Below are 72,089 nucleotides of genomic sequence, written 5' to 3'. Positions count from 1 at the left end.
TTACTAAAACTAATAATAATAATTCTAATAAAAATTACAATAATAATAATAATACATTTAATTTCTAACACACTTTACATCAAATAAATGATTTCAAAGTGCACATATAGCAGATTGCATGACACTTTTACATGTAAAATATGTGTAAAAATATAGGTGTAAAAATGGACTGTTATGTGTAAAATACTATATAATCCGCCCCGTCAATTTTGTTAAATCAATGCGGCCCGCGAGTCAAAAAGTTTGCCCACCCCTGGTATAGACAGTAGTACACTTACAACCAAAAATATTTGCTCACATGTCGTGACTCAAATAGGGCGTGCCATCCCATTCGGAACCCATAGGGTTCAAGATGGTGTCGGTCCACCTTTAGCAGCTATTACGGCTTCAACTATTCTGCCTTTGATTCTATTATAGATGCTAGAAACCGTGTGGGAATCTATGGTACTGCTCCAAACTGGTTCAAGTCCTATCTGGAGGACAGGAAGTACTTTGTTATTATTGGTCAGAACAAATGGCTATGACTTGTGGGTGTCCCCAGGGATCAATCTCGGGTCCCTTGTTGTTTACACCCATTTTTGGCTAGATAGATTTTTTTTCTTGCAAAAAGGATAAGTTCATTCATGAAAAATTCTTCGACGACAGAATTCACACCCGGCTTAGTAAATTTTAGGTTTCTTCTAGTCACATACAGTCCTGATTAGCATAGGTAAGTATCCCCAGGTATCTACAGGTAGACTCCCTGGGGGCTGTTTTACATCCTCTCCGAAACATCTCGTTTCTGTCGGTGACGGTAACACCACCGCCTTCTGTATCCCGTCTTTTTTGGAATGTTACATAATAATACATTTACAAAAAATACTGGAGTTCCAGGACCCCCTCCACACACGCGTAGTGTCAAAAAAAACAGATGGCATGTTTGTAAATTGTTATTCTGGATTTTTCGTTTTTTTTTTGACATGCATAACATTTGTGTGCAGGATCCTCCTGTGGTCAAAGGCGATGAGAATCCAGAACGTGGGAACTGGACCAACAAGACAGAATACATGCTGTCCATGATGGGTTATGCTGTTGGTTTGGGAAATATTTGGAGATTTCCGTATTTAACCTACAAAAACGGAGGGGGTAAACTTCTCACATTGCAATATTTTCAATGTGATCATTTGGTTTGTCAGGCTTCCAAACATAAAGATGATTTTTGTTTATTTTGGAGCAGGAGCCTTTGTCATCGCCTATTTGATCATGCTGATTTTGTGCGGGATTCCTTTGTTCTTCCTGGAAAGTGCCATCGGTCAGTTCTCCAGTCAAGGTCCAGCCAACGTATGGAGAGCGGTGCCGCTACTTCAGGGTGAGCTCAGAAGGTTGAAATTTCACGGTATCTCTCTATTATGTTGTTTTTTATTTATTATATATCACTATATTGACACTTACTATGGTACCCATTGTGTCAGTGGATGCTCATATCACCTCGTACCTTGTACGACAAAAATTAAATTAAATTAAATTAAATTAAAAATAAATTAAATTTAAAAAATAATAAATGATATTTTTTTTATTAAATTATTTTTTTTAATTTAGTTACAATTAAAAAAAATTAATTATATTAGGAAAGCAGGAAGTGAACAAATATAATGCCTGTAAATTTAAATATAAAAAATATGAAAATTATTAATAAATAATAATAATAATGATGATTAATAAATAATAATTAATACAATTATTATTAATTAAATTAACGTAAAAATTTAATAAAATAAATAAAAAACAAAAAAAAAATAATTATATAAGGAAAGCAGGAAGTGAACAAATGCAACAGTTACTGATGTAGGTAGGATTTAATAAGCTTTGCTTCTTCCTACTCCTTTTGGACATGTGGAACTGTGAACTGATTATGGGATGCACTCAATTGTAATCTGATGCATGTTCAAATGAAATAAAACTCCATCATCTCAGGAGGAACTCATATGGTCACTTCTGAAGTCGTGGATTTCATGGATAGGCTTCACTACACGACTTCACGACTGTTGTGGACAAAACTAGCTTATTAAACCTGTACATTTTTGGGAAATTGTAGAAAAATACTATTATATGACAAAACTGATTGTTGTGGTTTATTTACCAGTCGGATGAGGTGAAGGTTTATTTGTGTATTCTGTGTATTATCTCCAGGTGTCGGCATCGGCATGGTGTTTTGCTGCTTCCTGCTGTCCATATACTACAACGTCATCATCGCCTACGGGTTCTTCTACTTGTGTGCTTCCTTCCAGTCTCCCCTGCCGTGGTCGACGTGCCTCAGCTGGGTCAACAAAAACTGCAGCGACAAGTCTTTAGGTGCGTTGACACGGTTACATTTTTACTTGTGCTGATCAGTTGTGGTTAATAATAATAATAAGAAGAAGAAGAAGAAGAAGAAGAATTACTCATCTGGAATCAGGGTTTGTTTATTCTTTGAAAAGAACATAATGGAATCATTTGGATGTTTGTTTCAATGCTATACTTTCAGGGTTTGTTGGTATCGGTTTGTCAGAACTCACTGAATCATCTTTTTAGTTTTCAGCTAAAAATGTTAGGAATTCAAATTAAAAGAACAGATTGAGCAAATATGGTGAACTCATTCAATTCCAGTCATTTTTGATGATTTTGACAGATTTTTTAAGGCACAGAGAATATTGTGTTCTCGGGCTATATAGACATGGTATGTACCAAAAGACAGATTAGACTCGGAAAAAAAGTTTGTTTTGTCCGTTTTCCATTCTTTGGTAATCGGCAGTTGAACATCTGTAAATTTCAGCAAAATAACAGTTCTCAACAACAAAAAAAAAAAAAACAGGGAAAAAAAGCTTTTTGTGAAAAGATACATTTCAAGCATAACTTTCACTATGACACAAATTTAACCTTCCTCTTGTGTTAGATTTCTGGTATCATCTCTTATGTTAACGGGTCGGTTTTGACCCATGTATTAAATCAGCTATAAAATACACTAACCATCAAATTTGCTTCTCATGTCTTGGTTATCTTCTAAGGCTTCATCATACATGAAAATGTTGGTTTTAATACTTTTGGTGTGGGCATGGAGGCATTTTTTTGTCACTATACCCCTCCATTTCTATTTCCAAAAATGGTAAAATGAGCCTCAAAAGATTCATAATAATAAATTGAATTATTTTGTTACCTGGCTATTACTGAGGGCTATAGAACATATCTCTTAAATCAATTAGTTTCATTTATTTTCTCATTTTAGTATTAATCACTAAAGAAACATCTATGGTGTTGGGGTGAATTTTGACCCATGTATATTAATATGAAGAAAAAGTAGAAAAAGTGATTGTTTTCAGCAACAGAACTTTAGTATAAAGTGAAATCAAAAAGCAGAAGAGGTCCAGATCTTGGTTCACTGTACTTTAACTGCCATTCTTTCCTTGATCCAAATTGTAAATGTGAAATCAGCCAATCAAATGAGTGAATTCACCTCACATGTCTGGACCTTGTTTTTATGCTGGTATACTGGAAAAGCGGTCAAAATGAGAATCCCCTGAAGCTTCCATGATGAGAAGAGGAGCTGGTTGTCATTGTGTTGGCTAATTGTACTCTTATGATTTCAGTTTTGGCTCAAAATATTGCTTTATAGTCATATTATTATAAGCGGGTCGAAACCGACCCTAAAAATACAGTGGTCATAATTTCAACCAGACAATTTTAAAATGTAGTAAAAATAATTTTTTTGGTTTTATTTTGTTGAAATAGAGTTTATTGACAAAGTCAAAAAGCCTTGATGCAATAAACAAATGTTATGATTCTTTTTATGCATTGAAATGTAAAACGGGTCGGTGCCGACCCTAACACAAGAGGAGGGTTAATGTCAAAACAACGCTGCCCAAGATAGACAACAACAAAATTGTTGTTTTACATGAAAATTATTTTTTTTTTAACAAATATAACACCATAGACTATTTATAATTTTCTGAAATATGTGTGTACACATGTAAAAAAATTCCCTTCAGTGCGAAACCTTCATGCAACACGGCTTTTCACTTCCTTTAACAAGGCAAAGATGCATGCCGAGGTCTTATAAAATGCACTTCTGCCACCTTGTGGCCGTGTTTTCGTCTTAAAACTGCACCAAATATGCTGTCTTTTACTGTGGAGTTGCATCATTACCTCTTTGGGCACAAAAAAAGTAAAAGACATAGAAATACATCTTTGGGAGTGAGCAATCGGGCTGAAAAAAAAGTTAATGTGCGTGCATGGCTTGCAGCATCAAAGCAGGAAGTGGGCGGAAAATATAGTTTTGGAGTGTTAGCTCCCTCATGCAGAAAATAACAAAGGCACCTTTAAGTCTGCAACGCTAGGCAACCAGATAAAAACCTGGTCTGTCAACTCATTCTGGAAATGAAAACCAATAAAATAATCAACGTCATCTCGTCTTCTCTTTCTAGTAAATTGCAACCTAAGTGGTGTCGTAAGGACCAACTGGACCCAGGAAAACATCACCGGTTCTTCATCCAACAAGATGAGCGTTCCAGTGCAGAGCCTCAGTGAGCAGTACTGGGAGTAAGGATGCCCCCCTTTCAGGTTTACACACATTAGTGGATTTGTTTGTGACGGGTGGTTTCTCCTCCTTAGTCACGTGGCCCTACAGAGATCCAGGAGCATCGAGGAGACTGGTCCAGTCATTTGGTACTTGGCTCTCTGCTTGCTGCTCAGCTCCATGGTTGTTGGTGCAGCGCTTGTCAAAGGCATCAAGTCGTCAGGAAAAGTAATTCAAGTCACGTATTTATGTCGTGTGTACTTTTCTTGACTGGAGTGTACCTCGTGTGTCCATTCAGGTTGTGTATTTCACGGCTACGTTCCCGTACGTGGTGCTGATGATCCTGCTGATCAGAGGGTTGACACTGGAGGGAGCCAGAGATGGGATCGCCTTCTACTTTGGGTCGCAGTCCAATCTCACTAAATTGAAAGAAGCGGAGGTGAGATGTGTATAAGAATTATTGCAAGGTATTATTTTAGGCTCGGTTATTGTAGTGGGTATCAAAAATGACGCAATGCGACAAACAAAATGGAAACATTTGACAGAAAGTAGGTTCTAACGCGCCATAGCTAGCTGCCTCAACGCTATTGCCAAGGGGTGACAAAACTGAATTAACTATTTGACCTTTGACCTCACCCATCCAAATGGAGAACATGTAAACTCCACACAGACGCCTAATATTTATTAACTGTACAGTGTTTTAATCATTTTAAAAAGGATAACTCTTATACATATACATAACTAAATAAAACTAAACTAAATCAAAACTTCACATCTTGTGGTGTCCATAGTACCCGGAGAAAACCCACGCTTGCACGGGGAGAACATGCAAACTCCACACAGACGCCTAATATTTATTAACTGTACAGTGTTTTAATCATTTTTAAAAAGGATAACTCTTATACATATACATAACTAAATAAAACTAAACTAAATCAAAACTTCACATTTTGTTGTGTCCATAGTACCCGGAAAAAACCAATGCATGCACGGGGAGAACATGCAAACTCCACACAGACGCCTAATATTTATTAACTGTACAGTGTTTTAATCATTTTAAAAAGGATAACTCTTATACATATACATAACTAAATAAAACTAAACTAAATCAAAACTTCACATTTTGTTGTGTCCATAGTACCCGGAAAAAACCAATGCATGCACGGGGAGAACATGCAAACTCCACACAGACGCCTAATATTTATTAACTGTAAAGTGTTTTAATCATTTTAAAAACTCTTATACATATACATAACTAAATAAAACTAAACTAAATCAAAACTTCACATCTTGTGGTGTCCATAGTACCCGGAAAAAAACAATGCATGCACGGGGAGAACATGCAAATTTGACACAGAGATGGCCGAGGGTGGAATTGAACTCGGGTCTCCTAGCTGTGAGGCTTGCACGCTAACCACTCAACCACCATGCAGCCTAAAAAAAAAAAATCAGACTTGGCGTTCCCACCTGTCCATTGTTACACATTATTTACTGCTTATGGGGGTGTCATACAACCTATAAGTCGGGTTGACTTGAAATTTCTCATACATCCACTGTAACTTTTGAGTGTTTACTGAATGAATCACTGCAATCAAATCAGCAAAATCAATATGTTAAGTGATTGTTTGGTGCGATTTTATGACTCGGCAACTTCTGCCATCTTGGTAGTCATTATGCAATTATTAAATACATAAAATTATTTTTAGGTATGGAAAGATGCAGCCGCCCAGACTGCGTTTTCACTCTCCATTGCCAACGGAGGATTGGTGACTCTGACTTCCTACGGCAAATTCCACAATAACGTGGTCACTGACTCCATCGCCATGACCTCGGTTAACCACGGTAAGAAAGTATATGTATCGGAAGGAAATTCATTTTTATTTTTTATATCTCATTGCCTTTCCAGCGACGAGTATTTTAGCAGGTTTCGCCATCTTTTCCATTTTGGGTCACATGTCTTACATGTACAGAGTTCCCATCGGTGATGTGGTGAAAGACGGTGAGATACTTGGAAAGAGCAAACACCAACTCATAAAATGTTGCTATATTTTATGTAATAAAAAAATATATTATTTGCAGGATTTGGCCTGGCATTCATTGTGTACCCGGAAGCCCTCACCAACCTTCCCGTTTCCTCATTTTGGTCAATTCTTTTCTTTTTTATGATTTTCATTATTGGCCTCGACACTCAGTTCACACAATTAGGTACGTTCATAATGATGACCGATGATGAAAAATCAATATGCTGCCAATAATCTGTGTTTTCATCATCAGAGGTGATCTGCACAAGCTTGATTGATGCCTTCCCTAAAGTCCTCCAACCTAAGCGAGCCTATGTAAGTATAGGATTAGCCTTTGTCGGTTTCCTCCTGGGCTTGCCATTAGTCACAAAGGTGAGTCTGCAGATGAGAGACATTACTGCTGTTTGTGTAATTATTGTGTTAATGTGCTATATTTGTGTGTGTGTGTGTGTGTGTTTGTAATAGGCTGGAATATACTGGGTGACACTAATGGATTCATTCACTACAACCTGGGTGACGCTCATTTTGGCTCTCATGGAGACGGTCGGCTTTTGCTTTATATACGGTAAAACTTACTTTTATAAATTATTTATGTATTTTTACATTTAAATTTAAATTGCTTCCAATTTCTTGACAGCAAAACATAAGTCCTTTTACACCCGAAACGGGTCATGACGAAGCAATACTGACACAAGAAGTGAAAATAGAGTGGCATGCTTTGTTAGAGATATTATTCATTCATTTTTTAGTTATAAGTATATATAAGTATATATGTAACTTATAAGGCTTGAGTAGCATTGATCACACTGAACTGGTCTGCAAACAAATTGGAACCCTCCATCTCCTTAATAACCACTAATCCACCGTACATACAATGTTAGAAATACCAATAAAATATTGTTTTTATTGTTTTTTTTATTGTTTTTTTTTTTTGCACAATAAAAATCTTGGTAATCCTGGTCATCTCTAGGATTCTAATCAATATATAGTACTTTTCGTGAAGTAGGGTTCCTTATTTATAAATGAAATATTATAGAATTATATTAGTTTTTAATTCTATTAGCATTATATTATTTTTATTTTTTTATTTTTTATTTTTATTATGATAATTTTTATTATAATTTTTATTTTTATTTTTTTATTTATTTTTATTTTTTTTTGTATTATATTATTGTCAAATTATAATAGTATAGAAAACCTGTTTACAACCTTCTAAATGCATGTTTTAGGATATTATTAGAGCCCTCCGAACAAGAGATAACACCCCTATAGTCACCATTACATTAATATTACCAAACAGTAAACATAATAAAGGTTTTAAAAAATACATTTAAGACATAAAAAGACTTATTAGACCACTTGTTTCTTCAGTTTTTTGTTTAGTTGTTTGACAAATAACAATGACCCAAAAAATAGCTCATAAAAGTAAATATATTTGGAAATACAATTTTATACCTAGTTATTCATGTAAAAATATATATATTATATATTGAAAAAAAAAACCTCATATAAGTTATTTATATTATCATCATTATGTCTGTACAAACAAATGTACTACAAATGTATTTGTGTCCGGCATTAAAGTGAAGAAACTATTTTATTAGTGATTATTGTGGCTGTTTGGATTCAAACCTGCAATAAAAGCCTAGTGTTTGTGTATCAATAACATTACTGATACCTAGTGACCAATGTACTACGTACTACTACAGTATCATTTACAGCATTTTTGAATGTGTCTTCCGAATGCCTTATATATGTATGTATTTTAGTTAGTTCAGCCATTTTTCATGCTTGAAAATACTTAACGTAAGCAGAATATATATAACATTTGTTTCAATATGCATATTTTGTATTACTAATTCAATCACAAATATGCATTATTGATGAATTTATATGTGTCCGTTGCAGGGGGAAATCGATTAATTGCGGACATTGAGATGATGATCGGGAAAAGGAGCTTCTGGTTCTGGCTATGGTGGAAAGCATGCTGGTTCTTTATTAGCCCGTGTATCCTGTTGGTGAATATACCTCAATATTTTTACTTCATATTGTTACAGAAATGTTGCAGAAAAATCCTGCACTTTACTGAAAACTATTTGTCGATAGTAAAAAAATTTATGAAGTTGGCCGCCAATGTTTAACAGCTTCAACTGCATTGACTGGATGATGTAAATAGTCAATAAAGGTGGACCTAAACCGGAACCCTGGTGAACTCCTATGCGAACTTTGAAGTATTTAAACATTCAAACTACTGTATTTTCCAGACTTTAAGTCACACTTGACTTATGTATGTTTTTTCGACCTAATTATGCATTTTTGGCCTTGTGCGACTTATACTCCAGTGAGACTTATGTATGTTTTTTCTACCTAATTATAAATTTTTGTGTGACTTATACTCCAGTGCAACTTATGTACGTATGTTTTTTTACCTAATTATACATTTTTGGCCTTGTGCAACTTATACTCCAGTGCGACTTATGTATGTTTTTTTCTACCTAATTGTGCATTTTTGGCCTTGCGCAATTTATACTCCAGTGTGACTTATGTATGTTTTTTTCTACCTAATTATGCATTTTTGGCCTTGCGCAATTTATACTCCAGTGCGACTTATGTATGTTTTTTCTACCTAATTATACATTTTTGGCCTTGTGTAACTTATACTCCAGTGTGACTTATGTATGTTTTGTTTTTTTTTACCTAATTATGCATTTTTGGCCTTGCGCAATTTATACTCCAGTGCGACTTATGTATGTTTTTTTCTACCCAATTATGCATTTTTGGCCTTGTGCGACTTATACTCCAGCGAGACTTATGTATGTTTTTTCTACCTAATTATACATGTTTGGCCTTTTGTGACTTATGTATGTTTTTTCAACCTAATTATGCATTTTTGGCCTTGCGCAATTTATACTCCAGTGCGACTTATGTATGTTTTTTTCTACCTAATCATGCATTTTTGGCCTTGCGCGATTTATACTCCAGTGAGACTTATGTATGTTTTTTCTACCTAATTATACATTTTTGGCCTTGTGTGACTTATAATCCAGTGAGACTTATGTATGTTTTTTCTACCTAATTATACATGTTTGGCCTTTTGTGACTTATGTATGTTTTTTCAACCTAATTATGCATTTTTGGCCTTGCGCAATTTATACTCCAGTGCGACTTATGTATGTTTTTTTCTACCTAATCATGCATTTTTGGCCTTGCGCGATTTATACTCCAGTGAGACTTATGTATGTTTTTTCTACCTAATTATACATGTTTGGCCTTTTGTGACTTATGTATGTTTTTTCAACCTAATTATGCATTTTTGGCCTTGCGCAATTTATACTCCAGTGCGACTTATGTATGTTTTTTTTCTACCTAATCATGCATTTTTGGCCTTGCGCGATTTATACTCCAGTGAGACTTATGTATGTTTTTTCTACCTAATTATACATTTTTGGCCTTGTGTGACTTATAATCCAGTGAGACTTATGTATGTTTTTTTCTACCTAATTATGCATTTTTGGCCTTGTGCGACTTATACTCCAGTGCGACTTATGTAAGTGTAAAATATTCAACTGTGGTGTAGGCCATCCTGGTGTGGTCTCTGAAGACGTTTACGCCCCCAAGCTACGGAGGGGTGCAGCTTCCATCCTGGGCAGTGGCTCTTGGCTCCTGCATGGCAGCGTTGCCGCTGGTATGGACGCCCATCATTGCTGTTGAAAAGCTGAGCAGAGCAGAAGGAAACCTCTGGGAGGTATTTCAGTCTTTTGATGCCACGTGGATTTATTTGGAATTCAAATGCAGACTTAAAAGTTTTCAACGTACATTGATCATGCAACCTGTTTTTCCCGCAGCGTCTGAAATCAACGTGTTCTCCCTCGGAGGAGTGGCATCCTTTTCTGGACGTCCATCGAGGAGAGCGTTACTCGGAAGAACGTTGCAGAAAAAAAGGACAAAACAGCAAAATATGATCCTCAAATATAGCTGCAGTCCCATGGAAGGTTGAGATGATGTGGGTACATTCATGGTGCAACTAGTCTAAGGGGCGTTTATGCTAAAGTACATGGAGTACACTTTGTACTGTTCTACTGCAGGACGGTGCCATAGTGGGTTGCACTTCATGAGATTGTGGATGTTTGTTTGCATAATGTACACTGTGATTGACTGGCAACCAGTCCAGGGTGTACCCCGCCTCTCACCTGATGCTGGGATAAGCTTCAGCTCATCTTGGACTCAAATGAGGACTGAGAAAATGGATGGATGGGTATTATTGTCCTGAACTAACATACATTTTCAAGGTTATTTCTACTCCACATGTAACATACATGATATACCTCAATACTGTTCACACTTCTCGATGTTATTAACTATAAAAAAGTTACAACACTGTGCAGTTCATGCTTCTTGTTGTGTCTAAAACTATTTATTTGGGCGTGCTGGAGCCTATCCCAGCTGTCTTCAAGCTTCCAGCCAATCACCGGGCACATATAGACAAACAACCAGCGGTGTACGCGGTGTACCCCGCTTCTCGCCCGAAGACAGCTGGGATAGGCTCCAGCACCCCCTGCAACCCTTGTGAGGATAAGTGGTCGAAAATGAATGAAGGAATGAGTTATCCTCCTATTTTTTGTGGAAGTGGTAACTTTTTGGCTTCTTATTTTGTCTTTCCCCACCCTCGGCCATCTCTGTGTGGAGTTTGCATGTTCTCCCCGTGCATGCGTGGGTTCCTCCCACATTCCAAAAACATGCTAGGTTAATTAGCGACTCCAAATTGTCCATAGGTATGAATGTGAGTGTGAATGGTTGTTTGTCTATATGTGCCCTGTGATTGGCTGGCCACCAGTCCAGGGTGTACCCCGCTTCTCGCCCGAAGACAGCTGGGATAGGCTCCAGCACCCCCTGCAACCCTTGTGAGGATAAGTGGTCGAAAATGAATGAAGGAATGAGTTATCCTCCTATTTTTTGTGGAAGTGGTAACTTTTTGGCTTCTTATTTTGTCTTTCCCCACCCTCGGCCATCTCTGTGTGGAGTTTGCATGTTCTCCCCGTGCATGCGTGGGTTCCTCCCACATTCCAAAAACATGCTAGGTTAATTAGCGACTCCAAATTGTCCATAGGTATGAATGTGAGTGTGAATGGTTGTTTGTCTATATGTGCCCTGTGATTGGCTGGCCACCAGTCCAGGGTGTACCCCCGCGACCCTCGTGAGGAAAAAGCGGTAGAAAATGAATGAATGAATTATATTATTAATTAGCCTATTATTATTATTATCATCATTATTCTTCTTCTGATTATTACTACTCTGCTCTTTTATATGAAATTTGTCTGAAATTTGTGAAATTAGTTTTTTGTCAAAAAATTACAATAAAATCAATAAAAAAATATTAAAAAATCAATAAATTAAATTTATTAATAATAAAATTATTTAGGGGGGGCTTAAGAACATTTTAGAACGCCACTGGTTTTGAGTTTTTTAAATTTCAGCTCTTTCAGCTCAGCTTTTTTGCTTCCCTCACAGCATTTGAATCCCCTTAAACTAAAAGCCTTTTCATCCAGGGCCTAAATAAATGCTCTCGAGACCCACGGTCTATTATTTGGATACATTAGAACCATTTTTAAAAACAGCATATGAGCAACACACATCAGTAAGTTCATCAAGAGTCGACACTTTCACTTTCATAGATTTCATCTTTCCTCCTCCAAGCTTTAGGGATTCATACGCATCTTGTACTATCAATCCAAATACCAAGCAAGACTCAAAGAAATATGCACAGACTTTCCTTTTTCCTGCGGTAATTACACAAAAACTCCCTCTGTCGCCTTCACCATGGCAACCATGCACGGAGAACCTGTAGACCTGTTGTTGCCATCTCCCACGCAACAGACACGCTCACGACGTGCCATGAAAGAATTCTTACACATAATGAAAAGAATGAATGCCGTGTGGATTGTTTTAATGGCGGGATGACAACGGGTCGCTGACCCACGGTCATTTCTTGGAGGGAAATGAAACATCACTGAGAGAAAAGAGAGAAATATAACAACTGGAGGATGATGAGGAGATGACTCAGAGAAGCTACTGTATTATTTTTCATAAAGATGACATAATTACAACCAAGTATGTGCTCGCAGGCAAACAGGTGTCAGTATTTTCTACTTACAGTATCTTTACTGACTCTGCTGCAAACTGGGTTTCTCAGCATCCCCTCGTTATTAGATACTGCCAGCCTCGTCGCCATGGCAGCAAATTCCCAATCATTTTGCACACACACACACATATACACATACACATACACACATGCATGCACATACACGTGCAGTACAACACGTGTATGGTGCTTGGGTGGGTGGATGATCCTTGAGTCCATATACATGAAGTCCAGCTAGGCAACAAGCCAGCTAAGCCCTGATAGAGAAGAAGAAGAAATAACATGCAGACAATATTATTCATATTTAGCTCCTCCACACTGGGGGTGCATTTCTGGACCCAGCAGACAGACTATATATATATATATATATATATATATATATATATATATATATATATATATATATATATATATATATATATATATATATATATATATATATATATATATATATATATATATATATATATATATATATATATATGTGTGTGTGTGTGTGTGTGTGTGTGTGTGTGTGTGTGTGTGTGTGTGTGTGTGTGTGTGTGTGTGTGTATCTATATATATGTATATGTGTGTGTGTATAAATGTGTATCTATATACGTATATGTATGTGTGTGTGTATAAATGTGTATCTATATATATGTATATGTGTGTGTACATATGTGTATATATATATGTATATGTGTGTGTATATATGTGTATATATATGTATGTGTGTGTGTATATATGTGTATCTATATATATTTATGTGTGTGTGTATATGTATATATATATTTATATGTGTGTGTATATATGTATATGTATGTGTGTGTATATATAGATATATATATGAGTGTATATATGTATATGTATATATGTGTATATATGTATATATATATGTGTGTGTGTGTGTATATGTATGTATATATGTATGTATGTATGTTTGTAGGTATATGTATACATATGCATACTATATATGTATATATGTGTATGTATATATGTGTATATAAGTATATATGTGTGTATATATGTATGTACATATATATGTACATATATATGTGTATGTATATATGTGTATATATATGTATATGTGTGTGTATATAGTATGTATGTATATATGTATGTATGTAGGTATATGTATACATATGTATACTATATATGTATACTATATATGTATATATGTGTATGTATATATGTATGTATGTAGGTATATGTATACATACATATGTATACTATATATGTATATATGTGTATGTATATATGTATGTATGTGTATATATGTATATATATGTGTATATATGTATGTATATATGTGTATGTATATATGTATATATCTGTGTATATATGTATGTATGTAGGTATATGTATACATATGCATACTATATATGTATATATGTGTATATAAGTATATATGTGTATATATGTATGTATATATGTAGGTATATATATACTTATGCATACTATATATATGTATATATGTATATATAAGCAATGAGGATTGGCTAAGGTTTAGTAAAATTGCGTCTTCAGCCAATCAGAGAACTTGAGTGGGCGGGTGTTTAGAGCACATAAGCAATGAGGATTGGCTTAGTAAGGTTTAGAAAGATTGCGTTTTCAGCCAAATAGTTACTTTTACTAGTAACTAGTTACTTTTGTAGTGGAGTAACTCATTTAGTAACTCAGTTATTTTTTGGAGAAGTAACTAGTAACTAAAACTAACTACTAGCATACCCAACACTGCTAAGAACGAGGTGTTCATGATTAGGCCAAATATCGTCAACAGAGCAGCGGCAACAGTAAACGTTGAAAAACAAACTTTCAAATGAATTCTTACTAGATCTTAACGGAGTATAGAAATACAACTATTAGAGTGAAGCGGCATCGATGATGTCATCTCTTTGCAAGTCAACGCCCTGAGACTTAAAAACAAAGGCGAGGCAGAGAATGAAGCATAAGAGATACAAAAAGGTAAAGGTATCAGCACTTGGGGGGGGTGGGGGGGGGGCACAACGAGCACAGTTTCTTTCTCTCCAATAAAAAGCACAACAACCTCTCGGTGTTGCTATGGCGACCTCCTCTTTTTTTTGCCTTCTTTTCAGTCGAGCTACCACTTATCCTTGCTGCCTTTCAGTCAGCAGGACATGTGGGTGTGTGTGTGTGTTCTTGTGTGTGTGTGTGTGTGTGTGTGTGTGTGTGTGTGTGTTCTTGTGTGTTGGCTTCAGCAAATGAAGGGGGAAGCCATTAGAGAGCCAAGTTGGACTTTTGCACACACACACACACACATATACACACACACACATATACACAAAAAAGATTAGCCCTAAAGCATGAAAAAAAAATGCTTTGTACTTTTTACCTTACTTGACTCACTTGTTGGGCCTTTTGAATTTGTATTTTCTGCTCCTCCTACTCCTTTTTTCTTTTCAGTGCTACACATATTCATTTCTAAAAAAAAAAAAAAAACAAAAAACGGCAGGTTGCGATGGGAAATGCAGCATACGAGCGTGTTTCATTTCAGGCTTTCAGGCTAATTCTCCACTCACTTGTTGGGCCTTTTGAATTTGTATTTTCTACTCCTCCTACTCCTTTTTTATTTTCAGTGCTACACATATTCATTTCTCAAAAAAAAAAAAAAACAAAAAAAAACGTCAGGTTGCAATGGGAAATGCAGCATACGAGCGTGTTTCATTTCAGGCTTTCAGGCTAATTCTCCACTCACTTGTTGGGCCTTTTGAATTTGTATTTTCTGCTCCTCCTACTCCTTTTTTCTTTTCAGTGCTACACATATTCATTTCTAAAAAAAAAACAAAAAAACAAAAAAAAAACAGCAGGTTGCGATGGGAAATGCAGCATACGAGCGTGTTTCATTTCAGGCTTTCAGGCTAATTCTCCACTCACTTGTTGGGCCTTTTGAATTTGTATTTTCTGCTCCTCCTACTCCTTTTAACTTTTCAGTGCTACACATATTCATTTCTCAAAAAAAAAAAAAAAAAAAAAAAAACGTCAGGTTGCAATGGGAAATGCAGCATACGAGCGTGTTTCATTTCAGGCTTTCAGGCTAATTCTCCACTCACTTGTTGGGCCTTTTGAATTTGTATTTTCTGCTCCTCCTACTCCTTTTTTCTTTTCAGTGTATTCAGTTCTCAAAAAAAAAAAAAAAACGGCAGGTTGCGATGGGAAATGCAGCATATGAGCGTGTTTCATTTCAGGCAATCAGGCTAATTCTCCACTCACTTGTTGGGCCTTTTGAATTTGTATTTTCTGCTCTTCCTACTCCTTTTTTCTTTTCAGTGCTACACATATTCCTTTCTAAAAAAAAAAACAACAAAAAAAATAAACGGCAGGTTGCAATGGGAAATGCAGCATATGAGCATGTTTCATTTCAGGCTTTCAGGCTAATTCTCCACTCACTTGTTGGGCCTTTTGAATTTGTATTTTCTGCTCCTCCTACTCCTTTTTTCTTTTCAGTGCTACACATATTCATTTCTAAAAAAAAAAAAAAAAATGGCAGTTTGCGATGGGAAATGCAGCATATGAGCGTGTTTCATTTCAGGCTTTCAGGCTAATTCTCCACTCACTTGTTGGGCCTTTTGAATTTGTATTTTCTGCTCCTCCTACTCCTTTTTTCTTTTCAGTGTATTCAGTTCTCAAAAAAAAAAAAAAAACGGCAGGTTGCGATGGGAAATGCAGCATATGAGCGTGTTTCATTTCAGGCAATCAGGCTAATTCTCCACTCACTTGTTGGGCCTTTTGAATTTGTATTTTCTGCTCTTCCTACTCCTTTTTTCTTTTCAGTGCTACACATATTCCTTTCTAAAAAAAAAAAACAACAAAAAAAATAAACGGCAGGTTGCGATGGGAAATGCAGCATATGAGCATGTTTCATTTCAGGCTTTCAGGCTAATTCTCCCAGGAAAAAAAACAACAACCCAATCTCATTCTATGAAACACAATCACGTGTACCAGCCACGCAGTACTCTGTTAGTAATTACCACCCGAATGGAAGTATCATCCGACCAGAACACGTACAATACCTGCAATGGATCACACCACAAAAAAAAAAAAAAAATGCTTTCATCCTCCGGAGTTCTTCCAAACAATACACAAACTGCATTTTCATACTTCATCATTTAATTAGCGCTCAAAGTGTTGAATAAAAAATTCATGCCCGCTAGCGGCTTTTCTCGGCTGCCTGCATCATTTGAAGCCGACGAAGACTCTGCTTGGTTGCCATCCAAATGGCTTCAAACCGTCTGAACACGTTTGATAATGTTTATTACATGCATCAAATGAAACATTCATTTCATTTGGCTTTTTCGCTTTATTTGCAACAATGAAATAAAAAAAAAAAGGGAAATTGCCTTTTTTACTGCTCGTGCGAGTTTTATTGTATCTTTTACTGTAGCGCTCGTTTTCTATTAAATGCTTTAAAGGCGTCTGAGTGGCTCGCAGTTATCCACATTGAAGGATGTTTATGGTAACTTTGCAGTTTCACATCTTTGGAAACAGGAAAATGTGATCATGTACATGCATGGACTTCCTGTTATGTTATACGTATAGAACAGGGGTGGGCTCGCGGGCCGCATTGATTTAACAAAATTGATGAGGGGGGGGTGCATACTATATATTTTACACGTAACAGTCCACCTGGAATTATTGTATCTGTAAAAAATGTAGTGCAATCAGCTATATGTACTTGTACCATGGTGTTCCAAGGTTGTACCATGATGCCAGGTTGTATGTTAAGTTTCAATTAAATACTTTGGGCCGTATTCAAACACTTGGCGGGCCGCATGTGGCCCCCGGGCCGTAGTTTGCCCACCTCTGGTATAGAAGCAAGACAGGAAGTAAGTTTTTCCAACTCTTGCAAAACATTTGAATTTTGGTCATTAGGGGCGGTACGGTGGTCGAGTGGTTAGCGCACAGACCTCACAGCTAGGAGACCAGGGTTCAATTCCACCCTCGGCCATCTCTGTGTGGAGTTTGCATGTTCTCCCCGTGCATGCGTGGGTTTTCTCCGGGTACTCCGGTTTCCTCCCACATTCCAAAAACATGCTAGGTTAATTAGCGACTCCAAATTGTCCATAGGTATGAATGTGAGTGTGAATGGTTGTTTGTCTATATGTGCTCTGTGATTGGCTGGCCACCAGTCCAGGGTGTACCCCGCCTCTCGCCCGAAGACAGCTGGGATAGGCTCCAGCACCCCCGCAACCCTAGCAAGGAAAAAGTGGTAGAAAATTAATGAATGAATGAAAAGGTGTCCAGTGTTTATGTAACATAAACACTTTTTTTCATTTATAAGTCGCTCTGGAGTATAAGTTGCAGGAACAGCCAACCTATGAACAAAAGTGCGACTTATAGTCCGGAAATTACGGTATACATTTTGTAAAAACAACAACTCTATAGTATTATTTATGGTAACAGTCTGTTCTGTTGATACCGTATGACCATCAACTGCTTGTATTGTTTCTTGAATTCTATAAGGTTATGCATGAATTCTATAAAAATATATCTCCTATATATCTACCACACTACACAATAGCATAACTCATTACTAGAACCCCAACCTAAGCCAACACACTGTACCACCGTGCAAGTATTTTTCCATCAGTGTGTCACACAGGGAAAGAGAAGAAGGGAGTGAGTGAGGCAAGCGAGATGAGAAGGACAGAAGCTCTGCTGCAGAGCCCAGCACCTCTCTCTCTCACATAGCAGGCGAGAAAGAGCGAGATAGAGCGATAGAAAGAGCGAAAGACGGAGAGAGAGAGAGAGGGAGAGGAATCCTGTGCCAATGGTGTCTCCATCTCCAGTGCAGCAGGGATGTGATATTTCAAGAATCTTAATTGTGTGGCTGAGAGACAAGAAGAACAGCCTCAGCACAGGAAGCGTTTGACGAAGAAAAGGGTGGGGGGGGGAGAAACAACAAGACCGAAGACTGAAGAGAGTGATTCCTCTTGCTGGGGGTAAGGAAATGTGTTGATGGGATTATTTGCAGCACTCACTCACGGGGTACAAACGTCGCCGCGGATGCATGTATGCTCACACATTGAGTCAATGGCTTAAAGATGGAGGCTCGTTGGTGGCCGTGGAGAAATAAATGCTAAGTTTGTGCATACATGTGTCTGCAGCAACAGCCTGCATCATCATGCGTCTCTCTCTCTCTCTCTCTCTTTCGCTTGCTCTTTTTTTTTTTTTTTTTTTTTTTTGCACAATCTGCATCCAGCTCCTCCATCTCTGTCAAAGCATCCCACACTCCTGCATGGGAATATCTCCATATTCGGATGTTTAGCTTTCTGGAGTTGAAGGAAGCAGATGGCACTGAGAGTAATATGATTTTATTTAATGATTAGCAATTTGCTCATTAAAAAAAAGCATGATTTTCTATCACTTTTTTTTTTTTCCTTACCGGAGTAGTCAAAACAGCGATGCACTTTCAGTCGAAAACAGCACAGAGATGAGATATAAGGTTAAAAAGTGAAAACAGATCACTTTTACTGTAGATGTGCGTTTAGAGGTATAAGGGATGGTCAGAGTATCCTGCATTAATGATTTTATACTTTACTAATCAGCTGTGTATTGAGTCTGCAAAATGTATAACGTTATGCATGGTCATACGGTATCAACAGAACAGACTGTTACCATAAATAATACTATAGAGTTGTTGTTTTTACAAAATGTATACCGTAATTTCTGGACTATGAGTCGCACTTTTGTTCATAGGTTGGCTGTGTCCTGCGACTTATACTCCAGAGCGACTTATAAATGAAAAAAAGTGTTTATGTTACATAAACACTGGACATCTTTTCTGTCCATGTTTATTTTTTTGTGTAGCTGAATAAGCATTGTGTTAGCATATCTTACACCTATTCAGCCTGTTCGCTATTATTTTATTGTTAGAACTTGCCTTCCAAGAGGACGTAATGTCTGTTTTGGTTAAGTAGTTTGGAAAATAAATTACCTGCAAAAAATGCGAAATACTCCAGTGTGACTTATGTATGTTTTTTTTACCTAGTTATGCATTTTTGGCCTTGCGCAATTTATACTCCAGTGCGACTTATGTATGTTTTTTCTACCTAATTATACATTATTGGCCTTGTGCGACTTATAGCGACTTATAGTCCAGAAAATACGGTACTTTTACGAGTATTGTATGGACACAGAATTTACCATCATCATGTTGTCGATTGACGTAACTTTAATGCACATGTGTGAAACTCGCCCACCTCACAAACCTTATCAAACAAAGCGACTCCTCCGGTATAAACGACTTCATTTTGAACGTGGAAACAATATTGTGTATAGCAAGAAATTCACAATCATTCTCAATAAAGATGCCAGATTTGGATCAAAAGTCAAAATAATTGAACTGTACACGACCAAAACATACAAAACAACACCTTAAAAATGTATAAGACAGTCAAAAGCAAAAGCACAATCTTGCCACAGCAAGATATTAACGTAACGATCTATTTATTTTTGCAGACTGCTTTTTATACTTTTAAGTACCTTTATGCTAATCAATACCAACTTAATCAGTACCAATACCAACAGGAGAAAAAGTGCCCTGAAACAAAACAAGGTATGGTTTAGTTTTGATGAATCCATTCATCCTCTACTCTTATACAAGAGTAGAGAGGGTCAAGGGGAGCTGGAGCCTATCCCAGGCAACTTTGGGTGAGAGTAGAGGCGGATGCATTCTCGACAAATGATTGCTGTCATGAGGTATAGAGTATAGAGCCCGATAGAAAAAAGTGGCAGAATGTACCTGCACATCTGTCAGTTCAGGTGGTGTAATGGTACAGCTGCTGCCTTGAAGCAGAAGGCTTGGAATCTGACACATTTTTCATTGATTCATTCATTCATTCATTCATTCATTCATTCATTCGTTTTCTATCGCTTATCCTCATGATGGTCGAGGAAATGCTGGAGCCTATCCCAGCTGTCTTTGGGACTCCGGACTGGTGGCCAGCCAATCACAGGGCACATATAGACAAACAACCATTCACACTCACATTCATACCTATGGACAATTTGGAGTCGCTAATTAACCTAGCATGTTTTTGGAATGAAACCGGAGTATCCGGAGAAAACCCAGAACATGCAAACTCCACACAGAGTCGAACTTGGGTCTCCTAGCTGTGTGGCCTATGTGCTAACCACTCGTCCACCGTGCCCCTGTGATGTAGTGTATATTCTTTAATTATCACCTCTCATGACAGTGCAGAATTATTATCTGCAGATATTTGAATGCAGATTGTGCAGGTGTTCCTAATGTTGTGACTAGAGTACTGTAAGCCAAGGTTGCCAGGTATAGTAATTCATGAGTACCATGATAGTAAACTTTCAGGGCCATGAAAAAGGCATGAAGACAAGAAGCCCGGTGATTCTTGCAGCGCTACACAACTTAAAAGCCGGTATAAGTTACCAAAAAAACGTTCATACGCACGCTCGAAGCTCACGACTCTGAAACCGACATTGTTGACGTTTGAGCGCAAAAGACAAAAACGGTCGGGGGCATCAAAAATTAAATGAGGAATGCATTATTGAGCGGGTTGCATGTGGAAAAAAAGGATGAGTGCATGGAGATGAAAGTGAATGGTTGATGGAAAGGGGGAAGGAGAACCTCGGGAGAAATGATCTGCTGCTGTGATGATATTGACTCAAAATGCGTCGTCACACAAACGCTCACTTTGCGTCGCTCGTTCAATCACCTGGAATGTTTTAAATGTAGTTCTATACTTGTGAGATGTATAAAATCATCTTACTTACCCTAATATATATATAACCACATGTGATCATATGTGATTAATCATGATTAATCACATATACGCACAACCTATTGTGTGATTAATCATGATTAATCACATACGCGCAGGATATTTGTGTGATTAATCACATATAATCACAAGTTTGTATGTGGGGTTAATCACGATTAATCGCATGTGCCATGTGTGATTAATCATGATTAATCACATATGCTCACAAGCCCGTATGCGTGATTAATCATGATTAATCACATATACACAAGACATTATGTGTGATTAATCATGATTGATCACATATAATCACAAGTTGATTATGTGTGGTTAATGTGAGAAAATACACAAACACCAATTTAACAACTTTGGAGAGTGAAAGACGGCATATTAAAGGAAATATTGTAAATATTGTAAATACCACTGTGGTATATTATTTACTCTTATTATATATTATCATAACAGTGGTTTATTTGGTCTAAAAAAAATGTCATCAGTCCAGTAACTCTTTTTAAAAAGCAGAAATGTATGTATTATGATATAATATTGTTTTCTCACCAGAAATTCCCACCATTTTTGTAACCATGACTTCAACTAGGATCTTTTTTTTTTAATATTTCAAAACCGAAAATAATATCTCACCCATTCGAGTCAAGAGGCACATTTTCTTCTTTAATTAACGTCAACTACACGGTGCTGCAAATATGCATGATATAATTCAAATGAAGGTATGAAAGACGCATTCATACACAAAGGACATTTTAATTAGTGGAAATGTAGGCAGCGGATAAATCAGTGAGATGTACAATCGTGTATACTGTACGGTATATCAAATGATGCACAGATTAGACCAAAACTAATTAAAAGTAAGGGACGAGCAAGGATGGGTGTTTCTATGGCAACAATGCACTAGATCAGGGGTCTCAAACTCAATTTACTTGGGGGGCCACTGGAGCTCGGGTCTGGGTGAGACTGGGCCGCATCAGGTTTTCCAAAAAAAAAAAAATGCATTTATTAAAAACAAAAAAATTTTTTTAAACTTTGCTTTGGTTCCGATTTTCTACAATAAAAGCTCTGATAAAACATTCCACTGTTCTCAAATATCTTACTTTTTATTTTTCTACACAAAATAAGATGAAAAATAAATAAACAAATCAAGAATAAAATCAATCAGTAACAAATAAATAAATATAATAATAATAATAATAATAAAACGTCAAATAATAAAAACTTAAGAAACCACTTATAGTTGGTGGGTAGACAAATTATTTTTTTCAGATTAAAATGAACAAAGCATTATTAGAGCCCTGTAGACATGACAAAACACGACTATAGTCACATTTATACTCTTTTTATTTACAACATATTGCGCAACTGCAGGGTCTTGAGACACATGCTAACTCGCAAACTAGAGAGCTAAAGCCACCTAAACGGTAGCCTTCAAGTTATTTCCTTTAAACTTAAATTGCCAAAAACTTACCACTTCCACACGGATAGGGAGGATAACTATTAACAGTTATTTAACCTTTAACATGAACATTAATCAAACGTAATAATTTTTTTCTGGGTACATGATACCATACAGCATCCATATCATTAAACATTAAAGTTTCATATCAAGGTGGGGGCCTCAAACTAGTGTCCTGCGGGCCACATTTGGCCCGCGGGCCGCATGTTTGAGACCCCTGCAACAATTTTTTTTTTTTTTTTTTTTTTTTTTTTTTTTTTTTTTTTTTTTTTTGCTAGCTGTACCATATTTCACTAGGTAGCATCTACTTTGTATACTTTGCACAAAAAAAACAACAACAATAATAATTAGCATCACTACAAGAAGGTGTTTTTCTATTTTTTAACTATTGACATATGAAGGTAAATCTAATCCTGGTGAAAGCGAGTAATGAAATGTGATGTTATTGTTACTTTATACGATACGGCTGCGGCGAGGCTTTGTGACGAATTCACAAAAAAGCCACACTGTGTGTGTTTTTTTCGAAAAAGAAGCGTTGTGTGAAATTAAATGCATGATTAGCTTCAGCTATTTTCCATTTCTCAGATTCTCACTCTGACTCTATTTCTTTCTCTTTTGTGTGTGTGTGTGTGTGTGTGTGTGTGTGTGTGACAAAGCAGTGAGCCAGAAGTCCTCCGTCCATCCCCCGCCGCCGCCGCCTTCGCCACCGCCAGGATGTGAGATTGATGGCGTGACAACAAAAAGACCGTCATCATGCTCCACCACTGCTATTAAAGTTGTTAGTAAAGGGAGGCGGCGTCACACAGCTGAGCTCCATCCCAATTTTCGTTTTCCAAAAGCGTTTTTTTCCTTGGCTGAGGTTTTCCACACACCGGTGATGACAACGATGCGTTTGAGGCACACGCTAGCGTCCTCACGCGCACCCTGACGGTCTCCATATCGCCCATCTATCACCAAAAACCTCCTCGGAAAGATTATGTTGATGCTATTGCGGTCGCAGTGTCTCCTGTGTGTGTTAGTCGGGGTCTTCACGCTCGGGGCGGCGGCCATGCTGCCCCAAGCTCTGCCATGGCACGTGCCCTGTCCGGAAAAATGCGTGTGTCACATCAAGCCGTGGTTCTCGCCCGACTCCGTGTACCACGAAGCTCCGACCGTGGACTGCAATGACCAGTTGCTGACAAGTCCGCCATGTTTGTTGCCGCTAAACACGCACACGTTGCATCTCCAGGGCAACAATCTGTCCGTGTTGGACGCCGCGGCGCTGCACGGGCTCCCCAACCTCACCGATCTCGACCTTTCGCAGAATCACTTCAATTGTGTCAGAGCGGTTACGCAAAACCTGGCTCTGTCGTCTCTGCTGTCGCTGCACTTGGAGGAAAACCATCTCAGACACCTTCCAGATGCCTCCTTCTCCTCGCTGCCGGCTTTGCAGGAGCTCTTTCTCAGCCACAACGACTTGAGCTCCATTTCGCCCGGAGCGTTCTCCGGTCTCGACTCCCTCCTGCGTCTGCACATGAACAACAACAAGCTCACCACAGTGGATCCGAAGTGGTTTGGAGATCTGCGGCACCTTCAAGTTCTAATGCTCGGAGGAAACCCTGTCGAGACACTTCCTGAGAAGGGGTTCTTAGCCTTGAGGTCCTTGCGTAGTCTGGTTCTCGGCGGTATGGGTTTAAGAAGCTTGGCTGATAATGCTCTGGATGGCTTGGACGCTCTGGAGAGCCTCTCCTTCTATGATAATCTTCTCACTAAGGTTCCTACTCAGGCTCTTCAAAGAGTAAAAGGACTGAAGTTTCTGGACTTAAACAAGAACCGTATAAAACTGATCGAAACAGGTGACTTCAAAGACATGGTCCATCTCAAGGAGCTCGGTTTGAACAACATGGAGGAGCTAATGTCCATCGAGAAGGCGTCACTGGAGAACCTCCCTGAGCTCACCAAACTGGAAATCACCAACAATCCTCGCCTCTCCTTCATTCACCCGCAGGCTTTCTATCACCTGAGCAGGCTCGAGAGCCTCATGTTGAACACCAACGCTCTCAGCGCTCTTCACTATCACGTCATGCTCTCGCTTCCGAAGCTCCAGGAGGTCAGCTTGCACTCCAACCCGCTTCGTTGCGACTGTCTCTTCCACTGGGCGGCGCAGGTTGCGTCCCACTCGAGAACATCTCGGATTGTACGCTTCATTCAACCTCAAGCGACTTTGTGCTCGGAACCCCGAGAACTTAAATCTCGTAAAGTGAGGGATGTGTCCTCCAGGGAGATGTCGGCCGTGTGCATCCCGAGTATTCCCACCGCATCCCTGCCCTCCAGCGTGGGCGTCAGAGAAGGTGCGAAGCTGCTTTTGCACTGCCGGGCTCTCGCTGATCCTCATCCTCAGCTTTACTGGGTCACTCCATCAGGGTTGAGACTCGGAGCTGCGTCTGGCAACGCAACCGCCTCTAAACGCTACAACCTCTCGCTTGAGGGGACTCTGGAGATCCGAAAGATCACGTCGAGAGACGCCGGCTTGTATACGTGTGTCGCTGAGAACGCTCTCGGCGCCGATACACGCAGCGTTACCGTCACCGTGCATGGCAAGGTGAACGCAAGAAAGAGAAGAGTACGTTCCAACCTTAAGAGTCGTTCGTTAATTACGGATTCGAAACTGGACTTGGTGGAAGTCGGCGGCCACTTTGCCGTCGTTTCCTGGCAAAATAAACGAAATTTCCCTTCCGCTCGTTTATCCTGGCAAGCCGTTAGCGCAGATGCGCGCGCGCCGGCGTTCACTACACGTATCCTGGCGGGCACGCGTAGCTTCAACGTGACGCATCTGCAAGCAGAGACGTTCTACAGAGTGTGTTTACATTTGGGAAGCGACGACGGAGGAGGCGGAGCTAAGCATGGAAGTCGGAGAAGCAAAACGAGCAGGAAAACTCAGTGCGTTTCGTTCGGGACCGATAAAGCGGCGGAGACTCGGGGCGGCTTGCGGCTCAGCCCTGAGATGGCGTCGACCGCGGCTACGATGATCATGATACTCGTGTTGATGCTGATGCTGATGGTCGGACATGCCGGACATGGCGGACAGGGATGGGAAAACGGAAAGCACAACGGCGCTTTTTTCCAGGAAATGAAAAGTCATAAGGGACTTATCGATGAGAAGCGGAGCGAGAAACTATTGTTCCATCACGATTGCTGAGCTCGTCAATAATAATCGATAATCGCAGTACTATGGGAAAAGATTTGTATTTATTTTCTATAAAAATATGTACAGCATCATTAACATTATTAAGGATACTTCAACTCCGACCAGGTGGATTTAAACCACGATTCAATCAAGGGTATTGTATTGAATGTCTCACGGACTTGAACCATCGCATACGCAATATGAAACAAATGTCGATAAACTGAAAAGTAAAAAAAAAAAAACCTGCTTGTTTTGTTCTCGTACGTTAAAGTGATGGCTGCTTAGCACTCAGTATCTCGGACTGGATTGTAACACTTTCTATCCGCTACTATTCGTACCGCTATACAAAACTTCCTCTTTCATTCTTCTCCGCTATTTCCATGTGATTGTGTCAAATTCTATTTTCAGCTATTATAATAAAAAAAAATTTCATTTAACTGTTACCGATGTCGTTTATTACCATCGTGATGAGGCGGAGGCGAAAGAACACGCAGGCAGATTTTCTTATTGAAATATATCAGGTAGGTATGAATACTTGGGAAAAGTATTATACCAAATGTAGTACACATAAATACAATAAATTAGTTTTAGCTTGGCTTGGGTTACGGACGCAAACGTTTTTTTAAAATTAAGGATTATTGTGCCTGTTGCGAAATAATTCAAACCTGCAATAAAAGCCTTTTGTTCTGGCGATCAAATCTTACTGTTACCATAACATTACTGACACCTAGTGACCAGTGTACAAAACTACATATTTATTTATTTAGCAACGTTTATGCTTGAAAATGTTTAATATAGGCATAAAAAATGGGCATCAATATGTTTTTCTTTTAATAATAATAATAACCTGCATTCAATCACAAAATAGCATGATTTATGTATTAATATATTTTTACAAACTATGATAGTGAAACAGTGAAATCGCGATGAGGCGGAGGCAAAAAAACACGCAGGCAGATTTTCTTATTGAAATATATCCGGTAGGTATGAATACTTGGAAAAAGTACTACACCAAATATAGTAAACATAAATGCAGTAAATAAGACATTTAAGGGTTCAGAGTTAGCTTGGCTCGGGTTACGGACGCAAACGTTTTTTTTTTTTAATTAAGGATTATAATAATTCAAACCTGCAATAAAAGCCTTTTGTTCTGGCGATTATACCATAACATTACTGACACCTAGTGACCAGTGTACAAAACTACATATCATTTATCATTTATTTATTTAGCAACGTTTATGCTTAAAAATGCTTAATTTAGGCATAAAAAAGGGCATCAATATGTTTTTCTTTTAATAATAATAATAACCTGCATCAAATATAGTAAACATAAATGCAGTAAATAAGTCATTTAAGGGTTCAGAGTTGAGTTTTAGCTTGGCTCGGGTTATGGACACAAACGTTTTTTTTTTTAAATTAAGGATTATTGTGCCTGTTGCGAAATAATTCAAACCTGCAATAAAAGCCTTTTGTTCTGGCGATTAAGTCTTACTGTTACCATAACATTACTGACACCTAGTGACCAGTCTAGAAAACTACATATTTATTTAGCAACGTTTATGCTTAAAAATGCTTAATTTAGGCATAAAAAAGGGCATCAATATGTTTTTCTTTTACTAATAATAACCTGCATTCAATCACAAAATAGCATAATTTATGTATTAATATATTTTTACAAACTATGATAAACAGTGAAATTTGAAGCACTTTGTGGCAAGGGACTGTAAATGTTTGCGTCTCTAGTGCGGCTATTATGTAAAATGGCTTTTTAATGCAGTTATAGCAGTAATGTGCGTCCCTAGAGTCGGTTTATGAGTATTAAATATAACAATTTATCATCCAGCAATCGCATTCGAAATTCCAGGCATTCATGCCGTTAGGATAAAAAAAAAAAAAAAAAAATCCTTCCTCAGAGACATGATGCAAACCCTGACCCGTTCCTAGCTCTACAAGCCTGGTCTGTGTTTATGCCCACCACTTCATAAAGGACAATTTTGTAAAAAAAAAAAAATGCAATAAAGCCTTGGAGCAAATCCTTATAATTTGAAAAAAAAAAACCTCAAAAACGGGTAAAAAAACAGTCAGAAAAGTGGGATTTCTTGCCTTTTTTGGGTGCTTATGGGGCCCCCGGTGAATGTATGGTGGGTTTTGTCCACCTCCTGAACCAGAAAGGTGTCATTTCCACAGCTCAAAGAAAGGAGAAAAAGTGACAAACAACCTGAAAAACGGGTAAAAAAACGAAGCATCAGAAAAGTGGGATTTCTTGCCTTCTTTGGGTCCTGCCGGGACCCCTGAGGAATTTGTGGTGGGTTTTGTCCACCTCCTGGACCAGATAGGTGTCATTTCATCCGCTCAAAGAAAGTAGAAAAAACGACAGCTTCGGACCTGAAAAACTGTAAAAAAAAAAAAAAAAAAAACGAAGCGTCAGAAAAATGGGATTTCTTGCCTTTTTTGGGTGCTGCCGGGACCCCCGATGAATGTGTGGTGGGTTTTGTCCACCTCCTGAACCAGAAAGGTGTCATTTCCACAGCTCAAAGAAAACAGAAAAAGCGACAACTGACCTGAAAAACAGTTTAAAAAAAACACAAAAAAAAACGAAGCGTCAGAAAACTGGGATTTCTTGCCTTCTTTCGGTCCTGTCAGGACCCCTGATGAATGTGTGGTGGGTTTTGTCCACCTCCCGGACCAGAAAATGTCATTTAAACATCTCAAAGAAAGTAGAAAAACAACAGTTGCGGACCTGAAAAAGGGTAAAAAAAAAAAAAACCCAAAAACAAAGCATCAGAAAAGTGGGATTTCTTGCCTTTTTTGGGTCCTGCCGGGACCCCTGAGGAATTTGTGGTGGGTTTTGTCCACCTCCCGGACCAGAAAGGTGTCATTTAAACAGCTCAAAGAAAGGAGAAAAAAAGACAGCTTCGGACCTGAAAAACTGTTAAAAAAAAAAAAAAAAAGCGTCAGAAAAGTGGGATTTCTTGCTTTCTTTGGGTCCTGCCGGGACCCCTGAGGACTTTGTGGTGGGTTTAGTCCACCTCCCGGACCAGAAAGGTGTATTTAAATAGCTCAAAGAAAGGAGAAAAAAACAACAACCGACCTGAAAAACGGGTTAAAAAAAAAAAATTAAGCGTCAGAAAAGTAGGATTTTTTGCATTTTTTGGGTGCTACCGGGACCCCTGATGAATGTGTGGTGGGTTTTGAAAAGTGTTGTTTAAACACCTTGAAAAAAGGAGAAAAAATTCACCACACAACAATAAACAGTAGATATAGTTATTGACACAAAACATTACACATTTCCTCCAATATGGTGACACGAGACCGTACTATATACACAGATCTACTGTACACATACACCATGATTAGATTTTTGTTTTTTTGTATATCTCAACTAACATCCCATTCAACAACATTACTATTAATTGCAATATCGTACTGTCATCTAATGCAAAAAAGCCATTCGTCACTGCAGTGGTTGACACGTGTCAAATGCAGCGTCAACTCTCGGAAAGCAGCGTCTGACTGTAAAAAATAAGAAATCAATACAACATCCATTAGTAGTTCAAAACAGACATATTTCTTTTGACAATCAATAGTACCGGGATTTGTAGTTCCCTTGTGGGCTTGACTTGTACAGGACACACGAAACGTTGACGTCAGGGTCTGACAGAGCGCCAACTCCAACACCGATTGTAAAATTAATTATTTTAAAGACGGCGAAAATGAGGGGCTTATGGTTTGAAAAGTTGGTCCAACATTTTTCCTGGCAGTCAGAAACGCAGCACAGTAAATATTTAAAAAAAAAAAAAATTTGCATGCTAAAAACCACCAAGTTATGTTATGTTACCTCAACGCCCCTCACAGTGTACAATAACTTACAAAAATATAATTCTATTCAGCATAGACAAATGACATCATTGACATGAATCGTACTAGATTTGTGTTGGCAGGATATTACGTAATAATTAATACTATTTCGAGGTTAAGTACCAATTAATATCATGACTGATACTTCGGAGCTGGTTCAAAAGTGCGGTAAATGTCTACTTTTCAGATAAAACTGCCAAAAATGTAATCTATTTCTGTAGAAATACTCATAACCGATTTAGAGGTTTCTATCGTTCATACTTTTGAATCAAGTAGATGTCAGTGTTTGGAAATAATACAAAAAAAAATACAAAAAAAAAAAACAGGTGGGATGTGAAGCTAAAACTGTAAACAGGAACACAATCGCAACACAATGTTAAAGTGTACTAGGCTCAGATGAAGCCAGTCATACAAAGCGTTGTAAACCAAGAAACACATATTCAAAGTACAGCGGAACTTCGGTTTTCATCATTAATCCGTTCTGAAATGTCCAACAAACATGCCCAAGGGTGGAATCGAACTTGGGTATCCTAGCTGTGTGGCCTGCGCGCTACCCACTCGAAAAGAACCACTACCCCTTCAGAGTCACCAACATTTGGATGCTTCGTGTTAGCCGTACTGTTTGGTTGCACGATAACTGAGCCACTGTATGAAAACCGGGGCGAATGAAAACTGAGGTTCTACTGTAGGAAATCCGAAACATATTTTAAGCTATAATTTTAAACCAAATCATATGAAAACCGGGGCGTATGAAAACTGAGGTTCCACTGTAAGAAATCCGAAACATATTTTAAGCCATAATTTTCCCCAAAACCAAATCATATGAAAACCAGGACGTATGAAAACTGAGGTTCCACTGTAAAAAATCTGAAACATATTTTAAGAAATAATTTTTCCCAAAAACCAAATTATATGAAAACCGGGGCGTATGAAAACCAAGGTTCCACTGTAGGAAATCCGAAACATATTTTAAGCTATAATTTTCCCCAAAAACCAAATCATATGAAAACCAGGGCGTATGAAAACTGAGGTTCCATTGTAGGTAATCGAAAACATATTTTAAGCTATAATTTTAAACCAAATCATATGAAAACCAAGGCGTATGAAAACTGAGGTTCCACTGTAGGATATCCGAAACATATTTTAAGCTATAATTTTCCCCCCAAACCAAATCATTTGAAAACCAGGGCGTATGAAAACTGAGGTACCATTGTAGGTAATCGAAAACATATTTTAAGCTATAATTTTCCCCCCAAACCAAATCGTATGAAAACTGAGGTTCCACTGTAGGAAATCCAAAGCATATTTTAAGCTATAATTTTAAACCAAATCATATGAAAACCGGGGCGTATGAAAACTGAGGTTCCACTGTAGGATATCCGAAACATATTTTAAGCTATAATTTTAAACCAAATCATATGAAAACCGGGGCGTATGAAAACTGAGGTTCCACTGTAGGATATCCGAAACATATTTTAAGCTATAATTTTCCCCAAAAACCAAATCATATGAAAACCGGGGTGTATGAAATCCGAAACCTATTTTAAGCTATAATTTTCCCCCAAAACCAAATCACATGAAAACCAGGACGTATGAAAACTGAGGTTCCACTTATAAGAAATTTGAAACATATTTTAAGCTATAATTTTCCCCTAAAACCAAATCATGAAAACCGGGGTGTATGAAAACTGAGGTTCCACTGTAGGAAATCCGAAACATATTTTAAGCTATAATTTTAAACCAAATCATATGAAAACCGGGGCGTATGAAAACTGAGGTTCCACTGTAGGAAATCCGAAACATATTTTAAGCCATAATTTTCCCCAAAAACCAAATCATAAGAAACCCGGGGTGTATGAAATCCGAAACATATTTTAAGCTATAATTTTCCCCCAAAACCAAATCATATGAAAACCGGGGCGTATGAAAACTGAGGTTCCACTGTATCTGTTTTTGAACGTCCCACTTTGAAATAAGAGCAAATGTGCACATTCTTGTCATCATACATCTCAGCTGTAGTTGTATGTGAAATTATAAGAGCTCGGCTCTTTGGGGACAGGGGGCGGAGCCTCCGGGATTGTGATGTTCTCCAGGTCCAAGAGGCGGAGCTTCATCTCCATGCTGATGAGCGTGTCCAGGTCGCTGCGGGTCAGGTCGCTGCCCATCTCTCTGCCCAGTAGCGCGCACAGGCCATCAGTCCAGATGCAGTACTGCTCCAAAGACACACGGACAGGCCCAAGATGATTGGGTACAATCACTTCCTGTTTATGCTCATGTCAGCCTACCTCATACTTGTTCGGTGCAACAAAGTTGAGCGTCTCATCGGGATCGTAGAGGACAGAGAAGGCCAACTCCAGGACTTCCTGAGGCAAAAGAACACATGCTAGGTTAATAGGTGTTTTGCTTTTTATTTGGCTTCATGAATTTGGAGCTGGGATAGGCTCCAGCAGTTCCGCGACCATCGTGAGGATAAGCGGTAGAAAATGAATGAATCAATGAAAAATGTGTCCGATTCCAAGCCTTCTGCTTCAAGGCAGCAGCTGTACCATTACACCACCAGGCGACCGGTCCGGGGTGTACCCCGCCTCTCGCCCGACGACAGCTGGGATAGGCTCCAGCACCCCCTGCGACCTTCGTGAGGGTAAGCGATAGAAAATGAACAAATGAATGAATTATTTTAATGTGTTTTGCTTTTTATTTGGCTTCATGAATTTGGAGCTGGGATAGGCTCCAGCAGTTCCGCGACCATCATGAGGATAAGCGGTAGAAAATGAATGAATGAATGAAAAATGTGTCCGATTCCAAGCCTTCTGCTTCAAGGCAGCAGCTGTACCATTACACCACCAGGCGACCGGTCCGGGGTGTACCCCACCTCTCGCCCGAAGACAGCTGTGATAAGCTCCAGCACCCCCCGCGACCTTCGTGAGGACAAGCGGTAGAAAATGAACGAATGAATGAATTATTTTAATGTGTTTTGCTTTTTATTTGGCTTCATGAATTTGGAGCTGGGATAGGCTCCGGCAGTTCCGCGACCATCGTGAGGATAAGCGGTAGAAAATGAATGAATGAATGAAAAATGTGTCAGATTCCAAGCCTTCTGCTTCAAGGCAGCAGCTGTACCATTACACCACCAGGCGACCGGTCCGGGGTGTACCCCACTTCTCGCCCGAAGACAGCTGGGATAGGCTCCAGCACCCCCCGCGACCTTCGTGAGGACAAGCGGTAGAAAATGAACGAATGAATGAATTATTTTAATGTGTTTTGCTTTTTATTTGGCTTCATGAATTTGGAGCTGGGATAGGCTCCGGCAGTTCCGCGACCATCGTGAGGATAAGCGGTAGAAAATGAATGAATCAATGAAAAATGTGTCAGATTCCAAGCCTTCTGCTTCAAGGCAGCAGCTGTACCATTACACCACCAGGCGACCGGTCCGGGGTGTACCCCACCTCTCGCACGAAGACAGCTGGGATAGGCTCCAGCACCCCCCGCCCGACCCTTGTGAGGATAAGCGGTAGAAAATGAATGAATGAATGAATTAATTAATTATTTTAATGTGTTTTGCTTTTTATTTGGCTTCATGAATTTGGAGCTGGGATAGGCTCCAGCAGTTCCGCGACCATCGTGAGGATAAGCGGTAGAAAATGAATGAATGAATGAATGAATGAATGAATGAATGAATGAAAAATGTGTCCGATTCCAAGCCTTCTGCTTCAAGGCAGCAGCTGTACCATTACACCACCAGGCGACCGGTCCGGGGTGTACCCCACTTCTCGCCCGAAGACAGCTGGGATAGGCTCCAGCACCCCCCGCGACCTTCGTGAGGACAAGTGGTAGAAAATGAACGAATGAATGAAAAATGTGTCCGATTCCAAGCCATCTGCTTCAAGGCAGCAGCTGTACCATTACACCACCAGGCGACCGGTCCGGGGTGTACCCGCCTCTCAGGTGGGATAGGCTCCAGCACCCCCCCCCCCCCCGCGACCCTCGTTAGTATAAGCGGTAGAAAATGAATGAATGAATACCAAATTAACAGAATTTGAAAAATGTGTCCGAATCCAAGCCTTCTGCTTCAAGGCAGCAGCTGTACCATTACACCACCAGGCGACCAGTCCGGGGTGTACCCGCCTCTCATGTGGGATAGGCTCCAGCACCCCCCGCGACCCTCGTTAGTATAAGCAGTAGAAAATGAATGAATGAATACCAAATTAACAGAATTTGAAAAATGTGTCTGATTCCAAGCCTTCTGCTTCAAGGCAGCAGCTGTACCATTACACCACCAGGAACTGACAAGGTGTGCAGGTACATTCTGCCATTCTATTCTCTCGGGCTCTATACTCCATGACTCATGACAGCAATCATTTGTCGAGAATGCATCCCCTTGCGTAAAATGGGCCCCCCTGTGGATCGTGAAACCCTACGCACGCAAACGATCCAAGGCGTAGCTGGGATAGGCTCCAGCTCCCCTTGACCCTGAGCGTATAAGAGTAGAGGATGAATGTATTGATCAAAACAAAACAATACCTTGTTTTGCTTCAGAGCACTTTTCTCCTTCATATGAGGGCAGTCCTTCCCGGTCACCACAGACTTGATGTCCGAGACAGGGACTACAGGGAACAGGAAATAAACTTATGAAATGATTATTTGCAGCCAGATCATCATCTGCTTTATTGGGGATTAGATTAGAAAGAAATGCCGCATACACACAAATGAGGTTTTTCAATAAAAACTTTCATTTTATTCTTTACTTAACCTTGACTTTGATCTGGTTAAAAGGAGACCATAGGAAGATCTCGGTCTCAATTTGAGATTATTCGAGAACCCCTTCTCTATGGGATAAAATAAAACGTCATGCAGAGATTCAGCAAAATGTTATTTAAAAAGACTTAAGTCCATGTAAATCAGGGGTGGGCAAACTACGGCCCGGGGGCCACATGCGGCCCACCAAACGTTTGAATCCGGCCCGCCAGTTGCTTTTAAGTATTTCAACTTTTAACATACCAGCTGGCAACATGACTTTCAAGTCGGATGTCTTATTCAGTAAAAAATAATAAAAAAATAAATCCTAGTTTGATGTGGTCTGATGTTTAAAGTGCTCCTGAAAAAAAGGAAACAAGAACATATAGCTGATAGTATGACAATTAAAATTAGACAAATAATTAAAGGCGTAAAATTATTAAAAAATATTTAAAAATATTTAAAAATATTTAAAAAAAATAAAAATATTTAAATATATTAAAAATCATTAAAATTATTAAAATTATAAGCGTAAAATCATGTGTGTTAAATATATGTTCTGGCCCCCCGCACAATTTTGTTAACTCAATGCGGCCCATGAGTCAAAAAGTTTGCCCACCCCTGATGTAAATCATCAACATTGTTTCTTAAAGGTGATATTGGGTCAATAACGGTCCCTTACTCTTGTCGCTGAGCATCTCAAAAGGCACTTCGCCCTGCGGCGATTCATCCAAGTCCCCGTAGTGCAGCACTTTGTGGTTCAGAGAGAGTCTGCAGAACCAAAACTTCTCTGCAACACAGGCATGGGGCGACTTAGCTGTGAGCCTAAGTGAGAAGTGGAGCTCCCTTCTGTAAAAGAGAGGCAAAGTGATTGTATTGATGCGGTACCTTGCCTTCGGCGGTTCCCCACTTTTCGGAAACAGCTGCCCTCACACAGCCGATTGAGTCGCTGCTGCTTAATGAGCTCCAGGATCTCGGGCTGGATTCTCTCTCGCAGCTCACTGCAAGAACAAAGACGTCATAACTGAAACAAATGGGGATTTTTGTAATGGTTATGGTAATGGTTTAATTTCATTTGAACATGCATCAGATTACAATTGAATGCATCACATAATCAGTTCCCAGTTCCACATGTCCAAAAGGAGTAGGAAGAAGCAAAGCTTACTTGGAGTACCCCTCCATCTGGTACTTTTACAATCAGTAACTGCTACATTTGTTCACTTCCTGCTTTCCTCATATAATTTAATTAAAAATAAAATTTAATTTAATTTAAAAAAATAATAATTTAATGTTAAAAAATGTAATTTAATTTTAAAAAAATTGTAATTTAATTTCTTTTAAATTAATTTAATTTTACAAAATAATGATTTTATGTTAAAAATTGTAATTAAATTTAAATATATATATATTTAATTTAAAAAAATAATAATTTAATGTTAAAAAATGTAATTTAATTTAAAAAAAATGTAATTTAATTTTTAAAAATAATAATTTTATTTAAAAAAATGTTCAATTTAATTTAAAAAATGTAATTTAATTTAAAAAAAATTGTAATTTAATTTTTAAAAATAATAATTTAATTTTAAAAAATAATAATTTAATTTTAAAAAATTGTTTAATTTAATTAAAAAAATGTAATTTAATTTAATTTAAGTCACGTACCGAAGTACAAGGTGATATGACCATCCAATGGTTACCATAGTAACTGTCAATGTAGTGATATACATAGCACATCATGACTGGTTCAAGACTCTTCATCCTTGTATTTAGCAAACATCAACTGCTTGTATTGTTTCTTGAATTGGCTCATCGTTGTGCATTGTTTGATTTCCTTACTCAATCCATTCCATAGTTTGATTCCACATACTGAAATGCTATGGCTAGCATAACGTAGTCCTAGCATAGAAGTGTTTCAGATTTAGTTTTTCCCTGAGATCATATTTCTCCTCTCGTGTAGAGAAGTATTGGATGACATTTTTATGTAATTGGTTATTTTTAGCCTTATGCATTATTTTAGCTGTTTGAAGATGAACTATATCAGCAAGTATTTGTATTTTGGAAGAGACAACAATACACAGATGTTTATGTTTAAGTGTTCAATTGATGCCACTGACATGATCGGCGGAGACTGGAAGTCATCCTGGCTCATCCTTTCAGACTGTCGAAGCCGCAGTATCTCCGAGTAGCTGAGACCTCGTAGCTTGTTCTTCAGCTGGTCTAAAGACGAAGGCTTCATGGCCAGAGCTCTGGTGATCTGCTCTCGGACGACCTGCATCACCTGGGTTTCCAACCCATGAAAACACACAAGACCTAAATCGTCAAATTTCCCTGGTAAAACAAGGAACGGGTTGGGATTCCTAGAGTCATCATCCCATTTAAAAACTAATTCCGTCAGCAAACAACTTTCCTCATCTGAAGTCATTTATATTCCAAATGTACTGGCGACATAAACAGCCACAGTTATTCCGTAACAATAGATTGCACCGACTTGTTCATGCGGAGGAAGCGCTCTGAATTGCAATCGACAGCATTAAGAATTTAACTGTCGTGTAATATTAATTGAAGCAAAAGCCTTTCAGCCGCCTGCTCCAGTGGGATGCTCACACACAAACACACACACACACGCACACGCACACACACACACACACTCAGCACACGCTGCAGTGAGCAGCATTTAGAGCAGGGGTGGGCAAACTACGGCCCGGGGGCCACATCCGGCCCGCCAAGTGTTTGAATACGGCCCGCCCAATCTTTCCAAAGTATTTAATTTAAAGTCAACATACAACCTGGCATCATGGCCTGAGCCAACCTTTTGATGGTTGTATCAATTTTGTTGTTTGACATGGTCTGTTGTTTACAAAGTGCTCCTGAAAAAAGAGACACAAGCACATAATAATAATAAAAATTAAAATAATAATTATTATATTATTATTATAACTATTATGATTATTATATTTATTATATTAATGTTAATTATTATATTAATTATATATAATAATATTGTTATATTTGCATATTTTACATAATAATAATATAATAATTATTATTTTAATTTTATTTTAATCATTATAATATTTTTTTTATTTTTAAAATATTTAAATATAAATATAAAATAATAAATAATAATAGCAGATTGCATGACAATTTTACAGATACAATAATACCAGGTGGACTGTTACGTGTAAAATATATAGTCCTCAACAACAAGATGCATTCAGGGACAGTCCGAACATCACAAAAACAGCTGTATGATTTGATGCGGTGCGGTTCAACACCAACATTAACATATTCAGTGAGTACGTTGAAAGCAAGATGCATTCAGGGACAGTCCGAACATCACAAAAACAGCTTTATGATTTGATGCGGTGCGGTTCAACACCAACATTAACATATTCAGTGAGTACCGCAACAAAAAGATGCATTCAGGGACATTCCGAACATCACAAAAACAGCTTTATGATTTGATGCGGTGCGGTTCAACAACAACGTTAACATATTCAGTGACTACCTCAACAGCAAGATGCATTCAGGGACAGTCCGAACATCACAAAAACAGCTTTATGATTTGATGCGGTGCGGTTCAACACCAACGTTAACATATTCAGTGAGTACCTTGACAGCAAGATGCATTCAGGGACATTCCGAACATCACAAAAACAGCTTTATGATTTGATGCGGTGCGGTTCAACACCAACGTTAACATATTCAGTGACTACCTCAACAACAAGATGCATTCAGGGACAGTCCGAACGTCACAAAAACAGCTTTATGATGTGTGTGTGTGTGTGTAAACAAACAGTACGATAAAGAAAAACACGAATTGGATATTCTTATCACTCACTTCATAACTCTTAATTCAGACGTACAATTTGCTACATTTAAGTACGCTAACAAGTCGTTTAGGTTGCACGGTGGGCGAGTGGTTAGCGCGAAGACCTCACAGCTAAAAGACCCCAGTTCAATCCCACTCTCGGCCATCTCCGTGTGGAGTTTGCATGCTCTCCTACGTTCTGCGTGGGTTTTCTCGGCTTCGTCCCACATTCCAAAAACATGCTAGGTTAATTAGCGACTCCAAATTGTCCATAGGTATGAATGTGAGTGTGAATGGTTGTTTGTCTATATGTGCCCTGTGATTGGCTGGGGTGGACCCCACTTCTCGCCTGAAGACAGCTGGGATAGGCTCCAGCACCCCCTGCGACCCTTGTGAGATTAAGTCATTTACTTGAAATTACATAATGTCTTTGAATGCAACACCTCATTGCTCATAACATGATTAAAACGTTACGCTACTATTAAAGAGACCCGCGTTAGACATGTACATTTTTGACTTGTGTGATATCATTTAGCTGGATTGACATATTCAGTTCACTCAGAGCTGATAATGCGTACAAATATAGAATATATAAGCCGTATAAATAAGTAACTACACTGTGATTCCGCTTCCGTCTGTTCATCCGTCATTCATTAAATGTTGATCCGAAATAAAAGGAGAATGTCAATGCCATGCTAGCGGAAGAGTGTCGGGGGCTGCGGCAAGTGGGAGTGAGACGTTTTTTTTATGGGGGGTGTCTCAATTGCGTAACCCATGAAACTTAACCGTAACAGTAACATAACTTTTAGAACCATATGTATAATATAGTAATTAATTCATTTTTTACCGCTTATCGCTCACAAGGGCGTGCTGGAGTCTATCCCAGCTGTCTTCAGACGAGAGGCGGGGTACACCCTGGACTGGTGGCCAGCCAATCACAGGGCACATATAGACAAACAACCATTCACACTCACATTCATACCTATGGACAATTTGGAGTCGCTAATTAACCTAGCATGTTTTTGGAATGTGGGAGGAAACTAAAAAAAAAACCCACGCATGCACGGGGAGAACATGCAAATTCCACACATACACGTAATATTTATTAACTGTACAGTGTTTTAATCATTTTAAAAAGGATAACTCTTATACATATACATAACTAAATAAAACTAAACTAAATCAAAACTTCACATCTTGTGGTGCCCATAGTACCCGGAAAAAAACCCACGCATGCACGGGGAGAACATGCAAACTCTACACAGAGATTGGCCAAGGGTGGAATTGAACCCTGGTTTCCTAGCTGTGAGGTCTACACGCTAACCACTCAACCCTCGTGCAGCCTTTGCAACATATTAAAACTCAAAATTTAACTCATGAGCAACAGAATGGCACAGATTTGAACACGCAAATTCCACACAGACACGTAATATTTATTAACTATACAGTGTTTTAATCATTTTAAAAAGGATAACTCTTATACATATACATAACTAAATAAAACTAAACTAAATCAAAACTTCACATCTTGTGGTGTCCATAGTACCCGGAGAAAACCCACGCATGCACGGGGAGAACATGCAAACTCCACACAGACGCCTAATATTTATTAACTGTACAGTGTTTTAATCATTTTAAAAAGGATAACTCTTATACATATACATAACTAAATAAAACTAAACTAAATCAAAACCTCACATCTTGTGGTGTCCATAGTACCTGGAGAAAACCCACATTCACGGGGAGAACATGCAAACTCCACAGAGATGACCGAGGGTGGCAACCATACTTACGTTTCTATAATATTTGCCCATAAAATGTACAACTAAATAAAACTAAACTAAATCAAAACTTCTCATTTTGTGGTGTCCATAGTGTGGAATCGAAACTCGGGCCTGCATGCTAACCACTCGTCCTATACTATATTAAATTAAAGTAAATATTTTCCAAACCTTATTGAAATCTTCAGCGGTGGCCCTCATCTCCTTCCAGGTTTTATTGAGAAGCTGGACGCAGACGCAGAAGAACTCCTCCCATGCACGGTCGTGGGTGAAGAACATGGGATGGTAGTCGTTGCAGCCTTCATTCGCTTGTGAAACAACACCAAAAATTACGATGGACTCAGAAAATACAACCAGATTTACAATCTGTGTATCAAAAAAATACACTCACGCAATTCTCCAACTTGGAGTATCTCACAGAGTACCCGAGTGAGCTCGATAGCGCATCGACCGAAGGGACACTCATGCTTGTCCTCGCGACTGCTGTTCTCCAGGACAATCTGTAATAGGTTCAGATATGTGTTACTTGTAGTATCTCTAGTATCTTTATCTCGGAGGAGATCAGAACCTACCCGGATGTACGTATCTTGGTGGACCTTGGCCATGTACAGCATGTTGTCCAAAGCCAACATCCCTGGAGGAGTCTGAGTGAAGTCCATAGCAGGGTTCAAGTGGTTCTGCATTAAAGTGTTTTTTTTATATACATTTGAGTATTTCTGTTAAAACTAGATACTTTTTTTAAACTTTCCAAACATCTTACCGTAAAACCTAGCATCTTATAATCCTTTGCATACAATGCCTTTCTCTTTTCTGTACCAGTGGGGTCATTTTCTCCATCAAAGGCAATCTTCCGCAGCTCAAAAATGACATCTCTTTGAGTCTGAGTCACAGAAAAGCACATTTAGAGCGTATCGGCTTAACAGTAACTTTTCACACACAAGTACTCCGGAGAGCCAAATGAAATCAGCAAGGAGCCCCTAAGCCACATTGTCTGTGGTTAAACGCCTCAGAAGTCTTAAAAAGTTGCAGCATCTATCTATCTATGCGGCTCTGCTATATTCCAAACCTTTTTGTGGGTCATTAAGATTGAAGTGTTTTCATTTATGTGTCATTTCATTTCTCAATTGAAAGATACTGACCTGAATATAAGACGCTGTTTTCGTTTGAAGAAAGTCTGAAAAATATGGGTCGTCCTATATTCGTGGCATTGAGATTTAAAGCCAAAAGTCGTTTTTTGGCTGTTTGTATTGACTTGTGAACTCCTATAGAGCAGCTACACACAATAACCATGACCTGAATATAAGACGCTGTTTTCGTTTGAAGAAAGTCTGAAAAATATTGGTCGTCCTATATTCGTGGCATTGAGATTTAAAGCCAAAAGTCGTTTTTTGGCTGTTTGTATTGACTTGTGAACTCCTATAGAGCAGCTACACACAATAACCATGACCTGAATATAAGACGCTATTTTCGTTTGAAGAAAGTCTGAAAAATATTGGTCGTCCTATATTCGTGGCATAGAGATTTAAAGCCGAAAGTCGTTTTTTGGCTCTTTGTATTGACTTGTGAACTCCTATAGAGCAGCTACACACAATAACCATGACCTGAATATAAGACGTTGTTTTTCTTTGAAGAAAGTCTGAAAAATATTGGTCGTCTTATATTCGTGACATAGAGATTTAAAGCCGAAAGTCGTTTTTTGGCTCTTTGTATTGACTTGTGAACTCCTATAGAGCAGCTACACACAATAACCATGACCTGAATATAAGACGCTGTTTTCGTTTGAAGAAAGTCTGAAAAATATTGGTCGTCCTATATACGTGGCGTAGAGATTTAAAGCCAAAAGTTGTTTTTTGGCTCTTTGTATTGACTTGTGAACTCCGATAGAGCAGCTACACACAATAACCATGACCTGAATATAAGACGCTGTTTTCCTTTGAAGAAAGTCTGAAAAATATTGGTCGTCCTATATTCGTGGCATAGAGATTTAAAGCCGAAAGTCGTTTTTTGGCTGTTTGTATTGACTTGTGAACTCCTATAGAGCAGCTACACACAATAACCATGACCTGAATATAAGACGTTGTTTTCCTTCGAAGAAAGTCTGAAAAATATGGGTCGTCCTATATTCGTGGCATAGAGATTTAAAGCCGAAAGTAGTTTTTTGGCTGTTTGTATTGACTTGTGAACTCCTATAGAGCAGCTACACACAATGACCATGACCTGAATATAAGACGCTGTTTTCGTTTGAAGAAAGTCTGAAAAATATTGGTCGTCCTATACTCGTGGCATAGAGATTTAAAGCAGAAAGTCGTTTTTTGGCTCTTTGTATTGACTTGTGAACTCCTATAGAGCAGCTACACACAATAACCATGACCCGAATATCAGATGTTGTTTTCCTTTGAAGAAAGTCTGAAAAATATGGGTCGTCCTATATTCGTGGCATAGAGATTTAAAGCCGAAAGTCGTTTTTTGGCTGTTTGTATTGACTTGTGAACTCCTATAGAGCAGCTACACACAATAACCATGACCTGAATATAAGACGCTGTTTTCGTTTGAAGAAAGTCTGAAAAATATGGGTCGTCCTATATTCGTGGCATAGAGATTTAAAGCCGAAAGTCGTTTTTTGGCTCTTTGTATTGACTTGTGAACTCCTATAGAGCAACTACACACAATAACCATGACCTGAATATAAGACGCTGTTTTCGTTTGAAGAAAGTCTGAAAAATATTGGTCGTCCTATATTCGTGGCATAGAGATTTAAAGCCGAAAGTCGTTTTTTGGCTCTTTGTATTGACTTGTGAACTCCTATAGAGCAGCTACACACAATAACCATGACCTGAATATAAGACGCTGTTTTCGTTTGAAGAAAGTCTGAAAAATATGGGTCGTCCTATACTCGTGGCATAGAGATTTAAAGCCGAAAGTCGTTTTTTGGCTCTTTGTATTGACTTGTGAACTCCTATAGAGCAGCTACACACAATAACCATGACCTGAATATAAGACGCTGTTTTCGTTTGAAGAAAGTCTGAAAAATATTGGTCGTCCTATATTCGTGGCATAGAGATTTAAAGCCGAAAGTCGATTTTTGGCTCTTTGTATTGACTTGTGAACTCCTATAGAGCAGCTACACACAATAACCATGACCTGAATATAAGACGCTGTTTTCGTTTGAAGAAAGCCTGAAAAATATGGGTCGTCCTATATTCGTGGCATAGAGATTTAAAGCCGAAAGTCGTTTTTTGGCTCTTTGTATTGACTTGTGAACTCCTATAGAGCAGCTACACACAATAACCATGACCTGAATATAAGACGCGGTTTTCGTTTGAAAAAAGTCTGAAAAATATTGGTCGTCCTATATTCGTGGCATAGAGATTTAAAGCCGAAAGTCGTTTTTTGGCTCTTTGTATTGACTTGTGAACTCCTCAAAAACTTGAAAAATAAGGTGGAGACATTGGTCGTCTTATATTCAGGTCAATATGATCAGTCAAGATAATTTTCTAGTTGTGTTTTTCAAAATAATGGCATACAAAAAAACAATAGCATTCTTTCATTCATTCATTCATTTTCTACCGCTTTTTCCTCACGAGGGTCGCGGGGGGTGCTGGAGCCTATCCCAGCTGTCTTGGCCAGCCAATCACAGGGCACATATAGACAAACAACCATTCATACTCACATAAACAATAACATACAAATGCAAATTTTTGTATTTACATACCTGGTCATTGGGATCCATTTTGGTCATCATTCGTTCCTCCAAGAGGTTAAAGGTCAACACCTGCAGCACATAGAGTTGATGTGCCATTTCTGCTTTGATTGGTCGATTCCCTCTGATGACATGCTGCATACAGACAAAGAGAGTCACGTGTGTGGATATTTTTATACGAATCCTGAAAGTAAAACATTTCATTTACCGTACTTGTCGGGGGTACACCCTGGACCGGTCGCCAGCCAATCACAGGGCACATATAGACAAACAACCATTCACACTCACATTCATACCTATGGACAATTTGGAGTCGCTAATTAACCTAGCATGTTTTTGGAATGTTGGAGGAAACCGGAGTACCCGGAGAAAACCCACGCATGCACGGGGAGAACATGACCAAAGGTGGAATCAAACTCGGGTCTCCTAGCTGTGTGGCCTGCGCGCTAACCACTCGAAAAGAACCACTACCCCTATAATCATATGAAAACCGGGGTGTATGAAAACTGAGGTTCCACTGTAGGAAATCCGAAACATATTTTAAGCTATAATTTTCCCCAAAAACCAAATCATATGAAAACCAGGGCGTTTGAAAACTGAGGTTCCACTTATAAGAAATCCGAAACATATTTTAAGCTATAATTTTCCCCAAAAACATCCTCCCTATCCGTGTGGAAGTGGTAAGTTTTTGGCTATTTAAGTTTAAAGGAAATAACTTGAAGGCTACCGTTTAGGTCGCTAGCTCTCTAGTTTGCGAGTTAGCATGTGTCTCGAGACCCTGCAGTTGCGCAATATGTTGTAAATAAAAAGAGTATCAATGTGACTATAGTCGTGTTTTGTCATGTCTACAGGGCTCTAATAATGCTTTGTTCATTTTAATCTGAAAAAAATTATTTGTCTACCCACCAACTATATGTGGTTTCTTAAGTTTTTATTATTTGCCGTTTTATTATTATTATTATTATATTTATTTATTTATTACTGATTGATTGATTTTCTTTATTCTTGATTTGTTTATTTATTTTTCATCTTATTTTGTGCAGAAAAATAAAAATTAAGAACAGTGGAATGTTTTATCAGAATTGATTTATTCATTAATTTATTATTTAATTTATTTTATTTTTATTGTAGAAAATCGGAACCAAAGCACTGAAAAAGTTTGTATATTTTTCTGTTTTTAATAAATGCGTTTTTTGGGGGTTTTTTTTGAAAACCTGATGCTTTGATGAGTTTGAGACCCCTGATCTACGGCAATAAACAGAATTGGAATAATTGTTATTTTTTTTAACAATACTTAAGACCAAAAGGCACCTAGTCCACCACCCGCCAGTACCATCCAAAAACCGTAACAGACTGAATTTGGACTCGGTCGGGTCGTATTAGGATAGAGACACTGCGAGGGTCCGACATTCATCATAAGTGGGTCGCAGTTTTTTGCAGGATTTGGTTCCGGAGCGTACACAATGCTGCAACCGCTCCAGGAAAATAACAACAAGCAGCCGGGCTCAGGGAAGCACTTCCACACAAGTCGGCGCCAAAAGGAATCATTTTCAGAGCGGAGCTTTTTTTTTTCCACATCATTGACTTCATGCCATATCACATTTGCTGGTTCTGCTTCAACAAGCCTCCCCGCTAGTCAATCTTTCTTGCTGGCTGAGCGGGCCCGGCCGGGTCTGGGCCATGGAACATCCAGGACTCAGTTGACGGAACACGTTCAGAGATTGGAAGTTGGAAATATTTAGGTTGTTTTAATTTGTGGATTGTATAATTCCATAGAACGGCGCCTTCCGTATGATCTGACTTGAATGGTTCATAAAGGAATTCTACATGTTATATTCTAAAATATTATAAAATATTATAATATTATAAAATATTATAACATATTATAAAATATTATAACATATTATAACATATTATAACATATTGTAAAATATTATAAAATATTATTAAATAGTATTAACTATTATTAAATATTATTAAAAATATTAAATATTATTAAAAATATTAAATATTATTAAAAATATTAAATATTATTAAAAATATTAAATATCATTAAATATTATTAAATATTATTAAATATCATTAAATATCATTAAATATCATTAAATATCATTACATATTATTAAATATTATTAAATATTATTAAATATTATTAAATATTATTAAATATTATTAAATATTATTAAATATTATTAAATATTATTAAATATTATTAAATATTAAATATTCATTCATTCATTTTCTACCACTTTTTTTCTACCAGTTCATAAAGGAATTCTACCCGGCTGATTTGCATACTCACATTTAGTATGATGGATCGCAGGTGCTTTTGGGCCAAAGTGCTTGCCATTTCCTGTGCACGGAAAAGAAAAAAAGGCAGATTAAAAAAAAAAAAAAAAAGCAGATTATCCAAACATTTTAATATCTTTCACTTGGTGATACAAGCACCAAAATTGGCACAGATGGACGTTTAGGATACATATTTTAAGAAAAGTACGATATCCGACATAAAATGTAATATGGCCTGCCAATTTTCAAGATGGCCGCCAGAGCAAATTTGAAAAACATGTACTTGTTGAAGTAGAACTCAAATAAACACAATATTTTTTATGGTCAGAATACCAAATGAATGTATTATAATTGATTAAATCCAATAATGAATTCCAAATTCCAATATGGACACCATTTTTCAATATGGAGCCTGATACATTACTAGTCATTACTAGTTATATATAATTATCCAATATCACTTTTTTTATAATTAACATTTATTAATCATCATTTGCAAATATTATGTCAATATCCACCTATACGTGGACCCAAATATTCCAATTGCATTTGGTTTATTTGCTCAAACGGAAGGAATTGAACAGGGATGGAATATTCCTTTAACCGATCCGATTGAGGGATCTTGTATCCGCTCAAACGGAAAGTTGTCAGACTGCGTTCTTCTTCGTTGTTTATTTTAGCGGTTGGCAAGCAGCTTTTGTGTGCATTAGCGCCATCTGTGGAACAGAATCTAAACCCTTCTACGTATATTTTATTCACAAGTGCAATTTTATTAAAAAAGAAAATATATACAGTAAACCTCGGATATATCGGACTCGGATATATCGGAAATTCGCTCACAACGGACAGATAAAAAAGAACCGATTTTTCTGTAATGCATTTCCAATAAAAATTCATTGCATATATCGGATTTTTTATAACGGATTTCGCCTATTTCGGACAAAATCTCCAGTCCCGTTCCAATGCATTTCCATTAAATTTCCCTGGCATATATCGGATGGCCGCATCGTGGCGCTCCGATTCGCCGAATCGTGACAGGCCGCTATACGACGTCATTTGCAGCGTTTGCAGCGTTGCCTGCGCGTCCAGGTACATTGGAAACATAGTCAAGGAAGTGCCTTTTTATAACGGATAAAATCCCATTTACGCATATACCGGATATAAATCCGATATATGCGTTTTACTGGGCATGCCCTATTGACTATTCTGGTTGATTTTCACGGCGCATGTAAACAAGAGATTGGAATATTCCTTTTCTATGGATACTATTGTTTCCCGAAAGGTCATTCGGAAAGAGAAAAAGTGGTGATGTAAAAACATGGCTACTGTGGAGTGTCTGTGGTGTAAAGACCGGCAGAGCAATGTAATATTGCTTATTCCTTGTTCCTCCGATAGACTTATTGATGCACGTGTGAGGTCGTGGTGACATTTTGGAACATTTTTGGTTAGTGGTGTTGTGTCACGAGATTTTTTCCAATGTAAAAAAAAAACATGCCGTGGCTCAAAAAAGGTTGAAAAACACTGCATTATAGAACTACAGAGTGGAGCGTGAGGACCCGTGGCGTGGACAGGACGCTATGAGATGATGAGCTGATGCGTACTCACGGTGAGGTGCTGCTCCAGCGGGTTAGTGTACTCCTCCTAACGGGTTCAAGGCGAGAGTAGGAGGTGGGACGTGATGGCGGTGATGGAAAACAAAAAAGTGCATGAAAACATGGAGCATGAAATAAGAGGATTACGTCACACACAAAAGAACGTGACAGAACGTATTTTCCAAAAAGCACACACAGGTATGGTCACGGTTCACTTTATCGGGTACGCTTGCGTTATTTGATAAGATTCGATATTAAATGCTGTAAAAAAATGCGTGGGTGGAGACACAAGCAATGTATTCCTATTAGCGAGGGAATAAAAAATTACAGTGTAAGGTAAAGTTATTAAACTACACATTTAATCATATTTTCGTAAAAATAAAAATAGAAACGGTTAGCTTTGATTCATACAGGGAACATTGGTTAATGTAACAAAATGCGTATTTATTGTGAGTTAGCAGGAATTATTATTATTACATTATTATTACATTATTATAATTATTATTTATACACGACTCTCTGAGTTGGTGCAAACTCATCTTTATTATGATACATTTTTCTCCTAAATTTGATCTCATTGTTTAATTCTCTGTGTAGTTGGCGAGTGTGTAAAAAAACAAACAAAAAAAACATATTCATTATTGTTTTTTTGTGTGTCTGATATTAAAATGTACATTAATGTTCAAGTACACAGGAGCTAATGTTATTTAGTAATTGTTAAATTATTCTGGTAATATTTTTTTTCTCCATATTCGCTTCTTAAAAAGGAAATATGATAAAAAAAAATTAAGTATGAATCTCTCTGCTGAGCTTCACACTCAGCTGTACTGTTAAATTGACCCAGTGCGCCCCCTAGCGGTCAAGCAATGTCCTGCATGACAACAACTTTGCAATGGAGGCAACAGAATACGTAATACTTTTATTATGTATGCTTGACTTGCAATTTCTAACATAGGCACTGGATAATTTGGATATTTTGGAGGATATTTTGCACATATTTTTTGCCAAACTGCACAAATCTGCAAATGTTTCAGTCAAACAGCTTTTGCATTATTATTTTTATGGTACATCTGCATATTCGGAATTATTTTAATTACCCTTTTCACTGTAACACTGAGGCAAAATATTAGAAATGTTTCCACTGATGTACTGCAGCATACCGGTAATAGGGGAGTCAAACTGTTTAAACAACCTCTCGGTATAATGCAGTATAATAAGTATAAGTATAATAAGTATAATAATCAATACATCCTAATTCAGCCTTATTGTGTAAGTAAAGGCAGACTGATACAGCTCTTGTATTGGATTTCATTAGCCTATGCAGGTGTGTCTAATGTTAAGTCTATCATTTCATCATTTTAATCGCAGTTTTCAAATTAATTAATCATGATTAATCACCATTCGCAACTATGGCCGAACTATGCCAGTTTTTTTGTATTTTATTAACAGAAAAAATAAACGATAGGACACAGTTATATATTTACAGCAACGTATTAACAGCTCCAAATGAACCAAAAATAAACCCACATGATACCACACGTCTGAGATCTATTTGCCAATATAATCATATACGTATGTATATATATAATAAATGACATAAATTGGTTACCGGTATTAAGGCATTATTTTTGACAAATACATATAATTGTAAAATAGTTGTTCGTAATGATCTATAATTCATTTATCTACCGAGGTGCCGAGTTCTGACCTGCCGTCTGTCCTCGGGTGCCTTGAGGAAAAGAGCATTGATGAGGGCGATTGCGTAGGTCTGAATCTCTTGGTTCGACCTTGAGGGATATCAAGCAACATAAGGGTCCTGTTAGCAGTATCTCGCTCCACACAGCTCATAGAAGGTATTGGTAAATCGGTTATTTGTGTGTATTTCTGGTGCAGGAGTTATACTGTATGAGATGTTATAGTATGTGATAGTAGTTCAGTGCGGGATGTGGTCTGAAGCAGTTGAGCAATCAAGAAAACCATGGAACCAGTAGAACAGCGATAACCTGACCAAAATAACAACTGTCACCAGGAGACGAATGCACTTCATTTTACTGATTGCAAATATCTGATTAATAGCTGATTAAGAAATTACAAGAAATTAATCTTAACAATTTTGTAATGGACTAGTGGATGGCGAGTTTTTGGCTGGTGATTATTTAACCTTCCTCTTGTGTTAGATTTCTGGTATCATAAACTGAACTCAAAAAGGGCGGCACGGCGGTCTGGTGGTTAGTGCGCAGACCTCACAGCTAGGAGACCAGGGTTCAATTCCCACCCTCGGCCATCTCTGTGTGGAGTTTGCATGTTCTCCCCGTGCATGCGTGGGTTTTCTCCGGGTACTCCGGTTTCCTCCCACATTCCAAAAACATGCTAGGTTAATTGGCCACTCCAAATTGTCCATAGGTATGAATGTGAGTGTGAATGGTTGTTTGTCTATATGTGCCCTGTGATTGGCTGGCGTGTAGCAGGGTGTACACCGCCTCTCGCCCGAAGACAGCTGGGATAGGCTCCAGCACCCCCCGCGACCCTCGTGAGGAAAAGCGGTAGAAAATGAATGAATGAATGAAAGGTTCCAATTTAGTGTTAAGTTGCTGTGTGATGAATTTAATGGGTTTTTTTGACACAGTTATAAAGACTTTTACGTTGACTAATTCCCAACAGGTTCATAAGCTTGTCGTGAGAACAGGTCCAGATCTTGGTTCAATGATCCAAATTGGAAGAGGAGCTGGTTGTCATTGTGTTGGCTAATTGTACACTTATGATTTCAGTTGTGGTTCAAAAATATTGCTTTATAATCATATTATTATAACCGGGTCGAAACCGACCCTAAAAATACAGTGGTCATAATTTCAACCGGACCGTTTTAAAATGTAGTAAAAAAAAATTTTTTTTTTGTTTTATTTTGTTGAAATAGAGTTTCCTGACAAAGTCAAAAAGCCTTGATGCAATAAACAAATGTTATGTGATTCTTTTTATGCATTAAAAACACAAAAGGAGGGTTAAAAAAGAAAAATTAACACCAGCCTCGCTGACTCACGGATGTCCTTTAAACATCCCAAAATAGTACCGCAGTACCACGGGGCGTCCCTAAATCAGTGTGTGTGTGTGTGTGTGTGTGTGCTCACACTTGCAGGTGCCCGATGAGTTGTCCCACGGTGATTTCCTGTGCGACTCGGTGGTAGAGACTATGGCTGTTGAGCACCATGCTCTCCAGGATGGCCAGAGAACGTTGCAGGATGGAGACGTCCACCATGGGCTGGTTCACGTAGCCTGCGATCTTTAGGTGGGACATAATTAGCATCGATCATTTACAGTACATTTGCATTTGCTTGTTCACAATGATAATGATAATGCTAATTGTAACATTGCTAACTGTAATAACTATGTATAGGGCCCTATAAAATACAATTTTTTTCTCCAAATTCAATATTTTTTTTCCAAAAAAAAATTTTTTTTTTCTGTTTTAATTTTTTTTTTACACTTATTTTATCACTATATATTATGTTTAACTGTTTCCATGAAACTCCAAAATTGTCCATAGATATGAATGTGAGTGCATCAAAACATCCTCTTTGTTTACTATTAAATGTTTCTGCAAAAGAGTTTTCCTTTGAGAAACTCTCAGGGACGTAAGTTAAGCTTGCACAAACAACACACACACACACACACACACACACACGCACTGAATGAGCTCCACATAATCCAAGAAGTTGCTAGGCAACAGCACCCACTCATTTCCGCCGTGTAGGAAGTAAGGAAGGTTACAGTTAAATTAAAGCGAGCAATAGCAAGGACTAAAAAGACACGGCAAAGTAAAAGCCGTGTGCTAAATGCGTACCTGCTTGATGAAGGACAAGGATATAAGATCCCAGGATACGATACTATGATCCATTAGCTCCAGGAATGCAGTAAGAGTAAAAGCCAGCATTTCACCAAAGCTGAAGGAATAAGAGAAAAAAAAATGTATTACCATAATTTTTTAATCACATTTTAAATATCATTGCACAAGAAAGCAAAAAAAAAAGATCTCACTGTGTGCCGCTCTCGACCAGTCGAGCTAGAGTCCCGATCCCCTCCATGTTGATGAACTCTGCGGCAAACGTGGGGTCTGCCGACAGCTTGGCCAGCTCCTTTAGAGCCTCCAGTCGAGCATCAATCCCGTGGGACTGGATTCGCTCCAGGAGCTGACGAGCAGCACGAGCCTGTCGGGCCACAAGGAGAAACCCTTCATTCATTGGAGAACGACCTTGAAATGCGTTTGTTGTAATATTCAGATTTCTATTTAAAATGGACCGTTTAAGACAACGTACATAATATATAGGTTGTCATCCCTAGCTATGAGCCACATGTGTGCATGTCATAAAATGGCATATTAGAGAAATGACAGGAAAATAATCTTGCAAACAACATTAAATTCATCACACAGCAACTTAACACTAAAAAGTAACGGTTTCCTATCATTGCATTTGGTCCCAGCAAAGCATTTCATTGCACTGCATATGGCTGGGCGGCACGGCAGTCTAGTGGTTAGCGCGCAGAACTCACAGCTAGGAGACCAGGGTTCAATTCCACCCTCTGTGTGGAGTTTGCATGTTCTCCCCGTGCATGCGTGGGTTTTCTCCGGGTACTCCGGTTTCCTCCCACATTCCAAAAACATGCTAGGTTAATTAGCGACTCCAAATTGTCCATAGGTACAAATGTGAGTGTGAATGGTTGTTTGTCTATATGTGCCCTGTGATTGGCTGGCGACCAGTCCAGGGTGTACCCCGCCTCTCGCCCGAAGACAGCTGGGATAGGCTCCAGCACCCCCACGACCCTCTTGAGGAAAAAGCGGTAGAAAATGAATGAATGAATGCATATGGCTGTTGGTAGAGAGGGAGCCAGAGGAGCCTTGCGCTGGGCTTTGGGCTCCTCTGGTTCCCTCTGGTGGACGGAGGCAGGTGATGGCTCATTGCAGCACCCTGGCATCAATCTTCAAACGCGTGCCTTGCTGGGACCAAATGCATGATGGGATGGTATTAGTTGCATTTAGTTTAAACCCGTATTGGTACTTGTACTGTATATTTCTGAGCTACTGTTTGAGTGTTAAGTTGCTGTGTGATGATTTTAGCATTCTTTGTAAGATGACTTGTTAATTTTCTCCATAATCAAGGACATTTCCATTCCTAATGATTATACCTAAAAAATAATAATAAATAATTCTGACTATCAATAATATTTCAGTAATATTTCTTACTCATTTGGGTTTTGCAGTGTACCAAAAAAATGCTTTTCAGAGCAAACCTCTGCACACCACAATCCACTGCAACACTACAGCGGCCCGTGAAGCGGCGCTAATACAGAAGAGCAGCAAGAGGCGCAATGCATATACCCAATGCCCAATAGCCTTGTGACACTTGTGTACCGTGCGACATCAAATCACAGCAAAATTGGTTTCAAACACAGAAACAGTTCAAATCGACTTACAGGAGAAATGGCTAACCGAAGGATGGTCCCGTTCTTGATCTCGCCACGGCTCTAAGAGAAAAGGCAACCAATTCATGTTTCTCTGAGCCGCAGCTCCCTTGTGAGAGCGGCACTCGTGCAGCCTCAGACCAATGACGCTATGAATAGAATTAGACTGATCTCTCTAATACAGGGGTGGGCAAACTTTTTGACTCGCGGGCCGCATTGATATAACAAAATTTCCGGGGGGGGGGGGGGGGGCAGACTATATATTTTACACGTAACAGTCCACCTGGTATTATTGTATCTGTAAAATTGTCATGCAATCTGCTATTATTTATTGTTTTATATTTATATTTAAATATTTTAAAAATAATAAAATATTATCATAATTAAAATAAAATTAAAATAATAATTATTATATTATTATTATGTAAAATATGCAAATATAACAATATTATTATATATAATTAATATAATAATTAGCATTAATATAATAAATATAATAATCATAATAGTTATAATAATAATATAATGATTATTATTTTAATTTTTATTATTATTATGTGCTTGTGTCTCTTTTTTCAGGAGCACTTTGTAAACAACAGACCATGTCAAACAACAAAATTGATACAACCATCAAAAGGTTGGCTCAGGCCATGATGCCAGGTTGTATGTTGAGTTTAAATGAAATACTTTGGAAAGATTGGGCGGGCCGTATTCAAACACTTGGCGGGCCGGATGTGGCCCCCGGGCCGTAGTTTGCCCACCCCTGCTCTAATACAATGATAACAGATTAAGAGAGGAAACCATTAAGCTCACCTGTTCAGTGATATAAAGCTGAGGGCCGTCAGCATACCGTAGAGCAAACTGTTCCGAGCCTGACAAAGACCAGCTGAGGATGGATGGGGGGGGGATAAAGTCTTGATTTTAGTACCATCATCCTAAAGTAAGGTGAACTGTTAATGCAGCAAAATCACAAAAGTCATACTGCAATGTGTACATGAGTGGGAAACATGCGAGACGGCCAAGTAGAATTTTTTCCGTGGGTGTTTGCAGCAAAGTGTGAGTTTTTTTTGTCAGTGGTGAAAGTGAAAGCGGTATGTCGTGTGCATACTGCAGAGAGGAGGGCAAATGAGATTGCAGAGAAGTCGTCAATCATCGCACGGAAGCCAGATGAAGGAATACATTTGCAAGGTAACAAAACAGATGTTAGTTGAGTTTGTGAACTGTAGGAATTCTCTCTTATTGCTGCGGTCTTGCATCATAATCATCAGCAAAACAACCCACACTGAAGTCTATTTATGGATAAAATTAGGATGAAAACGCTGAAAGAAAAGTTTCGCTGATAGCCAAGTCGAGAAATAAAATGAAAATGAATGGTTTCTTGACATTTGCATTAAATGCATGGAACCTAAACTACATTTCAGACACACGGAATGTAGCGTTAAAAATGAATTCAGACATTTTCAAGAAATTAACAAAGATCACAGACAAAAACAAAAATTAACAATTAATTTTTTTACTAAATAAAAACCCAAAAAATAATAATACACCACATTAAATACTAGCTCCTATGGATGTACTGTGCTTATGTCTTTATTTAAAATAAAATGTCATAAATTATGAACAAAGCTACTAAATTCCACAACAGCGAGAATACTTACCCATCACATACTTCACGAATAATTGAGGCCAAGGGTCTTTTCTGCGAATAAAACACATTTTCACTTTTAATGCTGGCATGTAGGAATATCACGATAAACAATAATTGTCCTACAAATTACAAACATTTTCAGTACTTTCATTCATTCATTTTCTACCGCTTTTCCTCACGAGGGTCGCGGGGGGTGCTGGTGCTGGCCAGCCAATCACAGGGCACATATAGACAAACAACCATTCACACTCACATTCATACCTATGGACAATTTGGAGTGGCCAATTAACCTAGCATGTTTTTGGAATGTGGGAGGAAACCGGAGTACCCGGAGAAAACCCACGCATGCACGGGGAGAACATGCAAACTCCACACAGAGATGGCCGAGGGTGGGAATTGAACCCTGGTCTCCTAGCTGTGAGGTCTGCGCACTAACCACCAGACCGCCGTGCCGCCCATTTTCAGTACTTATATAGCATAATAATATGAGTAGTCCATATGAAAAGGCAATAAACTTAGCAATTACTTAATAGGAATTCTTAATAAAATAGCCAACAACACTGTCTGTGAGCATGCATCGTTTTTCCCTGTTTTGTTTACTTTTAATTTGCCTGTCAAAAGACTCAATAAGTGTTGACTAGTTTTATTCTGAGTTGGTAAAACTGGACGGGATGATTGTGTTTAAGTTGCGCAATCAACTTGGTCGCATTCCCCTTCTTTGTTGTCACTACAAATGTAAATATTCACAAAAAAAAATCAAAATATTCCCACACTAGGGTTGTGCATTTGGCTTAGAAACAATCATTAACAGTATATTTGCATTTGCTTGTTCACAATGATAATGATAATGCTAATTGTAACATTGCTAACTGTAATAACTATGTATAGGGCCCTATAAAATACAATTTTTTTCTCCAAATTCAATATTTTTTTTCCAAAAAAATTTTTTTTTTCTGTTTTAATTTTTTTTTTACACTTATTTTATCACTATATATTATGTTTAACTGTTTCCATGAAACTCCAAATTGTCCATAGGTATGAATGTGAGTGTGAATGGTTGTTTGTCTATATGTGCCCTGTGATTGGCTGGCCACCAGTCCAGGGTGTACCCCGCCTCTCGCCCGAAGACAGCTGGGATAGGCTCCAGCTCCCCCCGCGACCCTCATGAGGAAAAAGCGGTAGAGCGGCACGGCGGTCTAGTGGTTAGCGCGCAGACCTCACAGCTAGGAGACCAGGGTTCGATTCCACCCTGTGTGGAGTTTGCATGTTCTCCCAGTGCATGCGTGGGTTTTCTCCGGGTACTCCGGTTTCCTCCCACATTCCAAAAACATGCTAGGTTAATTAGCGACTCCAAATTGTCCATAGGTATGAATGTGAGTGTGAATGGTTGTTTGTCTATATGTGCCCTGTGATTGGCTGGCGACCAGTCCAGGGTGTACCCCGCCTCTCGCCCGAAGACAGCTGGGATAGGCTCCAGCACCCCCCGCGACCCTCGTGAGGAAAAAGCGGTAGAAAATGAATGAATGAATGTTTCCATGAATAAAATAAACACAGTTAGGCTCCAGCATACCCGCAACCCTTGGATGGATGGATGGATGGATGGATGGATGGAAAAGTTTGTGAATGTTTGAGCGATCATACACACCTGGTCCATTTCAATAAGCTGAGCGTTAGCACCAGGCCATTCAATCGCCACTTTCACAATGTCGGCAGGCGGGGGCATGGCTGCCTTTTTTGTTGTTATTGTGACCTTCGGGACATAAAAGTTCCATAAATGCGTATACTGCGTTACTGGTTGCATTGCAATTGCATCACACCTTGGTTGATTAATTTGAATGATCTAGTGGTAATGCTTTACCTGATGGAGATGTGTAGACGGGGTCACTCTGTCTCTCTCTCTCTCTCTCTCTCGCACGGCTCTACTCGTGAAGCCACTGTGTCAGTTCCCCTGTGAGACACAACAGAACACAAGTGTGAACTCATTTAAACGCACTGTGACAAAACACGGAGCTTTAGGCTTGATTCTGGTTGTGTATGAAAGAACTACCATTTCCTCACTGACTCGCGAGCGGCAAGGTATTTGGTAATGGTTTGATTTCATTTGAACATGCATCAGATTACAATTGAATGCATCACATAATCAGTTCCCATATCCACATGTCCAAAAGGAGTAGGAAGAAGCAAAGCTTATTAAATCCTACCCCTCCATCTGGTACTTTTAAATCAGTAACTGTTACATTTGTTCACTTCCTGCTTTCTTAATATAATTTAAGTTTTTATTTATTTATTTTGAGTTTATTTTTATACTACAAAAAGAAATCTTCACTCGCTAAATGTACTGCAAAAAAGGTCAGTAAGGATAATTCATAATGCCGCCTACTAACTCCTTATTTCTAAAATCACAAATACTTCAACTTGCTGATATAGTTAATTTTCAAACAGCTAAAATAATGCATTACGCTAAAAATAACCAATTACCTAAAAATGTAATCCAATACTTCTCTACAAGAGAGGAGAAATATGATCTCAGGGAAGAAGTAAATTTGAAACACTTCTATGCTAGGACTACGTTATGCTAGCCATAGCATTTCAGTATGTGGAATCAAACTATGGAATGGATTGAGTAAGGAAATCAAACAATGCACAACGATGAGCCAATTCAAGAAACAATACAAGCAGTTGATGTTTGCTAAATACAAGGATGAAGAGTCTTGAACCAGTCATGATGTGCTATATATATCACTATATTGACACGCACTATGGTACCCATTATGGCATTGGATGCTCATATCACCTCGTACTTCGATACAAGGTACATTATTTAAAAAAAAAACTTAAATTGTATTATGGAAAGCAGGAAGTGAACAAATGTAACAGTTACTGATTGTAAAAGTACCAAATGGAGGAGTAGGATTTAATAAGCTTTGCTTCTTCCTACTCCTTTTGGACATGTGGAACTGTGAACTGATTATGTGATGCATTCAATTGTAATCTGATGCATGTTCTAATGAAATAAAACCATTACCATATTTTTTATTCATTTATTTATTTATAAATTAGCTGCACCACTGTCGGGAATTCCGATAACTTTGAAGTATGAACTGTTGTCATGCATGACCCGAGTGTAAAAGCAACGTTGTTGTCGTTTGAGGGGCGGAAAGACAAGGTATATTATTATTTCTTTTTATAAATGTAGTTAGAATGTTCTATTCTCATGTTAAATGATGTTTTTTACATTCATGTACATTTTTTCCTAAAAGTGAATTCATCTTAGACATGAATATACCTGAAATTCATTCAATTGTGTAATTCATATTATTATATAGATATGGTAGAAATGAACCACACTCTTGCACTTGTGACTTTCAATTGTGGGTTTTGTTTATGTATGAGTTACCCTGCATTGTTAAATGTTATGCATTCTGTATTAACTGCTGCACAGCATGATACTTTGGTTAAATTAAGGCTGCAAGCAGTGACATGATGTCAAGCACAGCAACACCAATGGCCTCGTTCGCCTGCTCTGCAACTGGTAGCTTAGCAACTGCTAACTCGCGTTTGGCTAGCTGTGTGTGTGGGGGCACATTTTAAATGAAGCCTCAATTTTTGTAGTTTCTAACCACCCCCACATATTACTGTATATTAGTTTCGTGAACAAATATTGTTACATTGAGGTGTGTGGTTTCATTTTAAGACGACTGAAACGTAAACTCTGACCGGAAGTGCCTAACTTTCACATTGCATAGCAAAATGGCAGAGTAGCGCCCCCTATGGTGAGACGAGAACCATGCAGTGAATGTCTGGATATGGGTAGCAACACATTTCACGCTAGTTATAAACATATTTAAGACATCTGAATAAACTATGTAGCGAAAAGATGAACTATTGTTGTGTACCGTTCGCTGTTAAGGAAGAAGAAGCTCCACGTTAATAATATAAGTAGTGATTTTAAGAGCAGATCAGAGCCGCAGTCATGGATCATGGTGCCCGAGGGGAAGACGGTGTTCGAGGCGGGCAGTGACAGATGCTGTACCGGATGTAACATCCAAATATAAAACTGCTCAAATAAACACGTTTTTCGGGTGAAAGTTGCGCCAAATTGTAAAGTCACTCGCTATACGGACTACTAAAAAGAAGTGTAGCTTCTCTTGCAGGCGATCAGCTGAATTCGTCCTCCATTGCTGGGCATGGAGGAGCCCGGCTCGATCAATCTTATCAATGGCTTCTGCGTGGTGTGAAAAGGTATAATAATAATGGAAGTTTTCGCTATTGTGTATTACTCACCCTGTGGCTGAGCCATCGATGATGCTGAGAGCATCCCCACTCTCTCCGATGAAATACTTTAAGCAGCAGCAGACACTCCTCCAACGCCTTGGAGGCGGGACGCCATGCAAATGTTCCAGGCTGCCAACATCTTAGAACAGACAACGTAAATCTTCTATTTACAGATAATGTGAGAACGATTCATTCATTCAACTTTGTTGGTTTTGTGCATTTCAAAATAATAATCAAGACACAAACAATATTGTGCAATGATATGTATATATTATTTGATTTAGTCAACCAATTCGAGACGAATTTCGACTAGCGACTAGCAGATCCAGCATAAAACTCATTGATTCATTCACTTTCTACCGCTTATCCTCTCGTGGGGGTGGTGCTGGAGCCTATCCAAGCTGTCTTTGGGCGAGAGGCGGGGTATGGGAATTGGCCAGCCAATCACAGGGCACATATAGACAAACAACCATTCACACTCACATTCATACCTATGGACAATTTGGAGTGGCTAATTAACCTAGCATGTTTTTGGAATGTGGGAGGAAACCGGAGTACCCGGAGAAAAACCCACGCACTCCACACAGAGATGGCCGAGGGTGGAATTGAACCCGGGTGTCTTAGCTGTGAGGTCTATACGCTAACCACACGACCACCGTGCAGCCCCCTCATTGTAAAACTGTGTCCTTTAATTGATAAATGTTTAACATTCATTCATTTATTCATTTTCTAGCGCTTATTCTCACAACGTTCGCGGGGGTGGAGCCTATCCCAGCTGTCTTCGGGCAAGAGGGCGGAGTACACCCTGGACTGGTGGCCAGCCAATCACAGGGCACATATAGACAAACAACCATTCACACTCACATTCATACCTATGGATAATTTGAGTCGCTAATTAACCTAGCATGTTTTTGGAATGTGGGAGGAAACCGGAGTACCCGGAGAAAACCCACGCATGCAAGGGGAGAACATGCAAACTCCATACAGAGATGGCCGAGGGTGGAATTGAACCCGGGTCTCTTAGCTGTGAGGTCTGCGCGCTAACCACACAACCACCGTACAGCCCCCGTTCGTAAAACTGTGTCCTTTAATTGCTAAATGTTTAACATTATTTTGAAATACACAAGGACAATAATATAGACGTATATGTGGGATTTTACCATTATATTTTTTTTAAAAGGGGGGTTTCTGAAGGGGTTTTCACAACTGTGTTGTGTACTGGAATTCATCTTAAAACCACAATCTTGGAATTCTATCTCAAAACCACCGACTCCTTGCTCTGCAGACAGTTAAACCAGTTCAAGTCTCACGGCATTTACAAGACAATTTTATTGAACACACAAACCATGTATACAGGGAAAACATCCACAGCCTACGGTGTTGACACCGGCTCACCTCACGGGGATAGCTGCTGGTGAAACTCGGAAAGGGCAAGCGGACAAAACTGCAACTTCAATCCACTGAAGAGACTTTTGAGAATTGAACAGCTTTTCATTTTCACATTACATGCACGACAGCAAAAATAACATCTCATGGCGTGGTGACAAACGTGAACGCGCCGGAGCACGGCGGCTAAAATGTTTTTGACGGCTACAGCTGCTGAGAGGCGTACTTTTGAAGTTGAAAATTTGGTCGGCTGAATTTGACACATGAAATAACTGTGAAGCATCCGGGGAGTTAAAAGTAAACTAACTCACTGAGTTATTCATTGAAACTCATTTGTGATCATGTTTAAAATATCATGCTGAGATGAAAGACATACAGTAATCCCTCGTTGATCGCGGTGCTTGGTTCAAGACCCGGACGCGGTTAATTCATTTTCACAAAGGAGTCCTCCTTATTTACAAATCAGATATTTTTATAGTTAGAGCATAGAATACTTTGTTTACGACCTTCAAAACACCATTCTTAACATGCATAGAGCCCTCCAGACATGAAATAACACCCCTATAGTCACCTTTACAGTCGTAATGCTCGATATAGTAAGCAATCAGACAAATAGATAATCAAAGAAAATACGACATTTGAGCTATAAAAAAAAAAACTTGTGCTTGTGTGTTGCAGTAAATGTTCCAAATGTGTGAAGGACAGGAAGTTAGGCTTAGTTCTATTATGGAGTGCATTATGGCCGCAACAGTAGCACACATTGTTATTGTTAGTATTATTATGTTATTATTACGGTCCGTGTTCATAAGTTTAATGCTGGTGTGCCTCACCAATACATTACAGAAACATTACTGACACCTAATGACCGCTGTAGAATACATCATGGTACCATGTCTTTGAATGCATCTTCTCAATGCATTATATATATATGTATTTTAGTCTTTTTAGTAATTGTTATGCTTATGCTCCGTCCTGCTTTTAGCCTTATTTTAGCTCTGAATGAATGTTTGGATATTGTATTTTAATGCATCATTTACTGTTTTTACTCAACTCTATTTTTATTTCTTTTTTTTTTTTTTTACTGTAAAGCGTTTTTGAGTACTCTGAAAAGCGCTATATAAATAAAATGTATTATATTATTATTATTAAACGCTTGATTTATGCAAAAAAATCAAAGTTTGCTTAAATATATATATTTTTAAAAATAACAATATACCTTATTCAACCATTAAACAGGATGATGTATCAATTCATATATTTTTGAACAACCGTGATCGAGTAAAGCCGCTAAATTCGAACCGCAAAGTGGCGAGGGACGACTGTATACCTCACAGTAAAGCATCCAGGTGATAACATACAGTTATGATATCATACAGATATCATTTACAGACATGTAAAACTCACAGCATCTGCAAAACACACACACACACACACACCAAGTTGACATCAGTAATACAAGTGAGCAAAGAAGAGAAGTTTAAGGCTTTTTAAATGCATGAGCATACATGATGCACACGACAGATTCACCAGCAAAACTGTCCTCGGATAGGTCTGTTTAGGTCTGTTTTTATCCTATTATTGACAGTGAAAGAAATACCGCTTAAGTTCCATCTTTGCTTTAACTTCAACAAAGACAACATGAGATGTAATAAATGCAGACAATAAAACAGGATATGTATTTTTGCAGTAAACTCAAGTCTTTTTAAGAGGTAGAAACAGGGAATGGAATAAAGTTTTCTCCATCAAATATATAGCTCAAATGTGTCAAAATAAAATGGTTGGAAAAAAATGGTGAACAACTATTAAAACTAGTATTTCAGCTTCACATCTTGCTTTGCCAATTTCATCACTGTATCACTGATCTGATCTACTGTATGTTGACATTTTTGTCGCTTTATGACATGCGTCATTCAAAGGCCACTTGACATGATTTTGCATTTGCGTCCAGACAAATGTGTTTTGTAATTAAATCTTACAATACAGTAAACCTCGGATATATCGGATTCAATTGTTCCCACTGGTTTTGTCCGATATAAGCGAAATCCGTTATATGCGTATACCGGAAAATGTCCGTTTTATGCATATATCGGATTTATATCCGATATATGCGTAAATCGGATTTTATACGTTATAAAAAGGCACTTCCTTGACTATGTTTCCAATGTACCTGGACGCGCAGGCAACGCTGCAAACGCTGCAAATGACGTCGTATAGCGGCCTGTCACGATTCGGCGAATCGGAGCGCCACGATGCGGCCATCCGATATATGCCAGGGAAATTTAATGGAAATGCATTGGAACGGGACTGGAGATTTTGTCCGAAATAGGCGAAATCCGTTATAAAAAATCCGATATATGCAATGAATTTTTATTGGAAATGCATTACAGAAAAATTGGTTCTTTTTTTATCTGTCCGTTGTGAGCGAATTTCCGATATATCCGAGTCCGATATATCCGAGGTTTACTGTATTTCCTTTTAACGCAAACTGAATAATGTCTGCACAGTATAGCAGAGAGCACTGAAAAGGAAAATATTTAACGCCCATTTTTAAACAGTTGGAAGTTCTATCACAGTTGTTAAATAGACTATTTGGAAAAATATTCTCTGCTTGTATTTGACATACAGCATGAAGCCAATATGTTCATTGATATTATATATTAGGTTTATAGATATATTTAAATTGTTTTTGACACTCAATCAGCTGAGGTGGAATAAGTCAATGCGGTAACCACAAAGACAGTCTCTCATACTGTATTTACAATGATTTATATTCAAATGAATTTAGTATCTCATGCATAACTTACTTGAATGAGATAGTATCACAATATAACAAGTATGAAACGGTACCGACATTGGCCTTTTCAGCTCCGGTTTGGGGTTTTAATACACACACACACACAACTATTTTCTCTGGTGGAGATCATTTACAATAGTATACAAAGTTGAGTTGCAATTCACTATCATATTTCTTTTTTTTTTTTTTTAAAGAATGGAATTCATCATGCAATTAATGTAAAACTAGGCCTTGTTAATGTTTGGAACCTATGCTCAATGTAGAAGATTTGACAGTTCCTCCAGGATTCCACAGGTTTTACTGTGACTGTTGCCACCTAAAAATGCTAAATATAGCTACTAGCTTTAGTTAGTGGTGACTTGCCGCTTGAATTTCATCAAATCTAACAAAAACTATGTTATTTTTCCACAAATGTGTGCACAGTTTGGAAAAAACAAATATTGCCGTTTCACTCACCACCGAATTACGGCATTCCGAAAGCAAACACCACCGAAATCTAACCCTCTACTGTCCATTGTTTGCTTTGTCGTCCACAGCGCGTGTGTGTTTTGCGGTCGAAAAGTGCTTGTCAACTGTAAACCTTTGTTTATCTTCTGGCGCATTGCGTTTACCCTCACTTTGAGTCGAGAATCACGTGACAAAATCTGTGTCAATGTAAACAAAGTGAGGATGTGGGTGTATGTATGGACACACGTGATTGGTTAGGTAGCTGATACACGTTTGATTGCTGCTCAGACGCATATTGGATTGGCAAAAATATGTGGCGATTGGATCAAAATTTGTGGTTAAATTTGTGTCAGTTAGCACGAGTCCGCAACAATGCCAAATCCTGGAGGGTCTGCTGAGAACAGACTGAAAGCGAATTAAGTTCCTTTCCTGAAAGTGCCAGTGGGATGAATAGTGAAAGAGAGGCCAAATGGGGGGGGGGAAGAAGAAAGGATGTATGTGAGATGACTACCAGTCTGCATTACCCCAGGTTTCCTCAGCAGGTTTCGTGGGACTCTTCTTGGCCTTACCATCCGTATTCTCCCAGTTGTTGTCCCAGGCTTCCCAGCTCTCCTCTGTGCTGTGTTTGTTGTTGGAAGCGACATCCGAGCCCCAATTGTCCCAACTGTCAGAGCTCTTCTTTGCAGAATTATCCGCAATGGTCCAGCTGTCACTGCTTGGCGATTTCTTAGCCTTTAAGGAATTGCTGCTACCGAATGTTTCCCAGAAGTCCTTTGACATGGGCTGAGTGGAACTGCCCTGGTATCCTTCGCCAGCGTCCATGTTCTGGTAGCTATCTCCAGAAGCCCTGAACACAAATGTAGAATTCTCGGTAAAGTACATTTTGTATGCAGGGTTTTAATACAAAAATTGAATAAAAATCTACAATTACCCATCTTCTGATTTTCCCGAAAAAATATTAGTCAGTTTGGCACCAGCACCCTGAACCTTGGGTAAGAAAACAATATTTATACACATACAACTCTTCTACTCATGTATTTGTTATTTCATTTGTTAATAAGCCAACATTTTATATTATATTGCTGACAATGCAGTCTTTTGAGACAAAAAAAAAGTATTTTGGACATAAATACTCACCACGGGAATAAAAATGGCAGCGAGAAAAACAACAATTAAATTAATAACATTGAAACATACACATTTCCAACAAAAACAGTCTTTTCTGAGAGCGGAAACAACTGTGGGAGTACCTACATTTTTTTTTTTTTTTTTCAACCAAAGCATTTGATTAAACAAATGCAGGCGACGAACTCAAAAGCGCTAAAGCGGCGTTTCCTGCTCACAAAGACTGGTTCTGTCAGCCAGTGGTAGAGCTCTACCATCCGTCCATCCGTCCATCCTACCTTGTTTGCCAACCCAGTGATGCCGACTGTCATTTCATCTAGCAATTTGCCATCTTTCACCTGAATGAGCCAAATTGTATTGATTTAAGTAATCAATTAAATACAACATTTTTTCTTTTGCAGTACACTTTAATGTGTAACAGCAGGTAGTAAGCAATCATTTTTTTTGGTGAGTACACATTTTGTAATTTGATTTGCCTCAAAGTTAGTTAGTTTGCAGCGCCAGTCATTCAGTCACAGGAAAAGAAGGGGGAAAAACTGCATGCTATAGTGCAGGGGTGGGCAAACTACGGCCCGGGGGCCACATCCGGCCCGCCAAGTGTTTGAATACGGCCCGGTTTGGCGGTTTTATCAATTATCAGTTATCAGTAATCAGTTATTTGATGTGGTCTGTTGTTTACAAAGTGCTCCTGAAAAAAGGGACACAAGCATATAATAATAATACAAATAATAATAATAACAAATAATAATAATCAATTTATTATTATAAATTTATATCTTACTTTACATCCAATAAATGATCTCAAAGTGCCCATATAGCAGATTGCATGACACTATTACAGATACAATAATTCCAGCTGGACTGTTACGTGTAAAATATCGAGTCTGGCCCCCCCGTCAATTTTGTTAAATCAACGCGGCCCGCCAGTCAAAAAGTTTGCCCACCCCTGCTATAGTGCTTTTACCTACGGCCACTGTACATTAAAAGATAAAAGCATGATTTATGTCAAGCTCTTGCAGGAAGCAGATCAAATATTAGAATCATAGAAATAATAATAGAATACAAGAATAATAGAAAACAACACAAATACAGTAAACCTCGGATATATCGGACTCGGATATATCGGAAATTCGCTCACAACGGACAGATAAAAAAGAACCGATTATTCTGTAATGCATTTCCAATAAAAATTCATTGCATATATCGGATTTTTTATAACAGATTTCGCCTATTTCGGACAAAATCTCCAGTCCCGTTCCAATGCATTTCCATGAAATTTCCCTGGCATATATCGGATGGCCGCATCGTTATGCTAATCTTGTTGATGTCACTGGCTATTGTCTTTCTCCTGGCTCCAGATTTAGGACAAATATAAAAGTGAGTGACGTCAATAATACTAGCACAGCAGTGAATGAGATCTTAACCTCACTATTGGAAATAACGTAGGCCTGACGGGCGTAACAGGGCCTAGCTTAATTAACAATTTGTTATGCTCAGAGTCCAATAAAGTTCAATTCTCATTACCTTACGTCTCTTTTCATTGCCCAGTCCAGGTACATTGGAAACATAGTCAAGGAAGTGCCTTTTTATAACGGATAAAATCCCATTTACGCATATACCGGATATAAATCCGATATATGCGTAAAACGGACATTTTCCGTTATACGCATATAACGGATTTCGCTTATATCGGACAAAACCAGTGGGAACAATTGAATCCGATATATCCGAGGTTTACTGTATTTCACCCTTACTAAAAAAAATCTATTTGAAGGCTTTACCTTTTTAAATGTGCTGCTTTTGTCTTTTAATGTACGATAACACAAAGCCAACAAAGCGAGCAGGCGTAGAAAATAGCACATTCACATCTGAAGCTGTTTTTCTTTTTAAGCACTGCGACCCACCACCCGTTGGAACAACTTCAAACATCAATGTTACCTTTTCTTGGGTAGGTTTGATAACATTCTCATTTATTGTCTGTCCTAACTCTGTGGCCTAGTTGGAAGTCAAGAGGAAAGAATTCACTTCAGTAAAACAGTCCAGCGTAAATTGACTGGTAACACTGAACAGGAACTATTGGGTGTAATGGCTCCAAAACGCAGAGGTGCCAATTCTGTATATGATGAGGGGTTTAGGGTTCACTTGGATGGAATTAAAATCATTTTCTTGTGTGTTTGCCATTACACAGAACAGTTAACTCATATCTGACATGCATAAATGGATTGCATTGAACAATTCCTTGAGTAATATTTCTATATTTTGAGAGAAGATTAATAAACGCTTTAATTTCAATAAGTCATGTATAACCCATTGTACATAACAATATAGAGCTTCTGATTAGCAAAAAATATATAAACATACAAGCAGAAAAATATAACATGTACACACAAGATGCAAGTAAAAACTGTCATGCAGTCATTTCTTTTCAAGAAAATAAAAATGACATTATATAATATAAACATGATGCAGAAAAAAAGTGTCATGCAGTCATTTGTCTCTTTACCGGTTCTGGGGGCGCCTTATAGCCCCTTAACTACATCCAGAGAAGGCAAGAGATATTAAAGAAGTACCAGTCATTAGTGCATCATGACATGATACTGTAAGTTAAGAGGGAAAACATCGAGCTGAGGTAAAAGCAGATGTTTTGTCACTGGAAATATTCTGAATGTGTGCAACATTACCAGTAACCATACCAGGTCTTACCTTCAAGGTGGCTTGATTTGCCAGTTTAGTCGTCTGCATGCAAAAATGAGAAAATATAATGGCTAAAGCAAACATAATGGCAAATGTCGTGTGAGCGTTTTGGGTTCTTACATTATCTTTTGCAATTGAAGCAAACTTGGTAGCTCCAACAGTGAAGCTGCTCCAACCCTGCAAGAAAAAAAAAGCATGATTTCAAGAGTGAAATAAAATGTAAGTGACTGTGTAGTGACTTACTGAATAAATGGAGGACATAGCATTATTTAAAAAGTCCTCCTCCTTCTTCTCCGGGGTTACAGTGTTGCCGAATCCAACGTATCGGTTCTCTTGATTCCCACTGTAACCCCCTCCACTGGAGGAAGGTAAAAAAGTCAGCCATGTCATGTAATGTCGCAAACAACAACAATCTTTGATCGATATGATCGAGTTATTACCTCTGATAAGAGTTGACGTCATCGCTCAGCCAGTCTTCAAAGGCTTTATCGCCGGATGCAGCAGAGGTCGTACCAGGTCCTCCAGATCTATGCCACAATTGTAAAATGGATATTCAGTGGGGTGCTGGAGAGGACATTTTATGGTTCATATATCGACTTCTCTTCACTTTTACCGATGGGAGGATGAAAGGCTGGTCTTGGGTTGAGGTGATGTCCAATTTTTGGCAGAAGATGTCTCTATTGACCACTCCTTTCCTTCTGCTAAAGTTGCAACCTGTCGTATGCAATTTGAGAGGATTACACAAAAGGAATTATTAGACAACCCATGTTTTCAAAATGTGGATGTATTTATTCATTCATTCATTCATTTTCTACCGCTTATGCTCATGAGAGTTGCGGGAGGGGCTGGAGTCTACCCCAGCTGCCTTCAGGCGAGAGGCAGGGTACACCCTGGACAATTTGGAGTCGCTAATTAACCTAGCATGTTTTTGGAATGTGGGAGGAAACCGGAGTACCCGGAGAAAACCCACGCGTGCACGGGGAGAACATGCAAACTCCACACAGAGATGGCCGAGGGTGGAATTGAACCCGGGTCTCTTAGCTGTGAGGTCTGCGCGCTAACCACACGACCACTGTGCAGCTCCCCCATTGTAAAACTGTGTCCTTTAATTGATAAATGTTTAACATTCATTCGTTCATTTTCTACCGCTTTTTCCTCACAAGAGTTGCGGGAGGGGCTGGAGCCTATCCCAGCTGTCTTTGAGCGAGAGGCGGGGTACACCCTGGACTGGTGGCCAGCCAATCACAGGGCACATATAGACAAACAACCATTCACACTCACATTCATACCTATGGACAATTTGGAGTCGCTAATTAACCTAGCATGTTTTTGGAATGGACAGGGAGAACATGCTAACTCCACACAGAGATGGCCAAGGGTGGAATTGAACTCTGGTCTCCTAGCTGTGAGGTCTACGCGCGACCCACTCGACCACCGTGCAGCCTGGATCTATTTAGTTAGATCCGAAATTTTACAACTATGGTTGTTTTGCCGTTGTTTTGTTGATTGACTGTTGTTGAGATTTGGCGCCATCTACATAAATTTAATTGAACCGTTGTGAGAAACAAAGATCCTTGACCAGGTCCTACCTGGCCTTCACAGCTCTCACCTTGTCCCTAAAGAGCGCAGCAGCTCGGCTGTTATACTTCTCCTGTAAGGTCCAGTTGGGATTGTAGTCGTCTTGGAGTTCGAGGAACAGGTGGAATTTGCCATTTCCTCCTGCTTTCATCTTCTCAAGCTCAATATCCTTCCACTTATCCATGGTGACAGAACGCACAAAACTGGAAAGAGAACAGAAAAGATTAATCACTTGGTTTTAGTCATTTAGTCATTTATTTAAGCAAAAGTAAAGAGGTTTTGGTGATCAGTCACTAAGGTGTCTCAATTCTACGTTTATTAGATTTGAATGATTGACTCCACTTATTGGGCGTGGAACCTCGGGCTGACTACTGATCCCTTAAATCTTTCATCTACTTTAGCTTACTGTATTGCAGGGAACCTATCTTGGCAGAACAAAAGACCAATAAACCAAAGTCTAATCAACTAATCTTCTCATCTAATCCAATTACCTAACAGTAATATAAACAAACATTTTATTATCTGTTTACCATGCTATTAGAACTGTTAGTGTCCTTTTTTTAAATCCAAAAGCAGACAAAAAGGCAACCTGAGTGAGCAGACCTCTGCCAAGCGCCATAACACCCCCGATATTGTGATTGACACCAAAATAAAATGTTTTTATATTTCATAGAACCTGTTGGAACTTATCATTTATCCTTTTCCCAAGTGCTCTGACCATTTTTGGGGGAGTTATATGCACAAATGCAGAAAATGGTACTCTCTCATAATGTTATAGAACCTTTAAAAAAAAATCCTGGATCCAGATGGTGATCCGGATCACCCCCAAAATTTAAAATCGGTTCTTCCATATCCCATTCCTGACTATTCCTGAAATTTTCATCCAAATCCATTCAGAACTTTTTAGTTATTTTGAAAACAAATCAACAGATAAATGATTGCAAAAATATAACCTCCACGATGCTAAAAAAAAATAATTACTCTTGGTGTGACTTAATTTTATTTTTGTTTTTTTTTACCTAAGATGAACTCCCAGGCCTCTGTGTTTTCCAGAGCATTCCAGACAGATCCAGATCCCGTAGGTCACGCTTACCCACTGAGGGTTGAAGGCCCCACACTCAAAGCACAGCTGTGAATAAGACAAGAGGCATGAGCTCAGGAAGACATCTTTATATTTGTAGAAAAAGTTACGATGACTTGAGAATTTGAAAACACTTTGCTCATTTTAATTTGAATTATAATTTGAATTAGTCAAAACCACTGACACCGACACAATCCCTGCACCCACCAGTACATTCAGTCATCCAACATAGTATCAGTTATGGTGTAATCGCAGATTAAAATATATCCAAGGCCTTGATCACTAATTATGACTCCTTGGCAAAAATGAAGTATTTTATAGCTGCAATATCGCACCAAAGTTTACACATAACTGTTGTTAGTGCAACCCCAGCACAACTGGTAACCAATTGCTATAGACTACTACTACACATGTGGTAGTATACTAGTATTTACAGGTAGACGGCTTATTGAACTGATAAGTGTTACTATCTAGAGTAATTTGTTAGTATTTATCAGTACACCAGGGTTCCAAACTTAACCCCTCCTAAGCTGTTGGGGCTGCAATTAATTGAAATTAATTATATTTAGTGTTCTCTTGCAGTTTTGTTTGTTCTTAATGGCAGGATCAACACAGCTCAAAGTATATGGAGTTGACTTACGTTATTTTCTTCTTGGGTTCTTACTTCCTTCAAAACTCTTCTGGTCCTCGGACTTGCCATGTTGATTCACTAGAGAAAAAGTAGTACAGAACAATATTACAATAAAGAAAACAAACAATGGATGGATGAATGAGTCTGTAATCATATGTACTAGCAGTGTGGTCATTTTCTTAGCATCTTTATCACGATAAAGTTTGTTTCAAAATGCCGGCAATCATTTGAAAACGACACCTTTCAATCCTGTATATTTTACCTGTATATTCACACAGGTAAATCTTACACTAGTAAATCACAAATGCTCATTTTTTTAACGCGAATACGCCGTTCATTTGTCTTATTAAACCGAGACATTGCCTTTAAACATAAACACCCGCCATGTTAGTTCCTTGCTACTAAACGTTAGTCTTAAAGATGCCTCGATGTGTTGTTAAATGAATGTACAATATGTGATTTAACTGGGTGACTATCACCGCTAATGCTAAATTAGCCGCCGTGCTAGCTCAGCAAGCCGTACCTGTTTGCGTGGCGAAAGCAACAACAAAAAAGCACCTTTCAGAAAGCGTGCTGATAATCCACAGATGTTCTTGTTAAGTTAGAAAAGCACAATTAAACTTAAGAAGACTCTTAAGAGGGCTGTCAGGCCGACAGAAATGAAGAATAAATGGAGATGCTGCTGTGTCAAACACCGGCAGCCATGTTCCTGTTTGCATACGTGGGCAGTGCAATGCATGATGGGAAAAAATTACATTTTTCTTTTTGGGGTCCCTTTTTTTTCTTAAAATGAATGTTTTGAATGAATGAATGCTTTTAACTCTAAAAATAATTTATTAAAATGAATAATGTATGTAATAATTTCCCATTGAAGCAGTGTGAACACATTTATGTGAACACATTTCTAGTTTACACTGTAACAGTGAATGCAGCAGTGATACCAACAGGCGCCATATTTGTTTACATTCACCACCACCTTCCAACATTTTGTTGATTGTTTTGAACCGTGACATTTAGTACCTGACAATATTTATTTTTTAATGGATGTTAAAATATGGGCAATTTACAGGAAACTATATTCATGGGAGGACGACGGGAAAGATGAGTAAATTATGGGAATTTCAAAGGGAAAACAGAAGAGTGGGCAGGTACGG

At 38.5% G+C, this 72,089-nt stretch overlaps 4 protein-coding genes across 21 annotated transcripts in view; 2 read left to right on the top strand and 2 right to left on the bottom strand.

Moving 5' to 3' along the window:
- The window catches only part of LOC131105940 (sodium- and chloride-dependent neutral and basic amino acid transporter B(0+)-like), a 12,097-nt gene extending 1,565 nt beyond the window's left edge, over positions 1-10,532 (top strand). The window contains exons 2-15 of the mRNA XM_058054484.1: positions 981-1,125; positions 1,217-1,348; positions 2,170-2,331; positions 4,437-4,551; positions 4,624-4,756; positions 4,827-4,967; positions 6,235-6,370; positions 6,435-6,527; positions 6,608-6,733; positions 6,803-6,921; positions 7,015-7,114; positions 8,458-8,567; positions 10,127-10,294; positions 10,395-10,532. Coding sequence (XP_057910467.1) covers positions 981-1,125; positions 1,217-1,348; positions 2,170-2,331; positions 4,437-4,551; positions 4,624-4,756; positions 4,827-4,967; positions 6,235-6,370; positions 6,435-6,527; positions 6,608-6,733; positions 6,803-6,921; positions 7,015-7,114; positions 8,458-8,567; positions 10,127-10,294; positions 10,395-10,511 — 1,797 coding nt within the window. The 3' untranslated portion in view covers positions 10,512-10,532. The remainder of the gene's footprint in view (positions 1-980; positions 1,126-1,216; positions 1,349-2,169; positions 2,332-4,436; positions 4,552-4,623; positions 4,757-4,826; positions 4,968-6,234; positions 6,371-6,434; positions 6,528-6,607; positions 6,734-6,802; positions 6,922-7,014; positions 7,115-8,457; positions 8,568-10,126; positions 10,295-10,394) is intronic.
- Positions 10,533-18,367: 7,835 nt separating this feature from the next.
- On the top strand, positions 18,368-28,051 carry lrrn2 (leucine rich repeat neuronal 2). Of its 2 annotated transcripts, none has more exons than XM_058054478.1 (2): positions 18,368-18,630; positions 23,551-28,051. In XM_058054478.1, exon 2 carries the CDS (start codon positions 23,868-23,870, stop codon positions 26,067-26,069), a length of 2,202 nt encoding a protein of 733 aa, XP_057910461.1. In that variant the 5' UTR covers positions 18,368-18,630; positions 23,551-23,867; the 3' UTR covers positions 26,070-28,051. The 2 variants fall into 2 exon arrangements, with proteins under 2 accessions (XP_057910461.1, XP_057910460.1); XM_058054477.1 differs by having other exon boundaries at positions 23,548-28,051.
- A 1,170-nt stretch (positions 28,052-29,221) lies between these two features.
- On the bottom strand, positions 29,222-59,420 carry elmo2 (engulfment and cell motility 2). 5 transcript variants are annotated; one of them, XM_058054479.1, is made up of 23 exons: positions 59,209-59,420; positions 56,783-56,872; positions 56,570-56,674; positions 54,935-54,975; positions 54,090-54,162; positions 53,289-53,339; positions 51,855-52,024; positions 51,661-51,760; positions 50,948-51,099; positions 49,531-49,609; positions 47,836-47,871; positions 46,244-46,294; positions 43,954-44,076; positions 41,002-41,121; positions 40,814-40,918; positions 40,633-40,741; positions 40,413-40,549; positions 36,764-36,927; positions 35,538-35,650; positions 35,332-35,439; positions 34,437-34,519; positions 32,201-32,278; positions 29,222-32,125 (listed from the first exon to the last, which is right to left on the bottom strand). In XM_058054479.1, the coding sequence occupies exons 3-23, from the start codon at positions 56,645-56,647 to the stop codon at positions 31,925-31,927; spliced, it is 2,172 nt and encodes a 723-aa protein (XP_057910462.1). In that variant the 5' UTR covers positions 56,648-56,674; positions 56,783-56,872; positions 59,209-59,420; the 3' UTR covers positions 29,222-31,924. The 5 variants fall into 5 exon arrangements, with proteins under 5 accessions (XP_057910462.1, XP_057910463.1, XP_057910464.1 ...); XM_058054480.1 differs by lacking the exon at positions 59,209-59,420 and adding an exon at positions 58,821-59,092; XM_058054481.1 differs by having other exon boundaries at positions 29,223-32,125; positions 50,954-51,099.
- Positions 59,421-63,550: 4,130 nt separating this feature from the next.
- On the bottom strand, positions 63,551-71,653 carry arfgap1 (ADP-ribosylation factor GTPase activating protein 1). 13 transcript variants are annotated; one of them, XM_058054485.1, is made up of 14 exons: positions 71,459-71,653; positions 70,945-71,013; positions 70,243-70,352; positions 69,255-69,426; positions 68,259-68,359; positions 68,086-68,172; positions 67,889-68,003; positions 67,766-67,822; positions 67,655-67,687; positions 67,455-67,484; positions 66,890-66,946; positions 65,230-65,289; positions 64,758-64,813; positions 63,551-64,673 (listed from the first exon to the last, which is right to left on the bottom strand). In XM_058054485.1, the coding sequence occupies exons 2-14, from the start codon at positions 71,002-71,004 to the stop codon at positions 64,334-64,336; spliced, it is 1,278 nt and encodes a 425-aa protein (XP_057910468.1). In that variant the 5' UTR covers positions 71,005-71,013; positions 71,459-71,653; the 3' UTR covers positions 63,551-64,333. The 13 variants fall into 13 exon arrangements, 12 of the variants coding, with proteins under 12 accessions (XP_057910468.1, XP_057910470.1, XP_057910469.1 ...); XM_058054487.1 differs by having other exon boundaries at positions 64,758-64,807; XM_058054486.1 differs by having other exon boundaries at positions 71,494-71,653.
- Positions 71,654-72,089: the final 436 nt, after the last annotated feature.

The sequence above is a fragment of the Doryrhamphus excisus genome, chromosome 18, assembly GCF_030265055.1.
Source record: "Doryrhamphus excisus isolate RoL2022-K1 chromosome 18, RoL_Dexc_1.0, whole genome shotgun sequence".
In the NCBI taxonomy this organism is placed as follows: domain Eukaryota; kingdom Metazoa; phylum Chordata; class Actinopteri; order Syngnathiformes; family Syngnathidae; genus Doryrhamphus; species Doryrhamphus excisus.
This window is presented reverse-complemented; position numbering and strand designations above follow the sequence as displayed.

What these genes read in the sequence shown, in the direction of transcription:
- lrrn2 (XM_058054478.1), top strand. Translation starts at nt 23,868, where the DNA reads ATGTTGATGCTATTGCGGTCGCAGTGTCTCCTGTGTGTGTTAGTCGGG.
- elmo2 (XM_058054479.1), bottom strand. Translation starts at nt 56,647, where the DNA reads ATGCCCCCGCCTGCCGACATTGTGAAAGTGGCGATTGAATGGCCTGGT. An exon ending in AGCTTTATATCACTGAACAG is followed by an intron (nt 53,340 to 54,089) that starts GTGAGCTTAATG and finishes CTTTTCTCTTAG; the next exon opens with AGCCGTGGCGAGATCAAGAA. An exon ending in TGAGATGCTCAGCGACAAGA is followed by an intron (nt 34,520 to 35,331) that starts GTAAGGGACCGT and finishes TGTTCCCTGTAG; the next exon opens with TCCCTGTCTCGGACATCAAG.
- arfgap1 (XM_058054485.1), bottom strand. Translation starts at nt 71,004, where the DNA reads ATGGCAAGTCCGAGGACCAGAAGAGTTTTGAAGGAAGTAAGAACCCAA. An exon ending in AGCCTTTCATCCTCCCATCG is followed by an intron (nt 68,173 to 68,258) that starts GTAAAAGTGAAG and finishes ATTGTGGCATAG; the next exon opens with ATCTGGAGGACCTGGTACGA. An exon ending in GACGTCAACTCTTATCAGAG is followed by an intron (nt 68,004 to 68,085) that starts GTAATAACTCGA and finishes ACCTTCCTCCAG; the next exon opens with TGGAGGGGGTTACAGTGGGA.